The 72,089-nt window shown below is 39.0% G+C and overlaps 3 protein-coding genes, 2 long non-coding RNA genes and 4 pseudogenes across 6 annotated transcripts; 6 read left to right on the forward strand and 3 right to left on the reverse strand.

The window, feature by feature from the left end:
- Window positions 1-1,862: 1,862 nt before the first annotated feature.
- On the reverse strand, window positions 1,863-2,929 carry LOC137246758 (uncharacterized). Its single transcript, XR_010951691.1, has 3 exons — window positions 2,542-2,929; window positions 2,430-2,469; window positions 1,863-2,329 (listed from the first exon to the last, which is right to left on the reverse strand). It is a non-coding gene; the product is annotated as an uncharacterized lncRNA (long non-coding RNA).
- On the forward strand, window positions 2,175-3,726 carry LOC137246757 (uncharacterized). Its single transcript, XM_067777766.1, has 2 exons — window positions 2,175-2,486; window positions 2,546-3,726. The coding sequence occupies exons 1-2, from the start codon at window positions 2,352-2,354 to the stop codon at window positions 2,678-2,680; spliced, it is 270 nt and encodes an 89-aa protein (XP_067633867.1). The 5' UTR covers window positions 2,175-2,351; the 3' UTR covers window positions 2,681-3,726.
- Window positions 3,727-10,061: 6,335 nt separating this feature from the next.
- Window positions 10,062-11,806, reverse strand: LOC137244593 (uncharacterized). The gene is made up of 2 exons (XM_067773811.1): window positions 11,674-11,806; window positions 10,062-10,739 (listed from the first exon to the last, which is right to left on the reverse strand). Exons 1-2 carry the CDS (start codon window positions 11,701-11,703, stop codon window positions 10,221-10,223), a joined length of 549 nt encoding a protein of 182 aa, XP_067629912.1. The 5' UTR covers window positions 11,704-11,806; the 3' UTR covers window positions 10,062-10,220.
- On the reverse strand, window positions 11,742-13,015 carry LOC137244594 (uncharacterized). Of its 2 annotated transcripts, XM_067773813.1 has the most exons (3): window positions 12,728-13,015; window positions 12,488-12,668; window positions 11,742-12,062 (listed from the first exon to the last, which is right to left on the reverse strand). In XM_067773813.1, the coding sequence occupies exons 1-2, from the start codon at window positions 12,860-12,862 to the stop codon at window positions 12,534-12,536; spliced, it is 270 nt and encodes an 89-aa protein (XP_067629914.1). In that variant the 5' UTR covers window positions 12,863-13,015; the 3' UTR covers window positions 11,742-12,062; window positions 12,488-12,533. The 2 variants fall into 2 exon arrangements, with proteins under 2 accessions (XP_067629914.1, XP_067629913.1); XM_067773812.1 differs by lacking the exon at window positions 11,742-12,062 and having other exon boundaries at window positions 12,403-12,668; window positions 12,728-13,013.
- LOC137244595 (uncharacterized) lies at window positions 12,524-14,007 on the forward strand. The gene is made up of 3 exons (XR_010951124.1): window positions 12,524-12,672; window positions 12,745-12,784; window positions 12,885-14,007. It is a non-coding gene; the product is annotated as an uncharacterized lncRNA (long non-coding RNA).
- A 13,456-nt stretch (window positions 14,008-27,463) lies between these two features.
- Window positions 27,464-29,562, forward strand: LOC137244590 (uncharacterized; annotated as a pseudogene).
- On the forward strand, window positions 29,458-30,336 carry LOC137246043 (UDP-N-acetylglucosamine transporter pseudogene; annotated as a pseudogene).
- Window positions 30,337-44,065: 13,729 nt separating this feature from the next.
- LOC137246045 (lipid storage droplets surface-binding protein 1-like) lies at window positions 44,066-54,426 on the forward strand (annotated as a pseudogene).
- Window positions 54,427-60,664: 6,238 nt separating this feature from the next.
- LOC137246759 (uncharacterized) lies at window positions 60,665-62,635 on the forward strand (annotated as a pseudogene).
- The last annotated feature ends 9,454 nt before the right edge of the window (window positions 62,636-72,089 follow it).

Genomic DNA, 72,089 nt, shown 5'->3' on the forward strand with positions numbered 1-72,089 from the left:
TAAAACATGTAGGAGCAGGACGAAAATTGGAAGAGAAGCTCGGCCTTAGATCTCTTCTGAGGTTATCGCGCCTTACATTTATTTTTTATTTATTTACCAAATTTCATCAAGATATCTCAAAAATTTAGGGACTAGTTTGCGTTCAAACAAACGGCCACACGGACGGACAGACGGATATGGCTAAATCAACTTAGCTCGTCCCCTGATAATTTTGATATAATTATTGGTGGGTCTAACGGAAACATATATATAAAAAATGATTTGGAGCCTTGAAAATGAAAAAAATCGATTTCGACCAAAACAAGTCCCAAAAACAAAAACAAAAATTTTTTTTTTAAAAACTGATTAAAAAACTGATAGGAACTATGAGACAAATTCGTTTTCATCGGCAACACTTTTGCACGTTTCTGAAGAAACCCTTAAAAAAAGGCGAAAATAAAATTTTTTCACCAAAACACTCCTCAAAGCCCAAAAAATATTTTTTTTTTTCAAAAAACTTATCGCCAAAGTTTTTAGCGTACAATTTTGAGTAGGTCATGAAAAAAACCTTAAAAGTCGAAGAAAAAAAGTCAAAAAACTCAAATTTTGCAAGCTCGAAAATTATTTTTTTGGGTATGTTTAGTGAAACTTTTTTTCCTGAGCCCAAAACCTATCGAAAAATCGATGGTGCGATATGGATTAACTTTCGCCCATGCAAATCAACCCAGCTTAGTGTGCAGTGTTAATTCGTTGCCTTCTGGCTAACAACTGACGATGGAGAGTAAGAATATGTGTGAAGAAAGTCTGGCTCAATTGAGCTATGGCGTGCTGACCACTGTTTTACACTAATAAGCTTATAGGTCTGGCCGGACCTATGGTGTACGGCTAAGGTATAAGTTTTGAAATTTTGTAATAAAACCTTAGTTTATAAGTACTTTTTTGACTTAAGACCAGATTTTTTAGACGCACACAAGCTTATTTTCCTGATTTCATATTTATCCTTAATTTCACAGGTACTGATCTTATGTAAGTACAATACGGAAACCGGAAACGCAGATTTCGCTACCTGTAGAAATCACTAGTAAGCTGAAGTCTCGTCGCCACCTTCCTTTAGCTTATTAGCCACTTCCTCTTTTCTTTGTATGCTAGCTTGATTCCCCTCCTTCTTTTCTGTCTTGCACCTTTCATGGTACATGGTTTTTCGATACTAAGAATTTCCTCTTCGATCTACTTCGCAGATCTAGATGTGTGTGAGTCATATTATTCCTGCTTGCCTCGTGGCTCAGAAAAATAATAGGATAGTCGCCTTCAGTCATCGACTTTAGCCTCTCGGAGCTTCTTCCTCCCCAATATGGTTGGAAAATCAAGAATTACATGGACCCCTGCTAAGCAGCTGCTTTCGCAGTGTGAAGGCTCAATCGCTGCACCCAAACAATGTACAATTCTTAATGCTGACTGGTATTGTGCGAAGGGCTTACCTCAACTCTCTGTCTGTTCTTTGTCCGTTCTCAAATACAGCTCCTTCACCCACTCACTACATTTAATCACTAGCTGCACACTTTCCTCGGCTTTCGCGTTCGAATCATTTCTTATTTCGATTTATATTTCCCCGGCTTGCGAGGCTATTTTATTTCTTCTCATCCTTACTTTCTTTGAAATTTTTTGAGTTCATCGAGTGACTAAACTCCAGAAAACAGCTACGTCCCTTACTGAGGTAATGGCACCGTTACTTCTCGAAACGTTCCGTTATAGGGAAGGATCCGTTCAAATAGAGGAAAGGATGCCTGTCATAAGGAGAGTTAAAATAGAGTGTTTTCCAAGTTTTATTGGTATTGTGTTTTTGAAACAGCATACGAGATAAGGTATATTACAATCAGCTGCCGTTATGTCTATGTACGTATGTATACATATGAATTTGTTTATAAGTAAATCCAGAGTGCATATGTACCCGAATAAGTGCTTTCATATAAGTATTATATGTACTACATATGCACCTACATACAAATGTTGACATAAGCAGGTATGAACAGAAAGCCTGAGGCTATTGCTGTACATATGTATACATTGTCAAGTCTGCTCATATTTCCCCGCCCTCCAGTCATTGCATTTGTTTCATTTTTTTATCCTCTATTAAATCTTCTGGCCCACTTGACCAACTTGTCATTGTTAGTATGTATTGGCTTCAAGTGCTGAAAATAACAATTTTCTGCCATATTTTCTATTGCGGTTGAATGATAACAAATACAAAATATGTGCAAGCACAACAATTCACTGTTATTTTTGATGTTCATATTCAGTCTTGTTCCGGATTACATCGTCAACGTTTCACTTTTCCAAATACGTCCAAAATCTATATAAAATAAAATAATAATATGACTTTACAGTTACAAATCGAGAAACTTAAAGGCTTAGACAATTATAAGGCTTGGTCAATGACGGTTCGAGCTTACCTTGAATCAGAGGAGTTATGGAGTATTGTTGAAAATGGACCTGAAAACAATGAGGAGGTATGAATAATTGTATGTGTGAAGATTGCTGAATAACAATGTGTGTTTTACTTACTTAGTCGCTGCTCAAAGATAAATGTGCGAAACTTATTATTCTATGCTTAATCGAAACGAAACTTTGCCAATTTATGGTCAGCATACGGACAGCACGGGACCTGTGGAATTATTTGCGAACCCAGCATTCCTTGCGTTGATATCCTAAATTATGCGAATTCTACATACAATTATTAAGTAATTGTTGCAAATCGATATTAATCATTCAGTCTCATCATAGTATCCATGTGAATATATGTATAATGATCCATTTAAAAAATGCGAAATGTAGGTTTTATTGCCGTTATATCTCAGCGGTTTTTGCAATTTACAATTTGCAACGGTCTAAACTAATCGAGATATAAATATACCTTACATATTAAAATAATCAAGGTGAAAAGAGAAATTCATTTAGACATGTCTGTCTGTGAAAACGATAACTTGAGTAAATTTCGATATATCTTGCTCAAAGAACCTGAATAAAAGTAGGAATAATGACAAACAAAAAACCGCTGTGATGGCTGAATGGTTATAGCAGCGGCGCCTAAACGTTGCCGATGAAGGAATTTAGCAGTTCCCGAAATGGATCTATACAACGAGCTTTGGCATTTGTCAAACTTTTTTCTTTCTTCTATTCTAATTTAAAAATTTTTTCAATTAAGAAAAAAATGTATCATAACAATAATAATGATACAAAATTATTGTTATGCCTTGAGCTCGATTCGAACCCGCGATCTTACAAATCAGTAGGCCGATATAACAACAAAAATTGTTGCTCAAATTTGGTATTAGGGTCCTTGTCACTCATCTCCCATCGCTATTTACCATGAGCGAAACTGTACAATAACCACGTCCACTTTTTATATATATATAAATTAATTAAATTATTAATTATGGGAAAACAACAAAGACATCATCATCGTCCTCTGAGTCACAAAAATCTGACAGATCAGAGAGATTATCATTCAAAGCTTCATTTATCTCTTTATCACTAATTTTTTTCCTTGACATCTTTTATTTTTTTCTTATTTTTTTAAATTATCTGAATTAATTCGTTTAAAGCCATAAAGAAAGTAAGTAATTTTACTTCCTGGGGCCACGTAATCACCGGTTCGCACACGGAAAATTGATGAAAAATCATGGAAAAAGTAAAAATTTTCACTTTCTGTTTTCAAATATACAGTAAATGTACATAACTATGGGTGTGTTTGAGCAGCTAAATAATAACAGTAGTATTGCTAAGTGCTGCTTAGTTGATGGAATGTAGCTAATTTCCTAGTGATGATCAATAGATTGTCAACATTTCGTTCAAAGAACGCGCGAAATTGCCACATCTGCTCAAATTTTGCTGAAGAACGTTATGCTCTGTCATAAAAAGTAACACTGCTGCAGCTCGAGCACACCCTATATCAGGCAAATAAGAAACAAATAGACAAATTGGCTTTTTTTACAAATTGTTTGGTTGAGATTTTCAATTTTTGATTTAACTTAAGCTGTTGTTGTTGTTGTTGTTGTTGTAGCGATTAGGTTACTCCCCGAAGGTTTTGGGGAGTGTTATCGATGTGATGGTCCTTTGTCGGATACAGATCCGATACGCTCCAGTAACACAGCACCATTAAGGTGCTGGCCCGACCATCTCGGGAACGATTTATATGGCTTTGGGTCGCCAGAGCCTCGTCTGTTAGTGAAACGGGATCCGCCGCTCGAAGGTGAGGTTGAAAATTGGGTTGGAGAAGCTATATATTGCGCTACACAACCCCTTGAATCCCCACTATTATGCCACTATTTTTAAACCAGCTGGCGGCCACCGTGGTGTGATGGTAGCGTGCTCCGCCTATCACACCGTATGCCCTGGGTTCAACTCCCGGGCAGAGCAACATCAAAATTTTAGAAATAAGATTATCAATTAGAAGAAAATTTTTCTAAGCGGGGTCGCCCCTCGGCAGTGTTTGGCAAGCACTCCGGGTGTATTTCTGCCATGAAAAGCTCCCAGTGAAAACTCATCTGCTTTGCAGATGCCGTTCGGAGTCGGCATAAAACATGTAGGTCCCGTCCGGCCAATTTGTAGGGAAAATCAAGAGGAGCACGACGCAAATTGGAAGAGAAGCTCGGCCTTAGATCTCTTCGGAGGTTATCGCGCCTTACATTTATTTTTTTTTTAACCTAAACGTCGTGAAAATTTCTTAAAAATGACGAAAACGCAGAAAATTAAAAACATATTCCACAAAAAATAAGTCTCTTAGTCATAACGTATCCAAAACAATAAATAAAATCTATAAAAAATTATTAAATTCACCAACTCAAATATTTTTAGGTTATGAATATGGCGAGAAACCAAAAACCAATTGGTTGGCTATGGTATGGTTATGGCGTTAGCGTTATGGTATGGCACCATTAATCGATTACATTCATTTTCCTAAGGTAGGTTCGATCAGCTGTTTTATCTGGTTATGGCTTTATGGTTATAAGTCACCATTAATTTACCCTTTATACAGCCCTAAAAAATCAGCTGTGTTGAGGCGGACAGCACAGCAAAAAGTATGGTGAATTCCTCTCGCAGCCGTCCTACAAATTCCACAGAGTTTTACAAGTCTACAATGTACCATTTTATAATTTTTAAAATCTTTGAATCTACTTTCTTTGCTTTGGTGATACTCAGAACCTGAAAATTCTCGCTCCCATCAGCTAAAGGCCAAGCAGCGCCATTTTTTTTTTTTTTTTTTTTAAAATTAGGTTCATTAAATATTAAAGACAGCGTTGCCGAACTAAAGATAATCACCCTTATCGCGAAGTTCACGCGGAAAAGTGTTCGCCTTCACTTCTTTTGTTCGGGTGAACTTTTTCCGCCTATCGGCAATTTCGGGCGAACAAAAGTTCACTTCGAAACAGCTGATGCTCTATTGTGAATTAGCAGTGAGCAAAAAATTTGCTTACAATTGTGTAAATTTTGTAACCTAGCATATATTTCCTTAAAATACAACAACAATAGAAATAAAAAATTTATAAAAGAATGTTTAGTATTACACTTAGTTTGGTATTGATTGAGTGCGATTAGAATATAAATGTGCAAGCGATTCGGAGGCAATTAAGAGACAGTTCTAACCTTTTGGAGCTAAGTGATTCACTGTAAGCTAATAATTACTATTTTCAGCACTTTTGAATAACAAGTTAATTTTTTTTTAATTAGCTTTGGCCAATATTACAGGCTAAACAAGCCGGCATTCTAATATTTGCTAGATTCTTACCAACTCTTTGCCACAATTGAAGCAAAAATTTAGAGTTCCCCCAATTGCAAAATTGAGTACATGTCTTCGTTTTTTCGCATAGGGAAAAGGCGTTGGAAAGGACCATGAAGTGGGCCTTAGCCAATCTTGTTTCAGTGAGGTACTCAACATTTTGGAATCGTTGCTTTGTCCACAATGGATAACTTGGTCGACTGATACGTTGTCATAAAAAATAGAATTTACATACTTAGCAATACAGGAATTTGACTTTTTCCCACTCAGCTTCCGGTTGTGCATTATTTATTGCAGGCATGCTTAACGAACGAAACGATATCATTTCGTTACGATAATCAACGCTAATAAACGAAACGAAGTGACTTCGTTTCGTTTATTAACGTTAAGAACGTCAAATTAACGTTAATTTTACGATCTTAACGTTAATAAACGAAACGAAGTGACTTCGTTCCGTTTATTAGCGTTGATTATCGTAACGAAATGATATCGTTTCGTTCGTTAAGCATGCCTGATTTATTGATTTATTTCTAATAATAAAAGTACATATAATTATAAGAGTACCAAATTTCAAAACAGAGAATTACTTACATTTTTCTTCGTTCGCCTGTAAAATGTAAGTGAACAAATTTGGGTTTCCGCGCTGTTCATTTCGCCCGAACAAAGAGCTGCCGATAAGGTGAAATCTTTTTCGAACACGCAAAATTGTTTCGCCACCCTCTGCGATAAGGTGAACAAAAACTGTGAATATTTTCGGGTGAAAATAAAACTCGCGATAAGGGTGAATAAATTAACAAATTATCTGTCTCACATATTTGCCGTCTTTCAGTGAGTTTTACAGCTCCGTCTCACGCTCAATTCTAACGGGTATGCTCTGGATCATTGGGAGACTTGAGAAGCAGATGTCGTGAAATTGTCGCAGACGTGAAATGTGATACAGATGTCGCCGGTGTTTTTCATTTAATTAATACGGCGAAAAGCTAAGCAGCGACATCTATTTTTGAAAAAGTAGGTTTATTAGAGGCAGCGTTGCCAAACTAAAAAGAAGTAATTAACAAATTATCTGACTCACAAATTGAACCAGACCTCTATCTGGATTTATCTGGCTCAAGTCGTTGTTGTTGCATTTACATGCAAAATTATTTATCTGGCTTAGGCTCTTTGCCACCGGAAGATGGCTATTGTACCGAATTTACTGAAATTCCTCTTATTTGCAACCTTCTACTAACGTTCGAATCACTAAACTGTTGAATAAATAACTCCAATATTGCTCCGTCGGATATGCATCACACTACTATTGTTCTTAAACTTGAGTTTTATGTGTTTTGTGTACCCTCTGTAAATGATGATATCGCTTTTAATTTTGCACGGTGCGACATGCCTATACTTAACCATGTTTTCTCGGAAATTAACTGCGTTGATCTTTTTTCCTCCTCAGATATTAGCATTTGCTACTAGATATTTAGATCAACGCTTTTTAACCTATGTTTCAGGCATGTTCCAGTCAAGTTTAGTCAGACCAAGGATCTGTTCTTTAACGAGAAGTATCAGCAGTACCTAAAGGAGTTTAACTGCTTGGATAAGTTTCTTTACAAAAACTATATTCTTAGCTTTGAGACAAATATTAAGTCCAATCCAAAAACATTTTGGAGTTTTATTAAATCTAAAAGGACCTGCTCCTCGGTTCCTGCTTCTGTCTTTTACCAAGATAGTGTAGCTACAAATCCTAATGCGGTAGTGAACCTGTTTGCGGACTATTTTAGTAACAATTTTGCATCCTATGATGATGCCCCTTCTTTCGACTTTGCATCTGATTTAAATTCTGCTCTGGATTTCGGTTCAATGTCGATTTCATGTGACGAGATCTCAAGTGGTATTACTAATTTAAAGCAGTCGGTCAAGACAGATTCTGATGGCCTCTCAAGTGCCTTGTTTAAAGGTTGTCCGGCCTTAGTTTTACCTCTTGAGATCCTGTTTAATATGTCACTTCAGTGCGGGGAGTTTATTGATGCTTGGAAACTTGTATCGATAACTCCTATCTACAAATCTGGAAATAAGAATGATGTCTGTAACTACAGACCTATATCAAAGCTCACTACTGTTTCGAAGTTATTTGAATGTGTTGTAAAAGACAAGTTATACTTTTCAGTGAAGAGCCTAATTTGTGCCAAACAGCATGGTTTTGTTGCGGGACGTTCGACGGGCACCAATCTAGTGGAGTTTAGTGAGTATTGTATATCTGCTTTTGCATCTGGATACCAGGTGGATTGTATTTATACTGACTTCTCCAAAGCCTTCGATAATGTATCACATGAGATCCTTATTCATAAACTTTCCTGTCTTGGTTTTCACTCAAATTTTCTGCAGTGGCTAAATTCTTATTTAATTAACAGATGGTGTATTGTCTGCATTGATGGTGTATCATCCGGTCCATACCTTGCAACTTCCGGCGTTCCGCAGGGCAGTATTCTTGGACCCTTGCTCTTTGTCCTGTTCATCAACGACATCAGCACTTGCTTTTCGTATGCTAGGTTTCTCTTGTACGCTGATGATCTTAAAGTTTTCTCCATTATAAAGTCTTCGCGTGATATGTTCGAACTTCAGTGTGAAATTAATAATCTCTATTCCTGGTGCGTTAGATCGCACCTTTCTTTAAATATTAATAAATGCTTTCACGTAACCTACTCTAAATTGCGCTTTAAGTTTAATAGTTCATATACCATTGATAACAAACCACTGCAGACTGTTGATAAAATCAAGGACCTTGGTGTGGTTTATGATACCACATTTTCTTTCAACAGCCATGTAAACTTTATCATAGCCAAATCGTATGCAGTGCTTGGTTTTATTCGGCGTAATAGTGCAGAGTTCTCTGACCCGTATACACTCAAATTGCTCTACAATTCATTTGTACGATCTCATCTCGAGTATGCCACTATCATTTGGCGACCGTTCCAACAGTTTGCAATTAATAGGATTGAGAGAGTTCAAAAAGTTTTTCTTAAATACTGTCTGCGGTCACTTAGATTTACTAGCCCTCTTCCCTCATATAATGCACGTTTACTTCTTTTAAATCTTAAAACTTTAGAAGCGAGAACGTCTATTATTTCTTTGACCTTTTTATATTGCATCATCCATGGGGATACAGATTGTGCTGCTCTTCTTGAGAAAATTAATTTTAATGTTCCAAGAAGAGAACTTAGAAGCTTTTACCCTTTTTATGGCATTAATAGTAGAACTAATTATGCGAGAAATGCCCCAATTACCCGCGCTATGAATGAATTTAATAAGATCTCGTATTTTGTCGAACTTGATTTCTCTTTGTCGAAGAACGTTTTTATTAATTTATTAAAGTGTGTTTTTTAGTTATCAATTCTTTTATATTAGTCTGTAAGTGCTAGTTTTTCACTGACTTGTTAACTTTTTGTATTTCTTAATTGTAGTCAGTTTTTTAATTGTATGAAAATTGTTAGTAGTCTGTAAGAACTTTGTTAATAATATGCTGTAAGTTTTTTCATTGGTAGTCTGTAAGAACATGTGTTCATAGACTTAATAAATAAATAAATATTCGATAATGCAAAATGGTCTTTATTAGACTGCTTTCAAAATAAAACTTCCATTGCTCGACAGATATGTTGTTTTCCCATAATAGTTTATAGATATATAAAAAGTGGACGTGGTTATTGCACAGTTTCGCCCATGGTAAATAGCGATGGGAGATGAGTGACAAGGACCCTAATACCAAATTTGAGCAAGATATATCGAAATTTACTCAAGTTATCGTGTTCACAGACAGACATTTCTAAAACGCCAAATACACGACACGAACATTTCCGCGAACATTCCGCAATCTTGTTCGCAGCTTTGGCCATACACCATACGAACTTTTGGCCGAACATTAGTTCTCTTTCAGACAGCGATGAATACGGACAATTGTGCTGCAGCAATATTGCTCGCTGTGGCAATTAAGCGTAAAAAAAAGAGAGAAGATCGCAAAAAAAGAATTTGGTGCAAAGAATGGTTTAAAAAGCGAGCAGTTCTTGGACAAAGTGAGCTTATTAAAGAACTGGAATTCACGTCACAAAATGATTTTAAAAATTACGTTCGTATGAGCAAGGCAACATTTGACCAAATTTTACAAAAAATTTTGCCACTCATAACGAAACGGGATACAATAATGAGAGAAGCGATTCCCCCTCATCACCGCCTTGCTTTAACTTTGCGCTTTCTAGCTAGTGGCAATAGCTTTGAAGACTTAACATTTTTGACAGCAATTGCGCCCCAAACGATTGGGAAAATAGTTACAGAGACTTGTGATCCCATAATAAGTCAATTGAAAGATTTTATTAAGGTAATTATTTATTGATTAAATTATTTGTTTTCGACTAAACAAGAAAAGTTTCATGTGTACATACATATGTGTGTCTGAAAATGATTGGTTTTTTGAAGTAAAAATAAAATTAAATTATTCGTTCGTTTCAAACGATGCAAAGAAATTTTGTAAGTGTTCTACCGAGCTCGAATTAATGGATGATGTATCTTCAACGATTCGTACGTTTTGTGTGACTTGAGGTGACATTCTACTACTGTTTATGGACGAGCCGCTACTTAAAGGAGTCGGAACTCTTATTGTATAATTCTGCATGTGTTGGGGCACCGCGTAGTTAAGTTGCGTAGACGTGCGCATTGGGTATTGCGGAATGACATTTGGTGTTAATATTTGACTTGGGTTAAAAACATTTTGGATTTGAATCGCGTGTCTAAATTCCAATGCTCCCAAGCAACCTGGAAATAAAACATCTGATATGATTTTTCGCGCAATCGTTTTCTGGGAGGCCTCCATTTCACTATATTGCGAAGCCCACGATTGAACCAAGGAGTCACCTTCTGTGGGTTCGCGGCTGTTGGCAAGTCTCTCGCATGCAATTTTAATAAGTGTATCTTCTTCAGAAACTTTTCTTTTGCTTGGTCGAACAGTGAATTCCTAAAAAGAAAGATTTATAAGTTTTTCATTACTTTTCAGCTTCCACAAACAGAAAAAGATTGGAAGGTAGAAGCGAAAAATTTTGATGCTCGCTGGAACTTCCCAAATTGTATAGGCGCAATTGATGGAAAACACGTCAATATAACAAAGCCACCTGGACCTGGATCTTTTTATTATAATTATAAAAAAAAACTTTCCATCATTTTAATGGCAGTGGTTAGTGCTAATTACGAATTTTTGATGGTGGATGTTGGCACATATGGAAGAGCGTCTGATACTTGTCTTTTTAGCGAAACAAAATTTTTTTCATCTCTAAAAAATAAAACATTGAAAATTCCTGACCCTCAGCCGCTTCCAAACTGCGAAGAAAAACTACCATTTGTATTCGTAGCTGACGATGCTTTTCCTCTGTTAGAAAATATCATGAAGCCATTCAGCCACAACACACTCAAGGAAGAAGAAATAATTTTTAACTACAGGCTTTCTCGGGCGAGAAGAATTGTTGAAAACTGTTTTGGCATTTTAGCATCAAGATTTAGAATTCTCCTACAAACTATTAATTTATCACCAGAAAAAGTCACGAAAATTGTGTTAACCTGTTGCTACTTGCATAACTTTTTACGGAGGCAAAATGAGGAGACGTATTTTGAAGGTGGATTCGATGTTGAAGAAACAGATCCCGGAGCGATAGAATACGCCGATTGGCATAATGACCATGGACTTACAGCTCTTCAAGCTTCAAGTGCAAAGAATGCATCCAATTTAGCAAAAACTACTCGAGAAAAATATTGTAATTATTTTAATACAGTGGGAGCAGTTCCGTGGCAGAACAATATATTAAATATAAGAAAGTGAATCATTTACGGAATAAAAACAAAATGAATGTTTGTGTTCATAAAAAAAAAGAAACAATAAAATTTTGACTTTTTCTTACCTCAAATGTGTTTGTATTTTCATCCTGCATTGTGGTAACGCCTGTCAAAGGTCCTTCTTGATCTTTCAAAAAGCATAGCAAATCATAGCACCAAAGAGTAGGAACATATTCATCCTCAGCACCAGCACCAGACTTCAAACTATCTCTATTTTTTTTGATTCACGCCGGTATTGCGCCCGCAAACTACTTATTTTTTTATAACTGTATCCTTTGTGGCATCAGGATCTACTTCTTTTAATTTTTCGATTAAAGTCGCATAATCGTTATTCTTTTTAATTCTATTACAATAATCTTTGCTTTTTACTTGCCACAATGATGGCAAAGATTTATACATTTCAATAAATTCATTCAGAAATTTTTTATTGTCCATTTTACTTTTCCGCGCACGTCTGTTCCGTTCAGAAATTACTACGATTATGAGCTATTTCGCCATACACGCACGAACAGTTCGCGCAAATGTTCGCCAAAAATTAAAATATTTTGATTTTTGGCGAACATTTGCGCGAACTGGCAAACACCACCATACACGACAGAAAAGGTAGCAGAAACATGACATAACGGGAATGTTCGCGGAAATGTTCGTGTCGTGTATTTGGTGCTTAAGTGAATTTCTCTTTTCACCCTGATTATATTTTAATATGTAAGGTATATTTATATCTCGATTAGTTTAGACCGTTGCAAATTGTAAATTGCAAAAACCGCTAAGATATAATGGTAATAAAACCCACATTTCGCATTTTTTAAACGGATCATTATATATTCACGTGGATACTATGATGAGACTGAATGCTTAATATCAATTTGCAACAATTACTTAATAATTGTATGTCTTTCGAGTAGAATTCGCATAATTTAGGATATCAACGCAAGGAATGCTGGGTTCGCAAATAATTCCATAGGTCCCGTGCTGTCCGTATGCTGACCATAAATTGGCAAAGTTTCGTTTCGATTAAGCATAGAATAATAAATTTCGCACGTTTATCTTTGAGCAGCGACTAAGTAAGTAAAACACACATTGTTATTCAGCAATCTTCACACATACATCTATTCATACCTCCTCATTGTTTTCAGGTCCATTTTCAACAACACTCCATAGCTCCTCTGATTCAAGGTAAGCTCGAACCGTCATTGACCAAGCCTTATAATTGTCTAAGCCTTTAAGTTTCTCGATTTGTAACTGTAAAGTCATATTGTTATTTTATTTTATATAGATATTGGACGTATTTGGAAAAGTGAAACGTTGACGATGTAATCCGGAACAAGACTGAATATGAACATCAAAAATAACAGTGAATTGTTGTGCTTGCACATATTTTGTATTTGTTATCATTCAACCGCAATAGAAAATATGGCAGAAAATCGTTATTTTCAGCACTTGAAGCCAATACATACTAACAATGACAAGTTGGTCAAGTGGGCCAGAAGATTTAATAGAGGATAAAAATATGAAACAAATGCAATGACTGGAGGGCGGGGAAATATGAGCAGACTTGACAATGAAATTTTCGAAGAGCTTATATGTACAGCAATAGCCTCAGGCTTTCTGTTCATACCTGCTTATGTCAACATTTGTATGTAGGTGCATATGTAGTACATATAATACTTATATGAAAGCACTTATTCGGGTACATATGCACTCTGGATTTACTTATAAACAAATTCATATGTACATATATGTACATACGTACATAGACATAACGGCAGCTGATTGTAATATACCTTATCTCGTATGCTGTTTCAAAAACACAATACCAATAAAACTTGGAAAACGCTCTATTTTAACTCTCCTTATGACAGACATCCTTTCCTCTATTTGAACGGATCCTTCCCTATAACGGAACGTCTCGAGAAGTAAGGGTGCCATTACCTCAGTAAGGGACGTAGCTGTTTTCTGGAGTTTAGTCGCTCGATGAACTCCAAAAATTTCAAAGAAAGTAAGGATGAGAAGAAATAAAATAGCCTCGCAAGCCGAGGAAATATAAATCGAAATAAGAAATGATTCGAACGCGAAAGCCGAGGAAAGTGTGCAGCTAGTGATTAAACGTAGTGAGTGGGTGAAGAAGCTGTATTTGAGAACGGACAAAGAACAAGACAGAGAGTTGAGGTAAGCCGTCACCAGTGTTGCCAGGTGATGAAAAAAAAAGAAGCTAGATTGGCAAAAAAAAAGGTTAGAAAAAGCTAAATTTGGAAAAAAAAGAAGCTAAAAAAAAGGCCAAACATTTTTTTGGTTAATTCCTAAAATTTTTTTTTTTATATTTTAGTTTACACATTTGTAAATAAAAACTTATTATGTTTGCACATGGAATTACTTTAAATGACCGCTTAGAAAAATTTTCTTCTAATTGAAACACCTTATTTATAAAATTTTGATGTTGCTTTGCCCGGGGTGTGAACCCAGGGCATACGGTGTGGTAGGCGGAGCACGCTACCATCACACCTCGGTGGCCGCGATGATGATTTCTTAAGACAACCATCTATGCCCAATACGTAAGTTTGTGGTAAAATTTGATGTTGCTAGCTGTTAAAATGAGCCAGAAATGGGGCAGAAATGGCGAAAACCCTCTTATTGAACAATCGATTGTATGGGAGGTATATGCTATAGTGGTCCGATCTGGTCGATTCCGACAAATGTCAAATCCCCCATCAAAATATGCCTGCTTACCAAATTTCATTAAGATATCTCAAAAACTGAGGGACTAATTTGCGTTCAAACAAACGGACAGACGGCATGGCTAAATCAACTTAGTTCGTCCACTGATCATTTTGGTATACTTTTTGATGGGTCTAACGAAAACATATACATAAAAAATGATTTGGAGCCTTGAAAATGAAAAAAATCGATTTCGACCAAAACAAGTCCCAAAAACAAAAACAAAAATTTTTTTTTAAAAACTGATTAAAAAACTTTAAAAAACTGATAGGAACTATGAGACAAATTCGTTTTCATCGGCAACACTTTTGCACGTTTCTGAAGAAACACTTAAAAAAACAATGGCGAAAAAATAAATTTTTCACCAAAACACTCCTCAAAACCCAAAAAATATTTTTTTTTCAAAAAACTTATCTCCAAAGTTTTTAGCGAACAATTTTGAGTAGGTTATGAAAAAAACCTTAAAAATCGAAGGAAAAAAAGTCAAAAAACTCAAATTTTGCAGGCTCGAAAATTATTTTTTTGGGTATGTTTAGTGAAACTTTTTTTTCCTGAGCCCAAATCCTATCGAAAAATCAATGGCGCGATATAGGTTAATAAATCGACCCAGCTTACTGCACACGGATGTCGCAAAAATATTCCCTGTGAGAAATAGTACGATGGGATAACGCACCTGGTATTACGGCCTTTCCATATGTAGCTCATCTTCAAACGTGTTTAGGTTTGAGTTTATACCTTTTTGGTTATGTTACATTAAAGATCTTTTCAATACAATAAGAGTTTTTTTAATTATTTTAACAAAAGTTGTAACAATTTCATTCTGGGCTCCTTTTTTCTGCGCAAAAAAAATTGAACTTCTGCACTACAAAAAACTTCTATAAACTATTTAAAACACTTAGGTAAATAGTAAAAATAGTTGAAATGAATGTATCTTTATGTTTTGGTTTTTAAATCAGCTGCATATTTTTTTGACATTTGGTATATCCCTGATTGCAGCAAATGTATTAGTCTCAGTAATATGACTTTTCAAGCGCCTCCATTTTTGCGATATTTGAGAGACTTGAAAAAATTTCTAACTATTTCTGAATCAAAAATTAAATTTTCCAAAATTTTTGGGATAAATACATCCTCTACATGTTGTAATTTTAGCTTTTGTTTCCTGCTGGGTTGCTCATGCTCTCGCTCTCACTAATACACTTATATTTTAATTTTTGCCGACCACTGGTGTAAAATCACTCGTGACTTTCTATGCGCCTTTACTTTAAAAAAGAACGGTCAAAAGACTAAGAAAAATAAAAATTGTTACAGTTTCAAAGACAAATTCTCCCAGCTGCTTTCCTGCTAAAGTGTGGTCACAAAATCGTACTAGTACATGAAACTAGCATACCATAAGCCATAAGCAATGAAGTAAATTTTTGATGAAGTAAACAAAATATGAGTACTGGGCTGGCTGCTATTAGTGTTGAAATAACATCAATTTTGTAAATTTTTTTCTAACATATTCCTTTTTGTCCGTGCTGATTATTAAAGATGTCATTGCTAAATAAATTTTCGATGGCTATGTGATCGTCCATGATACTATTAGAGAATGCATTTGTATTTTGAAAAATTTTATTTATTAAACTTAATTTTGCATTTCCAATTGGGCATGCCTTGAGATCTTGTCTTGAAGCTTTCTCTGACACTATACAAATATTACATACGTCCACAGATGGTGCGACAAACGGACCTTTATTTTTGTGCGCTGAAATATTTAAACCCCTTTTTTACAAAAATTTAACGACAGCCTTGAGATTTTGTCTCCTTCTCTCGTATATCTGTACTGTAATGTTTGACAGGCTGCACAGTTCAGTAGTATTGATATAGAAGTATTACATATATGGTAATACGTCGCTGATGATTACAAGTGTGTGCGAGCAATATCTCTTCGTGCCTTATACATATATATGAGTGTAAATGATGATTGATGTGTTTATGTACACAGTGTGGCTCGCTTCAATGTTTTTGTGTTGGGAGTTTATTACTAGTGATGGTAATATTCGTCACACTGCCCTCCACTTAAGTCTAATCGTTCCGATCAGACAAATCTCCCGATCCAACCGCTGCTAGCCTCTTCAACTGAACCACCCTTCTATTTCGTGGTTTCCCAATTGTTTGTATGCGGAAGGTGGTATCACTGATCCTCTTCACAACTTTGTACGGGCCTTCCCAACTGCACCAAAATTTGGATGGAACACCTTTCCACCGGTAAGGGTTGTATATGAGTACCAAATCTACCTCCAAGAAACCTTCCGAATTATTGTTCTTGTCGTACCTGTGTTTCATCCTACTACTCATTATCCTGTACCGTTCCCTCACACTTTGTTGTTTGTCCAATGAACTACTTCGTAGGGCTTGATCTTGACGAATTGGCTTTGCATAATCAGTATCGTGTTGACGTTTCACAACAGTAGTGCGCGCTGACTTGAAACCACCCTTGCATTCTTTTTGGAAAATTCTTTCAGTCGTTTTAGTGCGTCCATTAGGGTTTGTCAATGCCAGTGTTTTCCTCGCAGGTGGTGTGATGGTAGCGTGCTCCGCCTACCACACCGGATGCCCTGGGTTCAAACCCCGGGCAAAGCAACATCAAAAATTTTAGAAATAAGGTTTTTCAATTAGAAGAAAATTTTTCTAAGCGGGGTCGCCCCTCGGCAGTGTTTGGCAAGCGCTCCGGGTGTATTTCTGCCATGCCGTTCGGAGTCGGCATAAAATCATGTAGGTCCCGTCCGGCCAATTTGTAGGGAAAATCAAGAGGAGCACGACGCAAATTGGAAGAGAAGCTCGGCCTTAGATCTCTTCGGAGGCTATCGCGCCTTACATTTTTAATTTTTACCCTCGGTTTTGGCCCATCCGTTCCATCAACCCTTGCCCGATCTGCTGCCTTTGACTTTTGTGGTTTTTGTCGAATCGCTTTCACCAGCACTCGCTTAATGCTGAACCCTTGCTCAAAACTGAAGTTAAGTGGCACATCCTTGTTCTTATACTGCATAATCTTTCTCTGCGTATCGATCCTGATGTTGTAGTCAACTAAGAAATCCACTCCCAATATGACTTCATCAACGATTTCTGCCACAACGAATTTGTGTAGAATCATGACGTCCCCAATTAAAACTTCACATAGCACTTCTCCCTGGATTTGGTTATACTCGCCAGTAATCGTACGCAATCTTGCTCCAGGTAATGGCTTTACTCTCCTGTTGACCAAATCAGATCGGATTAAAGAATGAGATGCGCCCGTATCTACAGTCAGTACACGCTCCTTGCCATCCACATTTCCTTTGACGGTAAGACTGCTCGATTTCCTTCCAGTTTGCGAGATAGGGCCTGTTCTCGATCTTTACATCTGACTCGCCCTTACTTATCTCCTCCAGCTTTGTGTTTACGACCAGCCAAGTTGGAACTACCATGACTGGTGCTGCAATGACGTGCAATGTGACTTGGGTTACCGCACTAAACACTTCATAACTCCGGCATTTTCTGTTGTAATCCATTCAGTGCTTCCAAATTGTGTCTACCCAATCTAGCCTTCCCACTTCCACGAGATGAGCTTTGTATGTGGGCTTACTCAAAAGTGACGCTGTTTCCTGAGTCAGTGCATGGGATACCGTTCCAGCAAATGTTGGCTTTGGGTTCGCATATGTAACTCGTTTCATTTCGACATCCCGGTGTATTCCACGGGTGCGTCTGGATTTGCGAGATGAGCCAATCTTTCAACGTCCAACACAAACTCCTGTCTCATTCGCTTTTTGGTAACGGTTTTGCAACTCAATTTGATATATCTGTTTTCTATCCTCGCTTCCATAACGTCTCTCTACAGCGGCCATCAATGCTTCATAACTGTTCCGTTCGTACTCTGGAATAGTCTGTAAGATTTCAGCTGCAGGACTTTTCAATGCCACGAACAGTGAAGCAACTTTATCTTCAGCATTCCAGTTGTTCACTGCTGACGTCTTCTCAAATTGAAGCTTGAATACCTCGTAAGGAACAGAGCCGTCAAAAGATGGAGTTTTTACCTTCGGATTGCTCGCTGGAACAGCTGGGCGATCTAGTTGTAACTGTTGCATAAGACCTTTCAACGCTTCTATCTCGGCATCAATTTTGTCCTCGAGTTGTAAAATTTTTGCATCCTGCTCTTCCAGTTTCGCAAAAAGCTGCGATGATACCTGTTCCGAAATTTGTGTCGACATTCCAGATATACGAGCCTCTTGCGCTTCCAGTTGAGATGACATATATGTCCTCAGTTCTTCCAATTAAGATGACATTTGCGACGCCATTTCTGAAATGCGTGCCTCCTGTGACTCTAGCTGAGATGCCATTGTCGATGTTTGTGCAGAAATTGTGCTCGTCACTGTCTGCGGTGTTTTCTTTCATTTTTGTTGTTGTTTTGTCGCTATCATAATGAAAGACATACTCGTCAGTATTGATTCCTTCAAATACCATAGCTACACTTAGTCGCCTTTGTAGCTGGGATTTATTGCCAGTAGTAGCCAATCCACGGACTTCCAACTCCTCCTTCAGTTGCTGGATCGTCAATTCACTCAACTTTGCCATGTCCAAGTTGTATTCCCAATCTTCGGAATTTATTCAACAATTCCTCTTCTGACACCAATTGTAACGAATTTACTGAAATTCCTCTTATTTGCAACCTTCTACTAACGTTCGAATCACTAAACTGTTGAATAAATAACTCCTATATTCGATAATGCAAAATGGTCTTTATTAGACTGCTTTAAAAAGAACACTTCTATTGCTCGACAGATTGCGTGCTTAATCAAACTGATTAATGATTGCTCAGCTTGCGCTATTTTATACTCTATGCTGCTTCATTCGCATATTTCTACTACAGTCTAGACGTTTTGCCTGCTAAAACTGCTGTACATATCTCCTACTTGTAATTAGCTATATACATGTATATTTGTAGTTTGTATCCATACACGTGAGTTAGTGCAACAGAAAATACACTGCTGTACCGATAACATCATCCCATGTATGATATAGAATCAGTAGTTTACATAAAAAGTATGGTCCTCTTTAAACATTGTCTATCTATCTATTAACCATTATCAGAAACCAAAACATTGTAAGCAAAGATAAGATTTCTATTTAAACATAAACCAAATACAAACATAAACAAAACATAAACAAAACCAAATAAAATATTATCAGCGAACAAAAGATTCCTATTCAACCATTGTAAGCATAGATAAGATTTCTACTTAAACATTATCAGCAAGATCCTTTTTTTGAACATTATCAGCAGCCACTAAACAAAAGAAACCAGAGCATATAAATAGACGATTAAGCATAGAAATAAGTTAGTCTTCTATTACACTGAAGCATATGAACTTCAGTTTAGAATTCATTAAAGTACATATAGATACAAATAAAGTATATTGTTTTATTTAAAATACTTAATTTTTACTTTTATTAATACTTAACTGGGGCTCAATAAGTGAATAAGTGAATAATAAAAGGAACTCCTAAAAAATCAAATTCCACACGTCTTGAAAAAGAGGACAAGGAGAACCAGAAAATAAAACTGTACCTCTTCCGCAAAAAACGATTACAACAGGCATGACGTAGCTGAATGCGTTTACAACCATTTCAACTATCGTAGGAGTGCGAGTTCGACTCCCACTCCCGGGAGAAAAGGCTTTGAAGAGATTTACAAGGTATAATCGAAACAGCTGTCGCCTTGTCCGTCCTGATGTCACGTTGTTTAAATTTTTCCCAAATTATTAAATAAATTATAAAATTAAAAAATTGCTTCAAATAAATGTTTTCATACATTTGAAAAAGCAATATGGGCAATCCCCGATTATTAAAATCATACAAACAGACAAAATTGGTTAATTCGTTGTAGTTCTATAAATAGAACGAAAACAGCAACAAAAAAAAAAAAAAAAAAACCAAAGTTTCTTTGAAAACCGCCGTACCAAGCATAGCTTTAACACATAATTGCATACGAAGTATGCAATGTGTAAAAGATTAAAATATGCAAAAAGAAGGCAATTGGGAAGAACTTTACAACAGGCATGACGTAGCTGAATGCGTTTACAACCATTTCAACTATCGTAGGAGTGCGAGTTCGTGCATACGCAATTGCCACGGAGATTCTTTATAAAAGGCAGAATAATCCGATACGACGAGAAGCGTATAACTACCCTAAACAGCCACAAAATGAAAGGAGGTATCAACCAGGAGTTCAACCTATTCCCCATATGGGAAGATCAAACCCGACACCAATGGACGTGGATACATCAATAGGAAGATTCCGGCAATCCACGAATAATCAGCATCAACAACAGCAATCGTATCAACAGAATCCTTTCAGAAGCAACTATGAACGACAAAGAGCAGGATATGCACCTTTTAATCCCAATAGAGGAGAACCATTTAAACGAAACCACCAACCAACGTCATCAAGATATAATATAGTACCGCAGAAACTACAAAGGATCAATCAAATAACGGATAATAATAGTGATCAGTCATTAAAGGTAAATATAGATGAAAGTGAATTTGAAAATAGAGCTACTTTTTTAGACGAGTAAATAATCTGCCGTGCCTTCAGATAATTTTACATGATAATAAAAAACTTTTAGTTTTAATAGACACAGGCTCGACATTAAATTATATTAGGAAAAATATTCCAAATGGAAAGACCTTTCCAGTTAAACAATTTGTTAGTAGAACTCTGAATGGTTCAAACACAATAAACTCAGCTAAGAAGATAAGAATGCTAGGACAAGAATTAGTATTTTTTGAAATCGAAGAATTAAAAGAATTTGATATGATATTAGGAGAACAATCCTTCAGAGAAATGAAGGCTAAGATAGATCTGTTCGAATATAAAATGATGTATGTCAGGAGAACAGAGCAGAAGAAAAAAGAAATGGATGTCAGTCAAGTAAATTTCACAATAGATGAGAGCAAATATAAAAAAGAGGTTGAAGAAATTATGAGAATTAATGAGGAAACAAATCCTATTTTACCATTTACAACAACAATTGAAGCCACGATTCGCACTAAAACTGAAGAGCCAATATGGACGAAACAGTACCCTTACCCCTTTTCAGACAATAAAGAAATAAATAAAATGCTAGAGAAAATATAATTAAACCCAGTAAGAGTCCCTATAACTCACCCGTTTGGACTGTACCAAAGAAAGGAACTGACGAGTTAGGAAACCCTAAGAGAAGAATGGTCATAGACTTCCAGAAATTGAATAGCGAAACCATTACCGATAGATATCCCATACCTGATGTCAACATGACAATACAGAATTTAGGTAAAGCAACTGTTTTTACAACCCTAGATTTGGAAGCAGGTTTCCATCAGATAAAAATCAAGGAGTCAGACACCGAAAAGACAGCCTTTAGCATAAACGGAGTGTTCGGCCTGGGTGCGTCGGGAACCGGCAGTGGGTAGGCGCACACGGGTCGATCTTGGAGTGGATGGTTCGCTCAAAAGAAATAAATAAAAACACAAGAGGAATTCCTCGTTATAAAATAATACTTTAATTTAGAGTGATGGGAATATATACAGTGTTGATACAATATTACCTTGGCGCTTTAAGTGACGATGGTGATCCTTGCGATGTGTGCTGGTTGGCGGTCGATCGAAAAAGAGGCCGGTTATCCCGTTGAGGACAACCGCTAAGCCGCGAAAAAGTCCTCTGGTATTAAGGAGGGGAAAAAAGCCACACACACAACAACCCCCACATATACGTGCATGGGTGCTGACAACCCGCACACACACGTGCATGTGCATGCATGCACACAAATGCGGCGTGAGTGTGGGTGGCTGGAAATATTATCAAAACGTTAGGGAGGGGCGCCGTCAATCAGATAAAAGTTAGGCATTGGGCCTAAACATGCCGCCCCCCTTGCGGTACGCAACATCACAGTCCGCCAAGGATCACCGACCGTGAAGAAGAGAAAAAAATAAAAAACTTATAATTAATTATATCTAACTTAACATAATGCCGGCCAGTCCGCCCGCGTGGCGGCACGCAAAATGGTTTGCGCAGTGTGGGAGCTTGGTTGCTGCTGCCTCGGCCATTCACCAATTTTCCCGTTATGGTGTAAGGCGTGAGCCAGGTTTGCCTAGAGCTAGGGGTTGCAAAAAGAAGTAAGAAGATATACGTGTTCATATTTCTTGCCGTTTATTACAAATTCATTGGAAAGTCTATGCTTGTGAATTTTGTATGAAGAAAATTCAATAAAAAATAACTTATTGTAATGATACAAGCTTTTAAAACGCACACCTCCATTGTGAATTCATACAAGTGGCGAATTTTCGATAAAACGTTCACAATAGTGAACAGCGAGTGAGTATTAATATGTAGTCTGATTTTCTGTATACAAATTTAAAGGAAAAGCTGATTTGAAACAAATGTGCAATTCATGGCACTTCAATTTAATAACGGCGAACACAAGAAAAAGAAACCTTTCTTCCATTCTCTGACCCTTCGCGACAGCCGTTCTCCCTGTCAGCTATGATTTGACACGTAGGTATGGCAATGGAGGGATAGAGAGATTTTTACTTGTACGAAATCACAATGCACACCTCTTGCGACTGTGTACAGCAGAAATTCAATAAAAATAAAAAAGTGTAAAAATTCATGGATTTCGGTCGTTACCGAACATTTTCATGTTAGGCCTTGGTTGTGCCCGAGAGTACCCAACCGAAGATGGTACTCTGAGCCAGCAAAGGGCCAAACGTGGTGGGCAGAATCCCTGGTAGTATTATTTCGGCATATACGTCTGTCCCTAGTACGAGGCGGATCGGGGCGGATGAATAAAACTGTGGATCCGCCAGACGGAGATGTGCGTACGGGGATGCGATGGCGCTGTCGACGCTGGTCGTGGGGGCCATTCGCCGAAAATTGGACACGACCGCCGCATGGGTTGCAATTCGTTTATTTTGGCCGTGTCTTCCTCGTATGCGTAGTAGGCATCCTGCTTGCCCGCCAATGTTGCTGGCAGGGAGTTGGAGCTCCTGGGCGAGCTCATATGCTATCACGGTGGTGGGGGAGCATCCGTCAATTAAGGCCCGGACGAGGTGTAGCCGCCCCCCAGCTTCTATCTTCACGACCGCGGTGGGTGTGATCGCTTCCGTTGGTATCATGGTGGCGGTGGCCGCTGGATGCTGGGCTACGAGCCCTGACCGGAAGGTGGACACGGTGGTGAGCTGCAGCGTGTTGCCTCCGTGGCTACGATCTTGTGGCTGATGTCGTTGGTGCAGGCGAAGAGGCCGTGTCTCCGCTCTGCGGTCGCGCGAATGTCGTCTCCGTTGGGGGTTCCTGGGTTGCCGGCGAAGAGACCGGGTCTCCGCTCGGCCGTTATATGTATGGCGCTGGGCTGTCGCTGTCCCTTGTTGGAGCCGCTTCCTCTCGTGCTGCAGAAGTGGTCGAAATGATTTGGCTGTAGGTGTTGTGGTCGGGCGAAGAGACCGCGTCTCCGCTCCGGTTCGGCTGGCATCTCGGTTTCGGGGTGGACGAAGAGGTCCAGTCTCCGTTCCAGCGTCCGACGCATATAACGAGATTGAGTCGTCTAGCCGCTCTCGGGGTGAATCTAGCTCCTCTTCCACTTGGATGCTCCATGGCTTGGAGCGGGCTTCTCGTAATAGCTGCTCCTCTTCGTCGATCGAGGCGATGTGCAGCATCGTGTGGTGCTTCTCGCCGCACCGTTTGCATCGCCCTTGGCTGGGGCACGCGTTAGAGCGGTGATCAGGCGCCAGACAATTTCCGCAGTAGCTTTCGCGAATGGTTACGTAAAGGCGCTCTTCTGGCCTTTTCGCCCGAAAGGTTGGGCACAAGCGGATAGGGTGTCGCTCAAGACACACTCGGCATTCCGACGAATAACGCGCTGCGTTCGTGGCAGCATTACGTTTTATAGCGGCAAAACGACCCATTTTCCTGAAAGGAGTGAAATAGGTTTCAATGGGTCGGGTCATTGTCAAAGTGCAGGGGCGAGTGGTCCTTCCTTAATTGTATTGTTGGGGATTTGGGAGATTTTATTAGCGCGCATAAGGGGAAACATCTGTCGCCGCAAAAAGAAAAAAAAAATGTTCATATGTGGCTTGCATTATGAACATGGCCTCTTTCCCCGCACGTTATGTGCCTGGGTCTTTAGTGCCTTATTTTGTTTATGTCGTGTCACCCGGTAGCGTTTTAGTTGCCCTCAAAAAAATTTGGTCACAAAACTTACCCATGACCGTAAAATGACTAGTCAAATGACGTGGAATGACGATAGCGTTTTTGCAGGGTGGCCACGGGCACACTAGTGCTGCAGAAAAATGAGCATATACGATTTTCGATTCGCACATTCTGGTACGGAACCGGGTAGAAAGTGTATAGCGTGGGTTCTTTTGAGTCGCTGTGATTTGTGTTGTTGGTGCTAAAAAACCAACAACTTTCCTGCCCGCCGCAAAAAACATGTTTGGACAGCAGAATTTTATGCGATATAAAGGAAAAATTGATATTTTTATTTCGTGGTATCATCGATACTTCTTAAATATGTTTTGTTTGTTTTTTTTTTTTTTTTATATATATAAGTGGAATGACGGTATTCGGCCACTTATGGCTATTGACAAGAGGTGTAGGACACCTTACCTAGATCGCGTCCCAAATAATCGGACTTGTTGCGCTTAAGGATCCGAATTGTGATTCCCGTGGATCGCTTCCAACGTGTTCACGGCCGTAGGAAAATGTTGTACGAGTGGCAACCTTTCTTTGTTCATTCAGAAATGTCATTCATTCATGAGATATGGATACACACTTATTGAATGAATTTTCATCCGGACGAGTACCATTGTACAGGTCTACAAGTAGTATATGTAGCAGCACGCACATACACAGCCACGCTCACCTGATAAAATGCTTGTTCTTGTTCGTTTTTTTTGTGGATGCTATTTGGCACTGTTGTACTTCTTAGGACCAAAAAAAGTTTAGTAGCTGCTATCGAAAACTGCTTAAAATTTTTTTTCTTATATTACAAAGAAATATACTTATTTACTTTCAAACGAGCTCTTAATTAGATCTCTCTTTAATAATCATATATTTTGGACAATTTTAATTAACAAATTGTGATACTTTATTACCGGGGACGATTGCTAAAACACGACCAAAACCGTCGGGGGAGGTATTAATAGACGCGTTTTGGCCTCGCTTCCAATAATTCGAATACTTTTCTCTTCGGACTATTGACAACAGGACAAAATGCGTCTATTCATTTTTCTTTCCGCTTTTTTTGACGGGTTATTGCAGTCGACCTCGGTTTCAAACTGTTTTTCGCGGAGAACTTTTGAACGGGTAGAAAAACTTAACTTACGTGTTTGTATTCTTAATACTGAAATAACTACGCGTCCTCAGATACCCCAATTGAAGACTTTTTTATAATATTCTGAAGGACCCATATGGGTGCACTTAAAATTTCCTACTAAATTCGTTCAAAAAAATTTACCATCACAGCAACCCATATCTGATATTCCGATCCCTTTTTTGCTTCCCTGTGTCGCTTTCGACGAAGCAACCCCGGTAATTTTGACACTTCGTTCAGTGTCAAAACTCATGTTCCACGCAGGTTCCACTGGGTTCCACGCTAGTTTGACACTGACCGAAGTGTCAAACTGCCGTGTGTTAGAAAGGGAAAGAAATTGTTTCCCTCTCATACATATCATACTTGTAAACCTGTACAATGGACGAGTACAACGTGGTTTGGTAAGTATATTGATAAATTCTTGTAATATCTTCCTCTTTTACAGCTCTACTAATTTTTTCTTTATTTTTTATTTCGTTTCAGGTATCTATTTAAGCAATGCGCCCAAAAAACAGCAGCACCCGCTGAAAACTCGCCGAAAGACAACCAAAAAAAACGATTGCTCTGCCTGCGGAAAGGGCTCCTCAAACATTTGAGATGACGGGAGAAATCTCGACACTTTCCGAGTGAGTTTGACCCCAGAAGCTGGGCCCAATGAGTCCCTACCAACAAAGCATACAAACCAACGCCATGGCCAACGAATCATTGCCGGCACCCTGCTATAATTCAAAGCACAACTGGCCACAGAATTGCAGGTGAGTAAAGCGGCAATTACCCACCGACGTGTGCCGTACGTACGGACGTTTGTCGTACGAAACACATTTGACCGAACCCTCAAGCCCGTAGGAATCAATGTGTGCGTCTGTGTACATGTACATAACATATTTGTGTGTGTATTGTTTACAGATAAGCACTGTTGCCATTGACCATTTTGCATGCATGCTTATGGAAACATCAACTTTTTCCAATTTAATTTTTGATGTTGTAAAAGGCTGGAATTAATATTAAATAAATATAAATAGATTACATAGTTATAATCTCCACTTTTACATAATTATTTCGAATTATTTTCACAATTTTTCAAACTTTAATTAGTTGTTTTTGCATAAAACTGCAAACGGTCAAAAATTAGCGCACAAAAGTTTACTAGGCAACTCTGTCTAGTGAGAGAGCGATCAGCTGACACGTTCTTACGGAAAAAATCAAAATTGTTTTGATTTCTACGTTCCGGGCTACGTACGTACGGGCGTTGCACGTCGGTGAGTTTTCGTTTACATTGCACACTCATAAGATAGGTCGTGTCAGCTGACACGTTTTTGGTACGTACGTTCGTGGGTAACTACCGCATAAGATGTTAAAATACCGGTTGTACCGAAAAAAAAAGGTTTTTTTTTTTTTTTTTTGGAGTTCTTGGGTATGCAAATATTCCTTCCTAACCTGTAAAATACAAAACCTTTTGAAATGTCTCCTCTGGAGTTTGCAAGCCGCTTCGATTTCCTGATAGCGTTATTGCTCAGGCAATTGGCTAAAAAACTGCTGCTGGTGGGTACATTTCAAAGGTAATTAAGGTTCAATAATCATTCGTAAGAGTATGTCCATGCGGAAACATTCGCAGCCCAATAATGTTTCTAAAAGTCCCCTCTTTGCCTAAACCGCCCTATTTGTAAAATACCCCAGTTGCCTTATGCAGAGGGCAGTCGTCATTCCAGCCGGCAGCACCAACTGAGCAGCTGTTTGTCTGACAGCTGCCCATATGCGAATTGGCAAATTTCAACAATACGTGCAATACCTTTTTAACAAGCAGAGAGAAAAGCAGCTCTTAACTTTGAGCAGCTAATAAAATCTGCGTTTTTCAATTATATCGCGTTCAGAAAACAATCTGAAATGGTTGCGAAGAAGCTCAGGCCAAAGAAGAAGCCAGTTACCAAGAAGGTTACACCCGCACCGTTGGCCGTCAAGAAACCTGTTGTAAAGAAGGTGGTTAACCAGCTCTTCGAAAAGCGTCCCAAGAATTTCGGCATAGGCCATTATGTCCAACCTAAATGTGACTTATCTCGTTTTGTAAAATGGCCCTAATATATTCGGGTTCAGCGTCAAAAGGCTGGTTTGCAAAAGTGTTTGAAGGTACCTACCTCCACCAAATCATCAATTTAGATAAACCAACAGCAGTAAAAACATTCAAAGAGACTTTAACAAAATGTGCACATGGCTTCCTGATTAAGTTTATCCTATGTAGCAGTAAGCATGCAAATATATTTCTTATGCTTTTTCGTAATATCGAAGATGCAAAGAAAAGTCGAAGTGAATTGGCGGGTTGTATTTGTTGCCTTATACATGGGGAAGAGAGCTTTAAAGTCTGGAAGATGAATTATAAGAGGCAATTGCTATCATCCGTTTTATTATTCAATGAAATTGAACAACACTTAGATATGGCTGATAATGATGGTATAAAATCGGCAACTTCGAAGGCATTCCATTCATTTTTAGAAAGCGCCCAAATACTAAATGAAGAACTTAATTTAGCAAAGAGAAAAGACCCGTATTTGGATGAGCTGATAGCTGTCGTAAAGAATGTCCAAGAAAAGGCCACACAACAAAAGAAAAAACAAATTGCGAGCGAACAAAAGAATTGTGGTTGTGGTACATGGATTCTGGGCAGCTTTGTATTGATCGCATTGATTGCCGGAGTTTTGATTTACGACACAAACGTAAATGGCAAAGGCATATTTGAACGGTCAGCTACCGGCAAAGCTCTAAAGAATGCAGGCATTCTGCCACATGTACAGAAAGTGTGGTATACATCGATGAGTGCTGCGGCACGAGGCTGTAAATTGGCTGAACATTATGTGCCTCCCTATGCGAAACCTGCAGGACAACTAGCGTGTGATGTTTATAAATTGGCGCGTAATGCTATCGTCAATGTCTGTGGTGTGATTGCAGATTTTGTGGCGTCGAAGCTACCAGTGGCTGCGAAATTTATAGAGCAATATATTCCTGGTTTACCCAAAAAAAATTGAGGATACCCTTGCGGCGGTCAGAGCTGTGTCAGCTGATACTATTGAAAAAACAGTGACATTCTTCAAGACACAAGTTTTCACTGGACGCCTATCTCCCGAAAACCTTAGCAAAGTGCTGAATAAGACTCGGAATGCTGCAGTAGATTATTATAATCTGTTCCATAAAAAAGTCGATGTTTACTCAAAGCTGAAATGATTTTAAGACGCATAAACTTTCACAATAATTGTGTCGATACGATACATACAAACATTTTTGACAGAAATGCCGTACACCCAACAAAGTAGAAAAAGTACATGGCATAGGATGTCTATCTTGTAACATCTGAAGTAACGTTGCCATTATTTAAATCTAAATGGAACTTTTTTTAGTATTGTTAAAAAAAAATTAAATTAAATTTTTCCGTAAAATGCAAACATGGAAACTTTCGAACTGCATACATTCGAATAATATACTAAAAAATAAAAATAATTCAAATAGAAAAAGTAACATACCTTTTAGTTAATTTCAAATTTTGCACGGAAGTTGAAGTAATGTAAAGATATAAAAAATTAACATGAATTTAACTTATAGTATTTTACTTTAGTTAAAAATACATTCAAAACTTCTTTGGATCTTTTAGTTAGTTTTTACGCATTACATAATGACGCTTGCGTTAATCTTATATTCCAAGCACTTAAAATCGGTTATTTTCTGTCTTTTTTAATAATTATGCATTTAAGTAAATTTTTATAGGGTGCATACAATTGTGGCATAATGTTCCAATTTATATCAACTTTTAGTGTATTGATATAAAATACTTCAATGCATTTCCCTTAGTTCATATTGTGAATTTTGAATGATAAAATCTTTTATAAATAAATATATTTAAAGGTTGTAATAGAGTCAATTTACGTGTCTGCTGCTGCATCTGGATGCAGCTACCTATCAAGTCGTTTATCCACTAAAAGTACTCACCACAGCTATGTCTGCCGTAATCATACTGCGCCGGCGTCTCATCCAAACACAATGGGGTGCGCTAGTACTACTAATTGCAGGCGTAGTTATGGTACAACTAGCACAAACGGTCGACAAGACTAAGGTTGGTGGTAAAGAACAACCAAGCGGTCGTGAACAAAATCGTTTACTTGGTTTATGGGCTGCACTTGGTGCTTGTTTTCGATCCGGTTTTGCCGGTATATATTTGAAAAAAAAATTCTTAAAAGTGCCGATATATCGGTATGGATGCGTAATGTACAATGAAGTTTATTGAGTATACCATTCGGTGTACTAACATGTTTCGTTAATGATGGACGTCAAATTTTGAAAAATGGTTTCTTCGGTGATGACTTATTTATGGGGTATTTAATATTTTTACAAGCTGGTGATGGCCTAATTGTTGCTGTTATTGTTAAATATACTGATAACATATTAAAAGGTTTTGCCACATCATTAGCAATTGTTATATCGTGTATAGCTTCACTATATATTTTGATTTTAAATTTAACGTTCGGTTTTGCTGGAAGAGGAGGTTGCATAAATATTCTTAGGGGTCATGATCCTAAAAAATCTGGACAAACAAATTCAACAACGACAGCTCCACAAAAATCGCAGGCCCTTTTAGAGGCTGAGGAAAACCTCTTGCCTAGAGTTTAAAAATAATGGGAGTTCAGGGACACCGTGGGCTAGAGTATGAAATCGAACATTTTATAAAGTTTTCTTATTTAATAGCGAAATGTTAATGAAATGCACTTTCGAGTAATCACAGTTCGGTATGAAGAGCCGTTTGCTAAGAAATAATTTAGGCAATTCACAAGGTGTCCTATTCGCCGTATGTGGTCAAATTTTATAGTGGAAACCATGAAAACGATCCAAACCTTAAATTGTGCTTGAATACACTTTTGTGAATTGCGCAATTATAGACAAATAATATAAGGCGCGATAACCTCGGAAGAGATTCTAAGCCGAGCTTCTCTGTCAATGTGCTCCTCTTCTTTTGTGCCGACTCTGAACTACATCTGCAAGGCAGATGTGTCCTCTTTGAGCGTTTTTCATGGCAGAATTACGCGCGGAGCGCTTGCCAAACAATGCCGAGGGGCGACCCCGCTTAGACAACTTTCCTTCTAATTGAAAAAACTTGTTGTTGCAATGATCATTAACAGTTAATGATTCACTGAATGCAAGAGTGCGTTTATCATATCGATTACAGCATGTGTCACTGCCAAATCTTTACGGCGTAGAGCGGCTACAATTTTAGGGCCAATAATTTCGCGGAAGCCTGGTAAAGTTGTAAATGCGCCATATCCAACTTTACTCGCAAGTAAACGTCCAAGTGCATGACAAATTTCAAGAACATTCAATTGGACTGTTGGATCCAATTGATCTGAGGAGCACGGCGTAACTTCAAGCATTGTGGGTAATGATGCAGGACCAATGGTATTTATAAGCAGAGAACCATTGTGAATTTTTAGGCTTATCAGCAAACTTTGATAATATTTCAGTATCGAACAAGGTATGTCCTTGCGATACTCGGATGAAAAGCGCATAGAATCAGCGTGTTCCTCCTTTTTTATTGTCAACAAAAATTCATTGGGGATATTTGAAGTTTTATTGGGTGCCGCCGAAACAACATCTGAGTATGTCCAACGATTTGTTAAATCAAACTTATCTGGATCACAGGAGGATATTGCTATACTATTTTGTGCTAATAAGGAACGTGCAGCGAAGGGGCTACGTGAATCGATTGATTTCGAAAACGCATTGACCAACATCTCCGGCCCGCTGAAAAATGTCGCAACACCAATGAGCTCTATAATTTCGGCGCCAAAAACCAGTTACAAGAAACCTATCCCTCTGTGCAATGGTTGAAGTAAACAAACGCTTTATCGCCTTCCGAAACCCAAGTACCAGAAGGTGAACCTGTTAATCTATCAGTGCCTAGTTTCTTCGATGCTTTAGGTCCATTGTTGGAACGTACACCAAATCGTGTAAGTGTCGATTATATGATGTGGCGTATGCACGCTTTCTCTATCGTATTCCTATCGGAACAATTCCGTAAACGTCAATTACAGTATGCAACGGCTTGGTCTGGATGTTCTTTTGAAAATTTAAAAATATATTGGGTCGCATGTCTTTAGGTTCTGTAGCAGATAGCGAATCTGCGTTAGGATTGTTGGATGGCCTCGTTTTGGGCGAACGAGTGAAATTTGCGTTGACCTTTTGAAATTTGTTTAAAAATTTAATGGGCCGAATGCCTTGGCTTTCTGTGGCAGATGGGTTCCCCTTCTGCGGTAGGCTTTTCTGGTGTCCTCGCTCTGGGGGGGCAGGTGAATTGGGGTTTGATGTTGTCCTCGCTCTGGGGAGTGAGTGAATTTGGGTGTTTTCTGGTGTCTTCGCTCTGGGTGAGCGAGTGACTTGTGGAATGGTTTCTTCAAGGGGCCCGCGGTTAGTGTCTTCATGAAGCACTGAGTTGTGCCTTTTGGTTTTGCGAGCTTTTGATAAGCTCTCATGCGTCCTCGTGCCTCTAGCTCCCTTTCCCCATTGCCCACAAGTAGCTAGGTGTAGGATTCCCCCTCCGTCAGACTCGGTACGAGACCGGGGGTGAGAAAAAAAAGAGAAATAAGATGTAGGATCGCCCTCCGGTAGACTCGCACCATCACGAGACCGGGGTGGTTGATTATAATTAGGGCCTCGGGAGCGACGCAAGCTTAGGGATAGCGGGGCATCACGGCGCGTGGTTGACCGCGTCTTTATGTCCCGCGCTCCCTTTCCCCATTGCCATCGCGTAGACTCGCACCCTCACGAGACCGGGGGGTTGATGATAATATATGGCTCGGGAGAAACACAAGCTTAGGGATAGAGAGACACGAAGACGTGGGTTCCTTAATATGCTTTCGATGCTATCACTAACCGTGGGCCTCTAATGGTAGGTAGTCGGGGGAAATAGTGTTGTGGTTTTCTGAGGTTTTGTGAGGCGGAATTTTGCCCCTTACATTTCCTCCTCCTGGTCGTGGGACGGAAGGAGTACCAATTTCGAAATTGGTCTAGTTATTTGTCCCTTGGTTGTCTGGACGTCAACAACACGAACACGGTTGTCAGAGCCTGGGTGTATGTTGACAATCCTCCCCATTCTCCACTCGTTAGGTTGGAGGTTATCCTCCTTTATAACGACCAGGTCTCCGGATTTTAAATTGGATTGTGGATGTTTCCACTTATATCGTTTCTGGATCTCGGTGAGATATTCCGATTTCCATCTGCGGCAGAAAGTATGATGCAAGGCCTTCATTTTTTGCCATCTGTTGACTATTGAGGCAGGATTCTCGTCACAGTCGAGTTCGGGTGGAGCTAACAGGTGCCCACCCACGAGAAAATGGCCTGGAGTAAGCAGCTCCAGGTCGGAAGGTTCGTTTGATGAGGGACTCAGTGGTCTAGAGTTAAGACATGCCTCTATTCGGCATAACAGGGTCGTAAACTCCTCGAAGGTATATTTATGGTCGGACGCGATTTTTTTATAATAGGTTTTAAAACTCTTTACCCCTGCCTCCCACAAGCCTCCCATGTGAGGAGCACCTGGGGGTATGAAATGCCATGCGAGAGTTTGGTGGCTATATTTATTCATGGTATCGTCCCTCGCTTCCCGAAGAAATGCCTTGAACTCCGATCGTAAGGATCGTGAAGCTCCGACAAAGTTTGTACCGTTGTCGGAGTAGACGTTTTTTGGGCATCCTCGTCTGGATACAAATCTGGAAAAGGCAGCCAAGAAGGACCCGGTACTAAGGTCGTTTGTCGCTTCAAGATGAATAGCTCTCGTTGAAAAGCATACGAACAAACATACATATCCCTTTGAGGTCCGACACCCTCTCCCTCGGTAGGACTTTATGTCAAAAGGTCCGGCGAAATCTACCCCTGTATTTGTGAAGGCCCTGGCAAAAGTGGTGCGCTCCTTGGGAAGGATGCCCATGAGTTGAGTTTGTGCCCGCTTCTTGTAAATAGTACACACTTTACATTTGTGGATGACAGACCTAATCATGGTTTTAACACGCGGTATCCAGTACTGAGTGCGAATAAAGCGCAGCATCAGCTGGTTTTCTCCATGGAGGGAGATCTTATGTATAAACTCAACTAGGAGTCTGGATAGCCTACAAGTGTACGGCAGGATAATTGGGTGTCGTTCGTTGTAGGGCATATCTTTGGATGCGTCAATCCTACCACCAGTTCTGATTATACCATCAGAATCGATAAATGGGTTTAAGGGTAAAATTTCACTCTTCCCATGAATTGGTTTCCCTGACTTCAAGTTGGCATACTCTGCTTGATAATATTTCCTTTGGCATATAGCTATCAATCGTTGTGACGTAGTTTCGATTTCATCAGGTGCGATTGTATGAGACTGCCTATTGAAGGAAACTCTAGTTTTGGGATGTGTTCTGCGGGCAAATCGAAAAATGTAAGATATAACCCGCAGCGCCCTTGAAAGGTCGGAGAACCTATCAAGGATGTTAGGGTTGTTGTTTACTGACGCTGCATGAACCTTTATCCGCTTTTCCTCAATTGACGTGTTGTATTCGGTGTCTTGTGCTGGCCAGTGGGAATTGTCTTCTTGCAGCCAAGAAGGTCCCTGCCACCACAACGAATTGTTGACCAAATCTGACGCTAGTAGTCCTCTGCTCCCTAAGTCCGCTGGGTTAGATTCCGAGTCAACGTGAAGCCAGTCCTTATTACCGACCATATCGAGGATCTTGGTGATTCGATGTGCGACGAAGGTTGACCAAGTACAGGCCGCTTGCGTATCCATGCGAGTACGATGGTTGAATCCGTCCAGAGGTGAACTTTTACTGGTCCCAAATGAATATTTCGGAATATTGATTCCATCATTTCTGCGAGAAGCACGGCGCCGCAGAGTTCTAAACGTGGTAGCGAGATGGTTTTCACTGGAGCTACACTGGTTTTTGCTAAGAGTAAGTGTATGAAAACCTGATCGTCTCTTTTTACGCGCATATATATCGCTGCAGCATATGCTTTCTCGGAAGCGTCACAGAAACCGTGGATTTCTATTTCGCCTTCCGGGGAAAAATTTACCCACCGCGGTATCCGTATGTTATCTATTTCGCCATAGTGTTGGGTGAAGGTTTTCCACCGTTCTAATGTATTTGGTGAGACAGGCTCATCCCATCCGGTGCCTTCTAACCAAATATTCTGCATTAATATTTTCGCCACTATGACCATTGGGGCGAGCCACCCTAATGGGTCGAACAGCTTGGCGATGGCTGACAATATTTCTCGCTTAGTTAGTTTTTCTGGATCCTCCAGTGGTCCTGCTTTAAAATAAAAGAGATCGGAGTGCACATTCCATCTTATGCCCAATGCCTTCACGGTGCTGGTGTCTTCGAACGCCAGAAAGTCTTCGCTTAGTCGATCAGTTTTCGGGATATCTTTTAGAACTGCCTCCGAGTTTGATGTCCATTTCCGAAGTGGAAAACCAGCTGACTGTAGTACCTGTCGTATTTCATCCCTTGCCTTAATGGCCGATGCGATGGTGTGTCCTCCCGCTAATACGACGTCTACATACATGCACTCTCGCAGGATGCTCGATGCTGTTGGATGGGAATGCTCCACATCGTCAGCTAGCTGTAGAAGCGTTCTGATGGCCAGGTATGGAGCGCAGTTAACTCCGAACGTTACAGTCTTTAACTCGTAGAGGCCTATTGGTTCACTAATGTCCTTTCCTCTGAAATTTGATATGGTTGGCATCCATCCAAATTTGCCTATACATTTTCTCTATATCGCTATTAAAGACATATCGATAGAGTCTCCAACGTAGAATAAGAATTGGGAGATCTGCTTGTAGTATTGGACCAGGGAGGAGAATGTCGTTTAGGCTGGTGCCATTAGCCGTCGGGCTTGAGGCATTGAAAACGACTCGGACTTTCGTCGTTACACTTTCTGCGTGGTGTGGCAGAAAATAATTATCCGAATCGTCGGATGGTACATTATTTTTAATTTTTTTCATATGTACAAGCGTTTCGTATTCGGATAACACCCGAACATACTCTTTCCCTAACTCTTGGTTTTTCAGTAATCGCCCCTCATTTCTGAAGAATTGTGAACATGCGCGCTTTAGGGACGGTCCTAATGCAATCTTCTCAGGGTAATCCTGCCTGAATGGTAGGGAAACTGTATATCTTCCACTTTCATCACGTTTTGTTGTGTCCTTATATAATTGTTCACAATACCTTTCTTCTTCATTAAGCATTTTATTTTTGGGAACATTTTCTACCTCCCAGAAAGTTTTTAATTGGTTGTCCAACGCAACCTCGTTGTAGAATGACATGATGCTCTTCGTGGGACTCGGTGCTTCGATGCGACCGGTTAGTATCCAACCGAACACTGTCTCTTGGGCCAAAAGTGTATTTAGTACATTCTTTTTCAGACCGCTCAGTATAATTTGGGGATATATGTCTCCTCCAAGTATGAGGTCTACATCTTCGTTGATGTAGAACCTCTTGTCTGCCAAAACCAAGTCTGGGAATGCCTGCATAGTCATGACGTTGATATGGCAGGATGGAAGATTCCCAGTGAGTTTGGCTAAGACTAGAACGGGTGTAGTCAGGCTGAAGCAGGCATCCACTGGTGAACGTAATTCAATTTTGGATGCTTCTTTCACCTGAGCTGACACCGAATTTGTGATGCCGGAAACTTGGGCATGCATTTTTCTCGCTGGCAAATTGATTCTGCGTTTCAGTCTTTCAGTTATAAAGGAACATTCAGACCCTGAATCAATTAATGCCCGTGCGAAAAAGTCGGTACCATTATGGCGGATGTGTACGCGAGCAGTTCCTAATAGCACGCCTGTGCTGGAATTGGCATGACAGGATTTTACATTCTGGTTCGCAGATTGTCGCGCCTGTGCCGAAGTTGTTGGGATATTATCCGCATCTTTGAAAGGATTGCGTACAGCCGTGTGCTGAGATGTATCCGCATGCAGGAGCGTGTGGTGACGAGAGTGGCATTTGGAACAGTTGTAGGAACTGGTGCACTTCGTCACGGTGTGTCCTGGGGATAAGCAATTCAGGCAGCCACTTGTGGATTTTATAAATTTAATCCTTTCTACTGGGGTTAACTCACAGAAGCGTGAACAGTTGCGTAATCTGTGTTCAGGGGATTTACACATTTTACAAATTGATTTTATTGTTGGTTTGGATATTTTCGTTTGAAAAGCACCAAGTCTTTTCGTAGGGGTTTCTGACGATTGTCGCGAAGCGTTTTGTTTTTGCACTTTCGAAGTGGCATGCCCTGTAAAACCAGACACTGTTTCAAGTGTCTGAAACCGATTAGACAGGAATTTATCCATATCCTCCCACTTGGATATGTCCATTTTATGGTCTATACTTTGCTCCAAAAGAGCCAGCGTGCTCTCTGGTAACTTGGTTGAGCATAGATAGGTCAGGATTGCATCCCAACTGGAAGTGTCAATTTTGTGGCATTTGAGGGACGAAATACAATTATTTATATCATTTTGCAGCTTTTTTATTGAACTGCCACACTCACTTTCTACCTTTTTTAAGTTAAATAAAATTTGTAGTTGTGTGTTAACTAAGATACGTTTGTTTTCGTATCTTTCACACAAGTTTTTCCAGGCCATCTTGAATCCTTCATTTGTGAGAGGGCATTTTTTAACGATATCTTTTGCTTCGCCCTGCGTTTTGTTGTTGAGATGGAATAACTTTTCCACCCCTTTCAAGCTGGAATTGTTTATATAAATTGCCGTGAAAAGGTCGCGAAAAGTTGGCCAAGACAGATAATCCTCTTTAAAAACTTCCGTGTCGCAAGCAGGGAGGCGAATTTTATGCGCATGAGGTTCTTGCTCAGGGTTGACGTTCTTGTCCGCTTTCTTGTATTTTTCTGCCTCAGCAGATATAGACGCTGAACATCGCACGTAGATTGCGTATGCTGCCTTTTGCTTCTTTCTGATCGCCATAACGTCATCCGCTGACACCTCATCAGATCCCAATAGCGAATCAAACGCAGACTTTACCTTCTTCCACAAGAGCCGCAACTCTTCCTGCTGTATTGCAAGGGTGTGTTTGCTATGGTCGCTCTCCGGAATAAGGCTGTAATCTTTATCAAACTCTGCGATTGATTCTGCTAAACGGATGTAGGTTTCCATTGTTTTATTTACGTTTATTAACGAGAAAATTGCCGATTATAGAAATGGAACTCTTCAGAGTTAAAATGCCTGCCCAGCCCTAAATAAAAACTATTGAACTTCAAGTTTATTATTTATTTTGTTTATTGCAGACTTTTTGTCTTGGTAGCGACAACGAAAAAGGGTTTATTTTATGGACTTTTTGTCACAACAGCGACAACAAAAAGGATTTATTTTTGGACTTTTGCCTCGGCAGTAAATAACAGAAAAAGGGGCCCACTCGCCACCTACACAGTTTAATGGTTGAATTGTAAAAAGACAAGTGCGTGCGATATTGTTTTTCGGAATTGAGAATAAGCGGAAAAAAAGTGCAAAAAGTGTTTTCAGTGAAGTGAGCGCCGGATTAACTAAGTTGAACTTAACTTCGTTTTGTGATGTGCACGAAATAACAACAACAAAAAAACCTATTCAATATAGTGAGGAAAGTGGGTTTAGGTTATCCTCTTCCTTGTGTTGTGTCTGGAAAACCTTACCGCTTGTGGGGGGATGAACCAGATAATCACAAGGACCGAAATAAATATTAAAACCAAGTGAATTAAATTCGAAGAAAAAACAATTTAAGAAAGAAAAAAAACTGGCGCTAACTAAAATAAAGTTCACCTTTTTCACCCCCGCTCGATCTCAATTTTTTCGCAAAAACACGGGTATCTTCTTAATTTTTTAGTCACGGACACTCAAAAAAAAGTGGCAAGAAATATGACACTTACTTCTTATTGGTTTTTGTGCTGGCGGTATTTATTGCTGTGATGGCTGTGGCTCCGGTGGCTGCTAATTTGTGTAATATAATCCCACTTTTCTCGTGTTGTGTTTGGCTGCTGCGGCAATCCTTTGACAAATTGTCTAGTATGCAAATGTGCTGTGCAGGTTGATATGTGGACTGTAATTTGTAGGTGCTTTTAGTTCCTTTTTCGGGGAGTAAGGACCAATGTTCGGCCTGGGTGCGTCGGGAACCGGCAGTGGGTAGGCGCACACGCGTCGATCTTGGAGTGGATGGTTCGCTCAAAAGAAATAAATAAAAACACAAGAGGAATTCCTCGTTATAAAATAATACTTTAATTTAGAGTGATGGGAATATATACAGTGTTGATACAATATTACCTTGGCGCTTTAAGTGACGATGGTGATCCTTGCGATGTGTGCTGGTTGGCGGTCGATCGAAAAAGAGGCCGGTTATCCCGTTGAGGACAACCGCTAAGCCGCGAAAAAGTCCTCTGGTATTAAGGAGGGGAAAAAAGCCACACACACAACAACCCCCACATATACGTGCATGGGTGCTGACAACCCGCACACACACGTGCATGCGTATGAAACGCATGCATGTGCATGCATGCACACAAATGCGGCGTGAGTGTGGGTGGCTGGAAATATTATCAAAACGTTAGGGAGGGGCGCCGTCAATCAGATAAAAGTTAGGCATTGGGCCTAAACACGGAGCAAAAGATAAATTCTTAATGCTGCCGTTTGGACTAAAGAATGCACCTTCAATATTTCAAAGATGCGTAGATGACATATTAAGAAATTACATAGGAAAATTCGTACATGTATATATAGACGATGTGTTAATATATTCATCCTCACATGATGAACATATGGAAACATAAGAATTGTTATAAATGCACTGCGTCAAGCAAATATGAAGATTTCATATGAAAAATCTCATTTTTTCAAAGACAGCACTGAATATTTAGGACATATTATTAAACATAACAGAATAACTGTAGACCCACAAAAAATTGAGACCATAAAAAACTACCCTGTGCCTATGAATCTGAAAGAACTAAGATAATTTTTAGGGCTAGCAGGATATTATAGAAAATTCATCAAAGACTACGCCAAGATTACCAAACCCCTAACATTGTTTTTAAGAGGAGAAAACGGTATCGTAAAGAAAAAGCAAAGTGAAAGAATGCAAATAAAATTAGATGAGGAAGCCATAAAAGCGATGAATATATTAAAAAAGGAATTACAAGCACAAGTCGAACTCTTTCAACCCGATTTCAATAAACCCTTTGATTTAACCACGGACGCAAGTAATTTTGCCATAGGAGCTGTGTTATCCCAAGGTAGAAATCCCATTTGTTTTATATCCAGAACACTAAGCGAGACGGAACAAAAATATAGCACAAACGAAAAAGAGTTATTAGCCATAATTTGGGCACTACAAAAACTCAGAAACTATTTATATGGACGATCAGACCTTACAATCTATACGGATCATCAGTCCTTAACCTACTCTATTTCAGAGAAGAACCCTAATAATAAACTAAAAAGGTGGAAAAACCAAATAGAAGAATACGGTGCCAAATTGGTATACAAACCAGGTTCTCAAAACATCGTTGCGGATGCACTAAGTCGGCAACAAATTAATCAATTAACCGACTCAGAATCGCAGCACTCTCAACTCAGCTCACCCACTGAAACCATAAGAAGGGTAGGCACTAGCTTAAACCATTTTAATAATCAAATTATTATCCAAACTAACAATGGATTAGTAAGAATAGAAAGTAAAAATATATTCGGAAAATTTAGACATACCATATACTTCACAACTATAGAACAATTGATAAGTGATATTAAAGGCGTACTACACCCAAACAATATTAACGCCATAATCACTACCGAAGAAATTCTATACAAAATAAAAACTACACTAGTACAAACTTTCCCAACCACTACTTTTGTAATAACAAATGCATTAGTCAGAGACATCACTGACGAAAATGAACAGAATGAGATAGTTGAACAAATACACAGAAGAGCACATAGAAATTATAGAAATAATATAAAAGAACTGTCTAAGAGCTATTACTGGCCTAACATGCGAGATATGGCAAAGAAGGCAGCACAAATATGTGAGATATGTAAAAAATGTAAATACGACATACGTCCTAATAAATTACTTTACGGAAAAACACCAATACCAAATGAAGTAGGTACACATCTGCACATGGATACATTTTTTATGGACAACCAAATATATATAACTACAGTAGATAGATACTCAAAATTCTGCTATATAAGAAAAATACCAGATAAGAAAAACTCATACATATATTTGAATGAAATACTATCCCAAATATTCCCATACGCAACGAACCTAACAACTGATAACGACCCGACATATGTTAATGTAGTAGCAAAATCCTTATACGATCGACTACATATACAGCACACAGCAGTGCCACCACAACATTCGACAACGAACGGTCAAGTAGAGCGGACGCACAGCACAATAGTGGAGCTAACTAACTTACTAGTAAAGGAAACCAAAGGTAAACACGAAGAGGTAATATTCGAAGCAGTACGACAGTACAATAAAACCATTCACTCGGTCACAGGACATAAACCCGAGGACGTTTTTTTCAACAGGGGAGGATACGACTATACAGTTATCAGAAACAGAATTCGTTATAAGCAAGATAGAGATATCACCCAACAAAAGGCACCGAACAAACAGATTATTTACGAGAAAGGTGATATTATTTACGTTAAGAGAAGCCGAAGAAATAAAAAACACGATAGATTTATGAAAAAAATAATTGAACAGGATAACGGTAAAACAGTCACAACAACTGATAAAAGAATAATACACAAAGATAACATCCGTACGAACTAGAAATGAATCTCACAATAATAATAATCTTGCTGTGCATAAACAGAATTAGTTCAGACACAAGTATTACAGACCTGAAAGGAAAAGATTATATATTAATAGAAACGAATCCAGCTTTTATATTTGATAGCTATGATTATTTATATCATATTACAAATTTAACTAGAATATTAACACCTTACCAAAATATATTAAACTCAAAATATAATTTAGATTCAAATCCTGAAGTGAAAATATTACACCGAAAAATTGAAATATTAATAAAACAGATTAATCCAGTTAATAGATTTAAAAGAGGATTAAACGCTTTAGGGACGATATTAAAATGGATAACAGGTACACCAGACCGCGATGATGAAGTAGAGATACAGACAAGAATCAATCAACTAATTGAGGGACACAATAAACAAAAAATAATAAATAGTAATTTCGAAAAAATGTTAAACAAATTAAACCCCAAGGATTTCTCTGAAAAATTAATACTCACAGAAGTCTACAATGAACTTAATACTCTCCTAATTTAGCAAAAAATAACAACTTCCTGTCAACTTCATTGGACTTAGAAGAAATTACAGAAATCATTGCGAAAGAAAAAACAAATGATTTTTAATAATCGGGGATTGCCCATATTGCTTTTTTTTGTTTTAAATGTATGAAAACATTTATTTGAAGCAATTTTTTAATTTTATAATTTATTTAATAATTTGGGAAAAATTATTAAATAAATTATGAAAAAACAAATGTTTTAACCATAAATATTTTAGAATATGCAGAAATTAAAATTGTTAAATTCAAACAAAACTTTGTAACAGTTTACAAATACCCAAAAATCAAAGAAAAATGTGAACAATTCTACATCCACTCATTAGCTTCAAAAAAAGGAAAATTAGTTATGGATAAAAATATTGCTTTATGTAAAGGAAATCAGTACGTAAGAATCAATAAATGTAAAGATTTTATAGATCAAACTATATGTAAGCAGAATAAAAAGGACGGATGTACAATACAAATATAAGAGAAAAATAATGCTCAATGTAAAATGATAAAAGAAAAGAATCCACCCTTTATTAATTATGGTAACGGAAACATTATTATTAGCGGATTGAATATATTAGATAACGAGATTTTAGATGGAGATTTTTCAATTTATTTCAAAACCAATATAACATTAAATAACGAAGTATATATAAACATTAGGGAAACTATGGTAAAAATACTCCATAAAAAGCATAAAGAAAATCTAGATATATTAGAATACTTGGAATCTCAATCATCTAGACGAAATATTATCCATATTTGTACCAATTGAACAAAATCCAATCAAGACTACATTTATAACTATATTAATTATAACCCTATTAATCACAATAACCAAACTATTATTAGAATTTAGAGTAAGGAGAAGGAATATACTTTATCAAAGAGCACTAATACAATGTCAAAAAGACCATGAAGAAAAAACAAAAATTACTAGAGTCCAAATTGTAAATGAGGACATTTAATTTTAAGAGGGAGGAGAGTTAGTGCAACAGAAAATACACTACAGTACCGATAACATCATCCCATGTATGATATAGAATCAGTAGTTTACATAAAAAGTATGGTCCTCTTTAAACATTGTCTATCTATCTATTAACCATTATCAGAAACCAAAACATTGTAAGCAAAGATAAGATTTCTATTTAAACATAAACCAAATACAAACATAAACAAAACATAAACAAAACCAAATAAAATATTATCAGCGAACAAAAGATTCCTATTCAACCATTGTAAGCATAGATAAGATTTCTACTTAAACATTATCAGCAAGATCCTTTTTTTGAACATTATCAGCAGCCACTAAACAAAAGAAACCAGAGCATATACATAGACGATTAAGCATAGAAATAAGTTAGTCTTCTATTACACTGAAGCATATGAACTTCAGTTTAGAATTCATTAAAGTACATATAGATGGTGGAGGCTGAGCTCAGGGCTCCACCGGGGTCACAAGGTGGCGGATCGTGAACGGCCTCTAGTAGGTTAGCTGCGAATAACCAATAAGCAGTCCCCGACCAAGAGCGACCATAGAGGAGGGCGTGGCGCAAAAGGCCACACATGCCCAATGAATCTTGGTGGCAGGGCGAGTGGGTGCCGCCCTAAAACTTCAATAAGCATCCTCAGGATTGAGCCCAGTAAGATCCTGACGGCGACAACTGGAAAATGTTAAGGAAAAGATTGCTATGGGCTGGCGTGGACGGTATTCTACCATCTTAGTAGCCGAGGGTGACACCTCGTCGAAACGGCTGGTGGGCTAATATCGTCTTCGTCTCCGTCTCGTTAAAACCTTGGCAGGTCTCCAAGTACGTTCGAAGCCACGTCACCATTAAGTTGGTGGTGCAGGATCAGTTGAGATGACTCCTGACTTACGCCGGATTCTGGCTCTGAACACAGACTCTCATAAGGACCTGTGTCAACCCTCGCGTGGCCTCCCTGCACATGCAAAGATAACCACGGGAATCTAAAACGGCGACTGCACATCGGGCGGAGATAGCGGCTTGGAGCGGAGACCCAACCGAAAAGAAATGAACCAAACAATTGACACGCGTAAAAGTAACGAGGCTAATGATAGCGGTGTAACCGCTTTTCAAAGGAGCAGCAAGGTGCTCCGATCGCCGGTGTTAAAAGCCGCTAGCAATGCGACAATAGCACCAGCAGAGAAACAGGTTGGCGAGTCAGCAATGGCCAGGGACACCCCACGACGAACGCAAGGGGGGACAAAAGCTAGTAGGAAAGTAGATGCCACCCCATCTACCCCTGGACAGCAAGGTGACGGCAAGGACGGGCGGGAAACCTCCGTATGCGGTGCAACACCGGGGAGGACAAGTCAAGTTGACCTCCTCGAGTATGCAAGAGTTGTGCTGCGCAGCATGCAGGCTGCTGCGGCCAAACAGAAAAATGTGTCGATGGACATAAAGAACGGCATGGCACAACTTGAAGAGACACTGAGTCGTATGCGCTCTTTATTAGAGGGTAAAAGCGCAGAGTACACAGAACCGAAAGCGACTCGTGGGAACAAAAGAGCACGAACGAACTCTGGCTCGCAACCGGGGGCCTCGGAGGCCAAGAAAAAGTGCGATGAGGGTTCTGCGAAGACAATCTCGGGCGAGGCCTGGACGACCGTAAGGAACCGGAAAGCCAAACCACGCCCTGAGAAAGGACAAAGGACACCACCTGGGCAAGCCAAGAAGGCAAAAAGAAAAGGCAAGCCCAGAAACAGACGGGCCGCAACTTTCGTAGTTAGACCAGCCCAGGGAAAGAACTACGCCGAAGTCGTAGGAGCCATCCGGGGCGAGCTTCGGCCTGAAGATACAGGAACCGTCATACGCTCCGTCCGAAAAACCAAATCCGGGAGTGTACTTATCGAAACTGCACGTTGCGGCGATAAATCAGCGTTCATCCAAGCGATAGGAAGCGCTGTTGGAGAAGCGGGCGAAACCAAGCAGCTTACACGGCGAATGCGGATAGAGGTGCTGGGCATGGACTGTCTGGCGACCGCCGAAGAAGTTGCCCAGGCTGTTAGGAAAGCTGCTGGCGGGGAAATGACGTGGCAGGTCCGTGTGTCTATTTTCTCGGCAAACCAGCGTGAACAGAAGATGGCAGCCATTGAAGTGGACGAAGCTGTTGGCGTCCTTTTACTAGCCAAGGGCAAGATCTGTATCGGCTGGCTGCAATGCAGGCTTAGACAGAGGGTAGACGTGCAGCGATGCTTCAGGTGTCTAGGCTACGGACACCAAAAAGCAGACTGCGAAGGCCCTGATAGAAGCAGTGCTTGCTGGAAGTGCGGACAGAGTGGCCACCAGGCCTCGGCCTGCACGGGAACTCCAAAGTGCTTTTTATGCCAGTCAGAGAAGGTCGACCACCTTCCCGGGTCTGGAGCATGCAGCACCTTCAGGGAGGCACTCGCTGCCGCAAAGGCCAAACAGGCGCGCAAGTGACCAGGTTCATCCAAGGCAACCTGAACCGAAGCAGGTTAGCCGATAGTCTGCTGGACCAATTGGTTCTTGAAAGCAGAGCCAGCTATGCCATCATCAGCGAACCTTATAGAGTCAGGAGTGACTGGCACGTAGACTCAACAGGTGCTGCTGCGATCTGGATCCTAGACACTGGCGCCCGCGTACGAAGCCGTGTTGTCGGAAACGGCTACGTACGCGTAACAGTGGCGCACACCACACTAGTGAGCTGCTACCTGTCCCCAAACGATCCAATTCAAGGGTTTAAAGATAAGCTAGAACTACTCGAAGACGATTTGCGTGAGGAAACCGGTAACGTGGTCGTCGCTGGAGATTTCAATGCTGGGGCTGTTGAGTGGGGAATGCCCCAGACTAACTCCAGAGGAAGGCTAGTGCTAGAAATGGCTGCCCGGCTTGGATTGGTCATTCTGAATACCGGCACGACCCCGACATATCGGCGACCAGGCTTTGGACACTCTATCCCTGATATTACATTAGTATCGGAAAACCTGCTGTCAAAGGCGGCTGGATGGAGGGTGATGGAGGATCTCACGGGTAGTGACCATAACTACATCACCTTCCATCTTAATGACTCAGGGCAAAGTCGGACAGAGAGACCGCCCCGTATGAAAACAAAATGGGACGCCTCTAAGGTTGACGCTGCAAAGTTCTCCGCTGTTGTACAAGCGAGCGCACGACAGATAGTCGACAGTGCCGAAGCGGCGAACGCTACGGTAGAAGCCACCATGCGTTGTCTGAACAACGCATGCAAGACCTCAATGCCACGAAAAGGGCCTAGGAGAGGCAAAAAACAAGTGCACTGGTGGAGTAGCGAAATCGCCGAACTACGCAGGGTATGCCACAGAAAGCGAAGGCTGGCAACCCGTGCACGCAGCAGGCCTGACGCGCTAGAGCATGCGGAGGCATACAAAAGAGCAAAAAAGGTTCTCTGTGCCGCCATAAAGCAAAGCAAACTTGATAGCTGGAAAAAGCTTTGCAAAGAAGTTGATTGTGATCCTTGGGGACAAGGGTATAAAATAGTAATGGGGAAATTCCGCCCACCGAACCAAACGATGGATGAGGGGAAGATGCGAAGTATAGTAGATGCTCTGTTCCTCACTCGCACAAGCAGAGAGGGTGGCCACGTCACCCACGAAGGCCACGACGTGCAGCCGTTCAGTGAAGGTGAGCTAAAAGCGGCCCTACACAGAATGAAGCCCGGTAAAGCGCCAGGACCAGATGGGATACCAGCTGAAGCAATAAGACTGGCTGCTAAGAGCAGTCCTGAGTTGCTGTTGCACATGTATAACAAATGCCTGGAAGCCAGGATCTTTCCTACAAGGTGGAAGACAGCGCACCTCGTGCTAATCCCGAAAGGCAAGGGAGACCCGAACTCCCCGTCATCTTTCCGACCATTATGCATGCTCGACACGGCCGGGAAAATGATGGAAAGCCTCCTTAAACAACAGCTGATAGCAGCCATTGACGATGGAGGTGGTCTGTCCCATCGGCAGCATGGGTTCCGGAAAGGTCACTCCACAATAGATGCCATAGCCGAGGTTATAAATGCGGTAAGGAAAGCCGAAACCGCGTGCCACCAAGCTAGGCCGGTTGTCTTACTGGTCACGCTGGACGTGAAAAATGCCTTCAATTCCGTCAGGTGGGACGATATGCTCGATGCGCTGAAACACTCTTTCAAGGTACCTCCTTATCTACTAGCCATATTAGGGGACTACCTAAAAGATCGCTGGCTCACGTACGAAACAAACCAAGGTCAGAGAAAGGTGAGGATAACAGGCGGAGCGGCCCAGGGATCGGTGTTAGGTCCCGACCTCTGGAATGCTTCGTATGACAGCCTCCTTCGTTTGCACATGCCAGATAGTGCTTTTCTTGTCGCTTTCGCAGACGACGTGGCTGCCGTAATTACAGCACGGAACTGCGAGCTGGCGCAGCTTAAATTAAACCAAGTAATGCGCAGTGTAAATAGATGGATGAGTGACCATGGACTTCAGCTCGCGACAGCGAAAACTGAGATCGTAATCCTCACGAAGAGACGAATTCCCACCATTACGAATATGATGGTTGGAGAACAACAAGTACAAACACGCAGCTCCACGAAATACCTTGGGGTGAGGCTAGATAGCAAACTAACCTTCTCGGAACACTTTCAAGGAGCCTGTGAGAAAACTGCACGGACCATAGGATACTTAAGTCGATTAATGGCAAACACAGGCGGGCCAAGGCCATGTATAAGAAAGTTGCTTGCTTCCGCTTCGGATTCTATACTCTTGTACGGTGCAGAGATTTGGGCGGATGCAATGAAATTCCGAAAGTATCGAGCAGCTATTACTTCTATCCAACGCAGAGGGGCGCTACGAATTGCCTCAGCTTACCGCACGGTATCCGCAGACGCAGTTCTTGTTATTGCGGGAACCATACCGATACATCTTCTCGCTGAGGAGAGGAAATCAATTTACCACCTCCGAGGAGAAGTACGTAGAGATGTTGCTGCCGCGCAGGCGCGAAAATATTCTATCCGACGCTGGCAACAGCAATGGAGCTGCAGCACTGCAGGCAAGTGGACCAGGGAACTGATTCCCGAGCTGGAGCCATGGTTAGAACGGCCACATGGAGAGGTCGACTTCTATCTGACACAGTTTTTAAGTGGCCACGGCTACTTCCGGGAATACCTCCACAGGATGGGCAAGGTTGAAAATCCGAATTGCTTATACTGTGGGCTCATAGACGACGTACGCCACACCTTTTTCGAATGCGATCACTTCGCACAGCAACGAAGAAGAGTGGAAGTAACACTAGGCGGCCTATCCCCGGGCAGTGTCATCCATAAAATGACCTGCGGAAATGACAGATGGGACATGGTCGGCAGATATGCAAGGACTATTCTCCTCGCTAAACGGCAAGATGGTTGCTTAGCCCAATAACGTGAGAGTAGCCAAAGAGCTCACGTAGCGCGCTTCCGTGCCCGAAGTTATGCTAAACGCGGTCCCAGGTGCGGAAAATGCGCGGGCCGTGGGAGGTTAGGTTTTAGTGGGTAGACCATAAAGAAAAAGAAAGGGAGTCCTACACTCGGAGAGGCTCGCTGCTACAGAGAGTAGCACCGAGGCTTAACAACCCGGTTAGTGCATAAAGCATTTCCTCCTTCCACGTAACAAAAAAAAAAAAAAAAAAAAAAAAAAAGTACATATAGATACAAATAAAGTATATTGTTTTATTTAAAATCGAAAGTACATACTTAACTCGTGTGTATATGTGAGTAATACTTCGCTGATGATTACAAGTGTGTGCGAACAATATCTCTTCGTGCCTTATATATATGAGTGTAAATGATGATTGATGTGTTTATGTACACAGTGTGGCTCGCTTCAATGTTTTTGTGTTGGGAGTTTATTACTAGTAATGGTAATATTCGTCACAATATGTAATTTCATGCTAGATTCTGAAATCTTAGAACATATTTCAGAACAGAAAAAATTTTCGCCAGGTGGTCGGGGGATCGTGAAAATTCAAAAAACCGTTCGAGCTTGGAAATTTTGCTTTCAAGTTTCAAGGAACTTCCCGATAACCCAGTGACCTGTAACTTTAAACGTATCTTTGGGCTCTACTAGGTTGTAATATTTAGAATAAAGGAGTTTTCTAGATCGGACAGGAATCGATATATTTAGAAAGTCCATTTACAACATGTGGATTATTACGGCCGCTATGCGAGTAACTTCTCGTAGAGCTAGATTCTTACAACTAAGAATATAATTCAGAACCCCATGGCAATGCCACATTCGGGAAAAAAGTGTTTGCTAGGTGGTCGAAGGATAATGAAAATTCAAAAAGTAGCCCGAACCTGAAAATTTTGTATTCAGTTTTAAGGAACTTTCCAATAACCCTGAGACCTGAAACTTTGAACGGAGCTTTGGGCTCTATCAAGTTACAATAATTATTTAAGAGAAGCTCTCTATATTGGTCAGGGATCGACATATTGAGAGATATTCAGAAAGACCATTTACAACATGTGCAATCTTGCAACCGCTATTTGAGTAACTTTCCATAGAGCTTGATTTCCGAGATTAAGAACTGCTCCCCAAGACGCTTCCCAAGGCAGGCGATTCTATGTACCGTAGCGACTCGGGATTTGTCCCGACCAAGGACTGTCATTTCAGTGTAACCGCATTTAATTTGTTACGTCCCTTCCACAAATTGTCATCCGCGCAGCTGGTGACAACAACATCCGTTAGAAAGCCTTCGGAGCTTCATCTAGAGCTTCTAGAAAAGTGACGTCGACGAAGGTATGAGTTCGAGGTCGTAGTCCTATATCTTCTGTGCTGGCATATGATGTGAGGGAGGAGGAGGCGTGGTAGCGACTGGCGGTCGGCATTGATGCTAATCCGTAAAACTGTGCCACGAGAGTCATGTGTATTAATGGACCATTAACAGCAACCGTAAGTGGCCTTTGTGCGTGACTGGCAAGGAGCCACAAATGATTTAAAGGAATTGTGTTCGCGACGATCATTAAGAGTTCGCCCCAAGTGAAATTACGCTTTGCACGAGATATACAGACAAAAGTGTGACCATTTTAAGTATCTTTTTTTTCAACAGACGCAGCAGTACCAATTTCTAACCCCGGGGCTAGGTTCGAAGCCTCTCTGGAGTAATTGAACGAAGGACAGTCCATCCGCGCGCCGCCGCCGCCAATAAAGTGATCAGCGTAAACCTGTAGTCCCTAACCACCTTGTGCCAATAAAGTGATCGGCGTAAACCTGTAGTCCCTATCCACCTTGTGCATCGTTTTTCAGCACAGAATATATGTATATGTTTGCGATATCTGCCCAATACAGCTCCTGCCTTGGATGGTGCCACTTTCCCAGAGGCCGCAAACCCAACTGAATCGGGTATTTCAGTGCTTACCCAAGGACGTCCAGTCCCAAGGCTACAACAGTACTTGCATCCTGGCCTCCTCAGGTGTAGTCGCCCGTCACTTACCCTGAGAGTGACGACGTGTTCCCCTTTATGAAGCGGCACAACAGCCGCGATCCAAAAGACTGAACTCACGGCAAGATCTGCTTTGAAGACCTGTGTATACCGTCCACAGAAAATATCACAAGAGTGAAAATGGAGGCGGTCTCGCATTTATCAACCAACACTCATTGAAATATAATCTATTTGATCCCGACATCGGCTGCAGGGACTGTGTCCTGGAACGTCAAAGCATATCTGTCCGGTCTGGCGATGGAAATCTAGAAATCATACTCACTGGCGAAAATGACATTATCTTAACCGATTTCAATGCCCACCACGATCTGTGGCACTCTGACCTAAAGCCGGACAGCAGAGGCGCGATGTTGGCGGACCAAATAGAAGAAATAGAAGACGTTCTACACGATAAACGGAGACGCCCCACTCGTGTGGTAGGAAGCTGCCACAGTTTGCCAGATATCTTAATTTTAAAAAAGGAAAGTGGGAAGATTATAAAACTTATACTGACAATCGTTTTGCTGCCTTCCCTATCCAGACTGATGCCCGTCAAGGGGAGCGTGCTTTCCGCAAGGCAGTGAGTTCTCTTCGGTTATTTTCATTCCCGCCGGAAGAATCCCGGAAATCCTGCCACATTTTCCAGCGGCGACCCCCAAATGTGATTCATATGATCAATGTGTTGTTGCATTTTCATGTTAAATTTTTATCGGTATCTGGATCACTGTTCATTGGAACGTGAGGGTAGGTGTTTTGTTGTGAGGATTGAGTATAAAGTATCGGTATCGAATTTCCAAAGCATCTATATGGTAAAGTTTCGTATCGTAATTCGTGTCCCTATATCTTGGATGGCGGCATGATGTAATTACAAGGTGACTGACGTTGGCAGCTTCTCTTTCTAATCCGCCATCTTGAACTCCCACTATGAAACTCGATTTGCCTCTTTGCGAAACTACTTTTTCATTCAGAGGAAAAATTGTAATAAAAACCATACAAATTTATTTTCCTGGAAAAGTATGAAACGGCATCACTTTTTTTCTCCAACTTTATTGACTTTTCTATCGTTCAAACTAGTGACATTTCTGAAAAAATGTATTGTTTATTCAACAAAATTATTTAAATTTGCAGAATTTGCGCCGTTAAATGATGGTACGATGTTTTATAATTTAAATAATATTGATAGATATTATTTTAATATCTTCTTATAAATTTATTTATAGGTTTTGTTGGAGATGAAGCATGAAACCAGACTTCTGCTTATGAATATGTGCAGCCGCCGTTAAACATTTGAAGCTCCTCTAAAGCAATTAGATGGCGTTAAAAGTACAAGTTTGGATTTGCTGGAACAGCGCATATTATTTGTTTATCTACCACCTGAAATGGTGTATTGAAATACAAAAGAATATACATATGTCGGATCATTTGTTGCGACCGATGCTGAAACATGCCGATTCTGTGAAACATATCTGCAATACCGTATTACAAAATCAAAAAAGTATTGCTGAAGCAGCAACATCAATTTTGTTAGATGTTCGTGTTATGCATTTTCGTTTAAATGTAGTAAAATGTGTTTTGTTAAAAAAAAAAAAAAACGTGCAGTGTGAAACTTTAAAATTATGGTTATTTAATTGAATAAACTTTCGTTTATAAAAATATAAATTTTAATAATGTGCAATATTAAAATTCTAATTTACCTAAAATCTATTATCATAGTCGTATGATATAACGGAGCTACAAAACGGTACAATAAAAATTACTGTGGGACTTTTTACATAAAATATACAGTCATGTATATTCATTTTAAACGTAAATGAACCATTTCAATAATAAAAATGAAATAAATAAAGTACTATATATACAATTAAACAAAATGCGCCGATATTAATAATATTGTGAAATAAATTCAATATAATTACATATAAAAATTAATTTGCATGACGTAACGGATTTAAGAAACTGTAAAATAAAGATTAATTGCTTAATTAGTTCTACTCAACATTTAATACAAAATCTAAAATAAATATATTTAACAATTTATAATTAACACAATACGGTCTTTTATCGTACAAAGAAAATATAATAAAACTTTAATTCTTGAAATTATAAAAATTCAATTTATAAACACTTAAAAAGTTTTTGGTTATTATTTTAAAATATATATAAGTTGGCATATATACATAATTTTATCTCTGCAATAAAAACTTCACAATTAAACAAATTTGTACAATTGGAATTACAACTTTACAATTAAAAAATTAATAATCTACATAAAGAAAACTGAGAATTACCTAAAACGGTGCTTGATATAACGGATCTACAAAATTTGTGTATCACATTGGCATGACATAACGGAGCTACAAAACTGTAAAATGAAAATTAATTGTATAATTAGTTCTACCCAACATTTAATACAAATACATTAAAGATTGTATAAAAATGAATAATCACATGAATAAAACAAATTATCACATATGGTACCAGCTGGATTATTTAACAAATCAACACGACACATGAGTAACCACAAATATGAGCTGCTATATAAATGGATACATACAAGTGCATTATTCACATGGTCAAACTTAAAGTGACATTAAATATTTTAATTCATTCAACTTAAAGTGACTAAAATTAAATCTATTTCAACATAATTTTTGGATACATGAGTAACCATAAAGAAGAGCTGTTATACACAATGAAATCATGGAGACATACATATGGATAAAATATTGAATGGGAAAACAAGCCACTACATGGCAGTATCTGGATGACTTTAAGGCTTCACAATATTAAAAATCTACATAAATAAACATGTTTTTACAAACTGCACTGGCTGGATGATTTAGCGCACCAATTTGTCACATTAATATTTCTATAACAATTGGAGGATGTCTGAGACCACTGGCTTGGGCATGATGGGGGTACCACTTGCTGGACGGGAGAGAAATTAGTAAGCTGTAACTTAAAGCTACTATATAAATGTATATAAAAATTCATGAACAGAGCAAACACAGTAATACTGACACAAAAATAGAATTCACGAGGAATTACAAATCTTGAAAAAGCACATGGCAACAAGCCATATATTTAACAGTTACACGGAAAACATTTGTGCTACGGATTTTTACTTTGCGACATGTGTTAGCTGCTTAGGCACGTCTAAATGTTGCTAGTATATTACCCTTATACGTTTGTTAACCTGGCGATTTAAGGGGCAATTTAAGGGTCTTCTTGCCATCTTTGGAACTGAAAGATTCAATTCCCAAAACCAAAAAAAAAAAAAAATACCGTATTAGAGAGTAAATTGACTGCCTATGCGGCAGAACGTTTGGATGAAGCATTTGCCGTTGGTGATAAATTTGTTCATAAAGATTTGATAGCAATTCCACGTATTCAAGATCAAGTTGATGCACAAAACGATGACGATAATAATGTTGTCGAAAATATTAACAAGACAGGCGCCACTAAAGCGATTCATCCCGGTCAACGATTCTCGCGCAAGCGTAAACGTCGTTTAACCCAAAGAACCCTGTACGAAGCACGAGCTTTGAAAAAACAATGAGGAAAGCAGCTGAATTGATTGCCACCAATCCAAAATTGGCTTTCCAAAGAGCTGTGCGATTACATAAGTAAGGATGAGTCAGAAAATCAAGCACGCCGTGAGAGTTTGCACCAACTTATAGTCCTCTTGCCACGCGAATCAGCACAATGTCATGGTGAACTTTACCCTGCAAAAATCGCGAGTACTCCATGCATGCATGTATGGAGTACTCGCTATGGACCAAGCGAGTGCTCCAAAATTAACCACAATTCATACAAAAAATATGGTCCAATTAACATTGCGATGTCCTAGGACCGGACCATATACTCTAGCTCCGCATTACATCAGAGTAATCCATGGAGTACCCACAGCCCAATAAACATCGTGTAGTGATTACAATCGATAAAAACGAGCAATGATCGGCTTACAACATGTTCGTGTAGAAACATGAGTTGGTCCATCGCTGCAATACAGTGGAGTAGAATGGTAAATACTCCAGTGGAAACATGGTCCAACGATTTTTGCAGGGTAGTGCAACTCTGGCAGCGAGAATACCAAAAACGGTTTCTACCACCAATTGGATAAAGTTAAAACCATGTCAAAGGATGAAGCCGAATCCTTAATTAAACGAGCATTCTGTGGCTATCTACAAGTCATCAGTAATACGTGTTTGGAACGTTTGGTTACTTTTCTTTTTCGTTGAGTCGACTAACAGCTGATCGGTGAAAATTCGCATATTCACACGCACAGTTCTCGACTCAGTCTCAAAAAAAACTTTAGATTATTAAACTCAAATTTTAAAGTGAGATAACCCTTACGAATTTATGTATATAGAATATATAAGGCGTTTTTGTTGTTATTAAAACAATAGTTTTATTTATATTAAAGCTTTTATCATTTTTTTTTTTTTAACTTTGAAAAAACTCCGAACACCATTCCTTCATTATATGGCATTCGACTGCCTAGTCCACTGCCTTCCACTCTATTCGCAATATAACCTCTATTTAAGCTGCCAAACTATATAGTAAACAATGGTAATGTACCTACTGAGAAATATAATTCCATGATGTAATAACGACAAGGTGGTATATGTAGTGACAGCTCATTTTGAAAACTCCCATATTAAACGAAGGATGACAGAAAGGGGAAGAAAAGAAGGAGACGTTTTGTGAAATAGTATTAAATCTAGTATTTTTTTTAGCAAAGCACGAAACTAATATTTTGTAATTTCTTTATTAAAGAAGTGAATATAGGCCAAAGCGACTGCCGCGGTAAACAGGTAATGTGTCTTTTTCTCAGGCATGCTTAACGAACGAAACGATATCATTTCGTTACGATAATCAACGTTAATAAACGAAACGAAGTCATTTCGTTTCGTTTATTAACGTTAAGAACGACAAATTAACGTTAATTTGACGATCTTAACGTTAATAAACGAAACGAAGTGACTTCGTTTCGTTTATTAGCGTTGATTATCGTAACGAAATGATATCGTTTCGTTCGTTAAGCATGCCTGCTTTTTCTTATAACGAAATTTTTTGTATCCAGTTCAAAGTACTTTAGAGACAAATGTTTAGTATTTTTACTTAACGGCGTCGTCCTTCGACAATGGTTTGATACGCGATTCTAGTATATTTCTGCCAAAAAAACATTCAAAAAAAATAATAATAATAGTATAGGCCCCGCCAACTTTTGATTATGCCAAATTTTGTTTCGAGAAGGGGTTTAAAAATGCTTATCCTCCAACCAATATGCTTATAGCCCAACTGTGGGCAGAGGTCCAAAGCCAAAGAGAGCTTCGGGTCTCCCTTGGTGGTATGCTTTCTTCTTCTGCAAGGATAAGATAGTGTATATTGGTAACGTAGTTCACCGGCCGCAACCCAACAAAAGCTTTTACTGATTCTGTATGGATTTTGCTTAGGACTCCTTGGTATATAGGTGCCTGATGTCATCTTATGGAGATGTTTCCTTAACTCTCTTGGAGGCGGGGCTAGATCAAGCAGTTGTTTGCTATAGTTTCCTGGTTTGTGACTAAGCAAAAACTGTCCCTTCAGCATTTCGTTATGCTCTTTAATTTTGAGATCTTTTGCCTTACTATATAATGCTGTCAGGGGTCATAAGAAGACATCCCGTGACAGTTCTGAGTGCAGCATTTTAGCAGGCCTGCAGCCTTTTCCAGTGTGTGTTTTTAAGACTAGGCGACCAAACTGATGACGCGTCGCATATGAGCGGCCGGTCAATTGCTTTGCAAGTGCTGCTGGTAAGCAACCTCAGGATTTTCTTGCGGCATTGTACTTTGGATACAATTTCGGGACATGTGACTGGAAGGTGATTTTGTTATCGAACGTCACCCCTAAGAACTTTAGGTGACTGACATTCGGTAGCGTAACACCATCGAAGTGAAGTCCAATATTTGCGTCATCTGTTCCTTCCACGTCCTGAACAGAGCGCCCTGGATATGGTCGGTGATAGTGCCAAGTCGCGCGAGGCGAAGAAGCCAGAAATACAGGGGAGATAGCGAGTTATTCTATAAACAAACTGGTTTTTTGGAGGGCCATGTCTTGTTAGCATTATCGTGGAGTCGCCGGCATAGGAAATGATGGTAACTCCTTCTGGTGTGGAAGGGAGCTTTGATATGTAGAAATCCGAAAAACAGAATCGCGGATGGACACCACCCAGTGGCACCCCTGTTCAAATCTACTAGATTTTGAAGTTTAGTTCCTAAATTGAACCGATGCTTGCCGACCATTCAGATAATTTGCGGTACACCTTCTATGTCTTGGAGTAGCGTGCCCTGGTTGAATGTGTAAAAAACTTTCGACAGGTCGAGTGCCACGATCACCGTCCTATAATGGGGTTTTTCCTGGTTCAGTCCGTAATTTATGTTTCCCTACTAGCGAAAGGAGTAATTTCGGTCGATACAACTCACCTTCGTTAGCTGGTTTCCTAGGATTTAAAAGTGGAATATTCCATTTGATATTATTATTATTATACTCAGTTGAGCAGAGCTAACAGGGTATATTAACTTTGATTGGATAACGGTTGGTTGTACAGGTATAAAGGAATTGAGATAGATATAGACTTCCATATATCAAAATCATCAGTATCGAAAAAAAATTCGATTGAGCCATGTCCGTCCGTCCGTCCGTCTGTCCGTTAACACGATAACTTGAGTAAATTTTGAGGTATCTTGATGAAATTTGGTATGTAGGTTCCTGGGCACTCATCTCAGATCGCTATTTAAAATCAACGATATCGGACTATAACCACGCCCACTTTTTCGATATCGAAAATTTCGATAAATCGAAAAAGTGCGATAATTCATTACCAAATACAGATTAAGCGATGAAACTTGGTACGTGAGTTGAAGTTCCGCTCGGCCGTTAACACGATAACTTGAGCAAAAATCGATATATCTTTACTAAACTCAGTTCACGTACTTATCTGAGCTCACTTTGTATTGGTGTAAAAAATGGCCGAAATCCGACTATGACAACGCCCACTTTTTCGATATCGAAAATTACGAAAAATGAAAAAAATGCCATAATTATATACCAAATACGAAAAAAGGGATGAAACATGGTAATTGTATTGATCCATTGACGCAAAATATAACTTTAGAAAAAAACTTGGTAAAATGAGTGTGACACTTACCATATTAAGTAGAAGAAAATTAAAAAGTTTTGCAGGGCGAAATCAAAAGCCCTTGGAATCTTGGAAGGAATACTGTTCGTGGTATTACATATATAAATAAATTAGCGGTACCCGACAGATGATGTTCTGGATCACCCTGGTCCACATTTTGGTCGATATTTCGAAAACGCCTTCACATATACAACTAATTACATTTTAAAACCCTCTTTAATACCTTTAATTTGATACCCATATCGTACAAACACATTCTAGAGCCACCCCTGGTCCACGTTTATGGCGATATCTCGAAAAGGCGCCCACATATAGAACTAAGGTCCACTCCTTTTTAAAATACTCATTAACACCTTTCATTTGATACCCATATCGTACAAAAAAATTCTAGAGTCACCCCTGGCCTACCTTTATGGCGATATATCGAAAAGGCATCCACCTATAGAACTAAGGCCCACTCCCTTTTAAAACACTCATTAACACCTTTCATTTTATACCCATATCGTACAAACAAATTCTAGAGTCACCCCTGGTCCACCTTTATGGCGATATCTTGAAAAGGCGTTCACCTATAGAACTAAGGCCCACGCCCTTCTAAAATACTCATTAACACCTTTCATTTGATACCCATATCGTACAAACCAATTCTAGAGTCACCCCTGGTCCACCTTTATGGCGATATCTCGAAAAAGCGTTCACCTATAAAACTAAGGCCCACGCCGTTTTAAAATACTCATTAACACCTTTCATTTGATACCCATGTTGTACAAACGCATTCTAGAGTCACCCCTGGTCCACGTTTATGGCGATATCCCGAAAAGGCGTCCACCCATAGAACTAAGGCCCACTCCCTTTTAAAATACTCATTAACACCTTTCATTTGATACCCATATTGTACAAACGCATTCTACAGTCACCCCTGGTCCACGTTTATGGCGATATCCCGAAAAGGCATCCACCTATAGAACTAAGGCCCAAGCCATTTTAAAATACTCATTAACACCTTTCATTTGATACCCATATTGTACAAACTCATTCTAGAGTCACCCCTGGTCCACGTTTATGGCGATATACCGAAAAGGCATCCACCTATAGAACTAAGGCCCACTCCCTTTTAAAATACTCATTAACACCTTTCATTTGATACCCATATCGTACAAACATATGCTAGAGTCACCCCTGGTCCACCTTTATGGCGATATCTTGAAAAGGCGTCCACCTATAGAACTAAGACCCATGCCCTTTTAAAATACTTATTAACACCTTTCATTTGATACCCATATCGTACAAACAAATTCTAGAGTCACCCCTGGTCCACCTTTATGGCGATATCTCGAAAAGGCGTCCACCTATAGAACTAAGGCCCACGCCCTTTTAGAATACTCATTAACACATTTCGTTTGATGCCCATATTGTACAAACGCATTCTAGAGTCACCCCTGGTCCACGTTTATGGCGATATCCCGAAAAGGCATCCACCCATAGAACTAAGGCCCACGCCCTTTTAAAATACTCATTAACACCTTTCGTTTGAAACCCATATTGTACAAACGCATTCTAGAGTCACCCCTGGTCCACGTTTATGGCGATATCCCGAAAAGGCATCCACCCATAGAACTAAGGCCCACGCCCTTTTAAAATACTCATTAACACCTTTCATTTGATACCCATATTGTACAAACGCATTCTAGAATCACCCCTGGTCCACGTTTATGGCGATATCCCGAAAAGGCATCCACCTATAGAACTAAGGCCCACTCCCTTTTAAAATACTCATTAACACCTTTCATTCGATACCCATATCGTACAAACAAATTCTAGAGTCACCCCTGGTCCATCTTTATGGCAATATCTCCCAAAGGCGTCCATCTATAGAACTTAGTCCCACGCCCTTTTAAAATACTCATTAATACCTTTCATTTGATACCCATATCGTACAAAATAAATTCTAGAGTCACCCCTGGTCCACCTTTATGGCGATATCTCGAAAAGGCGTCCACCTATAGAACTTAGGCCCACTCCCTTTTAAAATTATCATTAAGACATTTCATTTGATACCCATATCGTACAAATAAATTCTAGAATCAGGCCTGGTCCACCTTTATGGCGATATCCCTAAATGGCGTCCATCTATAGAACTATGGCCCACTTCCTCTTAAAATACTCTTTAATACCTTCCATTTGATACAAATGTCATACAAACACATTCCAGGGTTACCCTAGGTTCTTTTTACAACATGGTGATTTTCCCTTACTTTGTCTCCACAGCTCTCAACTGAGTATGTAATGTTCGGTTACACCCGAACTTAGCCTTCCTTACTTGTTTTTATTTAACTTTGGAACAAAAACAATATGTATAGCTCCTTTCATAGTGTACAAGTACAAGTGTGTTGACTTATCTGTCAAGCATTCTGACAGGCACTCGCTGGATTCGGAATGACAGCGAATTCAAAATGGATACCATTACCGAGTGCGCCGAATGATTGAAAAATTGAAAAAGTCGATACGATTGGTAGTCAAAAATGTTGTCGTTGAGACCAAAAATGCGATTCTAGACCTGAGATTTCCATCAGGTGAGCGAGGCTGTTTGTATTTTTGACGTTTATCGCTTAGTGAACACACTTGGTATAGGTACACTATGGCTCCTTTGCAAGTGATTAGCAACGTTTCCAAATAAAGAAAGTGCATATGTTAGTAAGAAAATTATAGCAAAAATAAAACTCGATGGTTAGATATAAAAATACGTTAGCAATAAAGAATTATACATGATGTAATTACAAGGTGACTGACGTTGGCAGCTTCTCTTTCTAATCCGCCCTCTTGAACTCCCACTCTCAAACTCAATTTGCCTCTTTGCGAAACTGCTTTTTCATTCAGAGGAAAAATTGTAGTAAAACCCATACAAATCAACTTTCCTGGAAAAATATGCAACAGCATCACTTTTTTTCTCCAATTCTATTTTGTGTTGACTTTTCTATAGCTCAAACTAGTGACAATTCTCAAAAAAATCATTATTTTTTCAACAAAAACATTTAAATTTTCCATTTTTTTAGTTCTATGAGAAAACCGATCGAATAATATCAATAACCCGTGGTCACTTATTTCCCAATCGTTGCTTGTTCGCGGCATTAAATTATCGAAAATATTGTCCAGAATGTAGACGACCATGTACACGCAACCGAGTGCACCCCACGGAGAACGGTCAGAGTTGGATAAGAAATTACATACACGATTCCGATGCGGCTTATATGTATACCAATATGCCGATGTGGACACTACTTTTTGAATTAGAATTAAATGGATTTAGAAATGTACCAATGACCCCACCTGAACCATCTTATGATATACAAACTGGAACAGATTCAGATGGTAATCCAACATATGCAGCACGTGTCTATTTTCAAGATCTATTGCCTGCCGCCTATGCACCGATAAAAAGTGTAGCACACGCTTCACATAGCAGTAATGTTTTGGTCAAAACGTCGAGTTACTAAATAATTTCAAAGATAAATGGGTGGCCGATTTAAATGGGCATGTACCTGTGGAGCTGTGGTTGGTGGTTATTCGGAATTAGGTGAAACATACGTTTCACGTGCTACATATAAAGACAAAATTTTACTAGGCAAAGTACATCATTCGCATAGAGTAATGTATATGCCAAACAATGCCACTGAGGTAAACAGATCTGAATATGAAGTACATATTGGTGCAAGAAACTATCACAGCAGAAAGTAACGACGAAGCAAATGGCGAAGCTTAGTCGTACGTAAATTGGGTAATTGTTTACCTTAGGGTACCACTGCTAAAACTCTTCCGAAAATATCGGAAGAAGTGTCAAAAGACGCGTCTTGATCCCAGGACCACGAATCCGAAAGCGGAAATTAAGAATTTTATTTCTGTGAAAAGATATTTGGCTCCGGAGCGCTCCGAAACCGGGAGTGGGATCCATAGTATTTTTGCGCAGAACACCTTTCTGCACTGGCGGCCTTCGGCCGCGCTTATAAAAAATAACCCTGTGTGGGTCCAACACCGGTTTGGAGACCAAAACTATATCAGCGTAAAACACTTTTACCCACAGTTTTTCTTGTGGGTACTCCAAAATCATCAAAATTACAACAACCACATGAAAATTTTCGATTTTGTTTGCCGAAGAGAAATAAAATTTCGGTAAAAGTCTAGTTGAGCGGTCGACTGCTAATACGCTACCAAAAATATCGAGAGAGGTGTCAAACGACGCGTCTTGACATCAGTATTAATAAGCCGATGGCGGAAAATAAAAATTTTAACTCGTTCAGATTAACGAAAAACCGAAAAAAGACCCGCGGGTACCTCCGAAACCGGGAGTGGGATCCGTAGTATTTTTGCGCAGAACACCTTTCTGCGTTGGCGGCCTTCGGCCGCTCTTATAAAAAATAATATTGCGCTACGCCATGCCAAGTCCTGGTGTGTGGTATAACCGTGGCTGCCGCCACGGTGATGCACACTTTTTTTGTGGGTCCAACACAGCAACAACCATATGAAAATCGCCAAATTCAAATGCAAATATCTCCGGACAGAGATAAAATTTTTCTTTTCCGCCTTCGGATTATTGTTCTCGAGATTAATACGCGTCTTTTGACACCTCTCTCGATATTTTTCGTAGCGTATTAGCAGTCGACCCCTCAACTAGACTATTACCAAAATTTCGAATTTCCCCTTTCGGATTCGTGGTCCTGGGATTAAGTCGCGTCTTTTGACACCTCTCCCGATATTTTCGGAAGAGTTTTAGCAGTTGTACCCTAAAGTAAACAATTACCGTAAATTGAATGCAAAATTATAGTGGTGAGAGGAAAGGAAAATAATCAATTTTAGTATATGACCAACTAATGACTTCGTATGGATATTTTACTGTGTTTACAACAGACATGTTATCTTATCAAAATCATATACCGAAATGTAATCACTTAATGTGTATTTGTGTACCTGTTTTTATTATTATTGTAAATATTATTTTAAAGGACAACTTAAATATATAAATCGAAAATTTTTAACTAAAATAGTTGAAAAATTAAGTCACTGAACTTCTTAGACTATTTTGTAGATAACACACAAATTCCTATTAGAACAGTCGATCTAACTTTATAGCAGGACTGGGCAGCTTCGGCAGAGAACTACTTTCAATCTAACTTTACTGTTTTGGCCCTAGGCATTAGAATTTTACTGTTCCTTTCAGTTAAAGGGCCAAAGTGACAATGCTAAACCCTATTAAACTGAAAGTCGCACTGAAAAACCGGGCGACAGAGTTTAAACTCTAACAACCAGGGGCGGAAACTGTTATTCCTTTTATAATATAATTCCTTGCAAAACTATTAATTTTGGCCTTTAATATATTTGGATCAAGATCCAAATTTTTTTTTTGGATTTTTGTTACCTGAGTCCGATAGAACTAGTTAAACTCGGACTTTTAAAAATAAAAGTCTGGAAAAAAAAGTTAAATCCTGACTTTTATTTTTTAAGGCCAACAAAGAAACGGCTTAACCGAAATAAAAAAAAAATTTAAATTCCGATAAGCCGTTTCTTTGTTATCAAGCCGGACTTTTATTTTGGCCTTAAAAAATAAAAGTCCGGATTTAACTTTTATTTCCTTTTATTTTTAAAGGCCGAGTTTAACTAGTTCTATCGGACTCAAAAAATAAAAATACAGATTTTACTTTTTTATGTGGACTTTTATGGCAAAAGTTCGAGAAATAAGGATGCATGATTCGACATTATATTGCTATAGGGATACTTGAGAACTCAAACATTTTCACCTAGGACAATTTTTTGACCCGGACTTTTTCGACTCCGAAAAAAAAATAATTATTATTTTCCGTCCCTGCTACTTGCCTTAATCTTACCAAATTAACTCAGTTATTTAACTTCTTCTAACATGAAACAAGAATACAAGAACATTTTAAAATATGTAAGAATATTGGAAGACTACCAATATTCAACAATACTATTTTGAAATATTTGTAATTTCGAAGAATTACCTGTCAGTGGGATAAAACAATCCCAGTCATTACATTAAATCTCAAAAAAATAGTAACAATTACCCAAAACGCTATACTTAAGTGCAAATGGGTGCATTTGAAATCTTGCATTTGAAATCTAACACGTACATACATTTGCGGTATAATGACGGTTTTGCCGGAGTGTATGCGAACCCTTGTTGGGAACCATGGTTGAATAAAGGTGTAGTCATTGGCATTGTGAATGATAACTAAGTGTCATATCTTATCTGTCAACAGCCTGACAGGATGTTCAATATGGCTACTTTTTGGCGTTTTGACAGGGTGTTCAACATGGCGGCGCATATCTACAGCGGGTGATAGAAAGAGATGCAGAATGAGATAGCGATAGTCAACTACAAATCAGGTGATCCAATCATTTTGGAATTTAGACGTTTATGCAGAAGATATCACACTTAGTTATCATCCACAATGGTCATTGGTGCCGTTTGTCGTATTGCTTTAGTCGTATCCCTAACCATTGTACAGGTCTACAAGTAGGATATGTAGCAGAACGCACATACACAGCCACGCTCACCTGATGAAAATGCTTGTTCTTGTTCGTTCCTTTTGTGGATTCTGTTTGGCACTGTTGTACTTCTTAGGTACAAGAAAAGTGTAGTAGCTGCTAACGAAAACTGCGTAAATTTTTTATTGTAAAATTACATAGAAATAACCTTATTTACTTTCAAACGAGCACTTAATTTCATCTCTCTTTAAAATCCATACGTTTTGGACAATTTTAATTAATAAATTGTGATACTTTATTACCGGTATAACGATTGCCAAAACACGACCAAACCCGTCGGGGGAGGTATTAATAGACGCGTTTTTGCCTCGCTTCCAATAATTCGAATACTTTTCCGCCTTTGGACTATTGATAACAGGACAAAACGCTTCTTTTCATTTTTCTTTCCCCTTTCTTGGACGGGTTATTGCAGTCGACCTCGGTTTCAAACTGTTTTTCGCGGATAACTTTTGAACGGGTAGAAAAACTTAACTCCCGTGTTTGTATTCTTAATACTGAAATAACTGCGCGTTCTCAGATATCCCAATTGAAGACTTTTTTATAATTTTCTGAAGGACCCATATGGGTGCACTTTAAATTTCCTACTAAATTCGTTCAAAAAATTTACCATCACAGCAACCCATATCTGATATTCCGATCCCTTTTTTGCTTCCCTGTGTCGCTTTCGACGAAGCAACCCCGGTAATTTTGACACTTCGTTCAGTGTCAAAACTTATGTTCCACGCAGGTTCCACTGGGTTCCACGCTAGTTTGACACTGACCGAAGTGTCAAACTGCCGTGTGTTAGAAAGGGAAAGAAATTGTTTCCCTCTCATACATATCATACTTGTAAACCTGTACAATGTCCCTAACGTAATCAGCTTTACATCGTTACGGCGGTTAACCACAAACCAATTGGTTGACTACGATACGGTTACGACCTTAGCAGCACCAATAATAGATTGCATTGATTCTCATAAGGTTGTTCGAATCAGCTATTATAAGGTTACCGATACGGTTACCGATAAAGCACCAATGTCTGCAGCTTAACCAAGAGAGAAAAAAACAAGAGCTGAAGGAAAATGACGTAAAAATTACCCATAAAATAATTGCCCCTATTACGGTATACAACTCAACTTAGTTGGGTTGTAATTAAAACGACTCAACTTTCAGACAACTCAACTCCGGTTTGGTATTACGAATTACAACTTATTTCAGTTGAAGTTGAATTGGTGTTGCCAACCTAGGAAAGTGATGATTTGACAGATAAATGAACAGCTGATCAATTTGCGTCGGAAATTTAAGCGTTTGCAAAAGTGATTTTGTTATTACAAGATACATTGTGGATAAGTATTGCACACAATAGCTGTGTTTTTTCACGTCTATATACGTTTACGCTTAAACTTTATATGGACTGCTAAGCGACAAACTTTAAATCATTGTTTAGTATATAGTTTGGCAGCTTAAGTAGAGGTTATGTTGCGAATAGAGTGGAAGGCAGTGGACTAGGCAGTGGAATGTCATATAATTAAGGAATGGTGTTCGGAGATTTTTCAAAGTTAAAAAAAAAAATGATAAAAGCTTTAATATAAATAAAAATATTGTTTTAATAACAACAAAAACGCCATATATATTCTGTATACATAAATTTGTAAGGATTATCTCACTTTAAAATTTGAATTAAATAATCTAAAGTTTGCTTTTGAAATTGAGTCGAGAACTGTGCGTGTGAATGTGCGAATTTTCACCGATCAGCTGTTAGTTGCGCTACTTGGTAAAATTTACAATGCTTTAAATACACCTCTAAAATTGCTACGCATAAAATTAGGACTACTAAATTTCAATACGCATTATACTCAGATGCAGAGCTGTAAAACTGTGTAATCAATTGAAATTTTAAATCATTGATTTAAGAATGCTTTCTCTTCATTAATTCATTCATTGCTAAGGAATGTTGTTTAAAAGTCAACCCATTCTTCATTCAGTAGTGGAAAAAAAGAATGCTATCCTTAACTCATTCGAAGAAAGAATGCAGTAATTGAATGAAACACAAAAATTTTTCAACACAGAATATGCATTCAAATGAATGCAGCCTTTGCTGAGTGTGCACACACTTTTCTAGTACCAATCAATTATGAAAAATGTTGTACATGCGCAAAACCCGCTCAAATATCAAATGGTTGCATTTAATTAAAGCACTTCAAAATATCAACACAAAAATTTAATTATTGTCCGTGGTGACCAGTTTTTTCCATATTTAAATGACAATTAAGTACGAAGAAGTTAACTGGAAAAGTATTCATATTGAAATTTTCCTAAAAATTTAATAATGAAAAAAGCAAATTACAAATATTTCAACATCTCTGTTCCGAAAATTGTCATCGTTCTAAAAAAGTGTTGCCAATGTGCCATATAAAAGGCTTGCATTAAAAAGTACTAGCCTACATTTGCACGTCCTCAATTGGTGATTAAACAATTGAAGAAAAGGCAATACATTATAAAAGCTCTTAAGTTCCTCCATATATTCTTCCTAGCGGTATATGGTCAAATGCTGTACTATACTGGTTTGTGAGTTTGCAAATTGCGATAGCAATATCCTATTTTCTTAGAAAAATATTCTTCTAAACACAATAGTTTGTAATTAGTCATTTAAAAAGGGCTCTATAGGTAGTTGCAGCTTTTTTGATAGCAAGGTAATTAACTTTGAATACAAATCTGCTCAAGTAAGATAGAATTCAACCAAAACAATTTCAATATTTTACCAATGCCGTGCAAATAGCCAGAGAGACTATTCTCAACCACTGGGGTGCTATATTTACATTCCGTCAAACACAATATCAGCTGTAAAAAAACTGTAGTCCGATGGAGCCCGTCAATAACTCTGAAGAGTTTCTCCCAATGGAACTTTTTTTTTTGTTGCACAGATGAAGGAAAACGGGGAAGGTGAATCAGGTGAATATAAAAAGCCTAAATCAGCCTAAACGTATACGCGCGTGTTAAAAAACACGGCTATTATCGACAAAAAATATTCACAATTTACTCTATTTGGTCAATGCACAGTGTGTTCATTTACAAAATCCATTTTACAACAATAGCAAAATAAGTAGTAACATTTTGACATATAGCAAGGAAGCAATAGATTGTCTTTGCGAAGTTTCAGCCAAATTCGACTATATCTTGATATCTTGATTTTTTTTTTTTTTTTTTTTTTTTTTTTTTTTTTTTTTTTTTTTTTTTTTTTTTTTTAATGGACGTTGTGGCAGCGCGCCCTCAAGTGGCCCAATGAAACCAGGCTAATCCTGTTCACGCGATCGATTTATATATATATATAATAACTTTTTTTTTTTTTATTTTGCCGAGTCTTTGATGGGCAGCGGTTTGTCAAGCGTCACGATCTGAGACTGCTCAGCTACAGAAGAAATTTCATCAGCCAAGCGTAATACTTAAAGAGAACAGAAGCAAACGTATTATACATTAATTTAGAGAGGTGAGAACAATCTTTTTTATAGAAAAAAGGGAGTCCGAGCTATCAAATGTGTTTGAGTGAGAGTTATAATCTTGGCATAAACGCCGAAAAGGTTCATTTTGTTCGAAATTCGTTCTACATTGTTTCAGCAGAAGAGGTTTGAAGTGTCTCGATGTCCGAGAGGGAACGCAAAAGTTCACTTCATTCAGAAGGAATGGGCTCGAAATTGATCCATTTAAAAGTTTTGTCATAAATATCACACCAAGCATTTCCCTTCGACTAGCAAGAGTTGGAAGATTGATAAGCTTTAATCGATTAGTATAAGGTGGAAGATTAGTTAAAGAGTCCCATTGGAAATTTCTTAAGGCAAATAGTAAAAATTGTTTTTGTATTGATTCGAGACTGTCTGCATGGACTTGATAACGCGGATTCCAAATTATCGAGCCGTATTCTAATATTGGCCTAACTAATGTTGTAAAAAGTGCTTTAGTTATGTAAGGGTCGTTAAATTCTTTTGACCACCGTTTAACAAATGCAAAAACACCTTTGCCTTTATTCACTGTAGCATTAATATGAAGATTGAAACTAAGTTTGGAATCCATCATGACTCCCAAGTCAATAAAATTATTTACAGTTTCTAGACTATAGTTGTTAATTGTATATGAAGCTGGTGGCGAAACTCTCCGAGAAAAACACATGAATTTACATTTTTTGAGATTGAGCGGCATATAATTTACATTGCACCAGGTAACCAAGTGATTTAAATCCATTTGAAGCAAGGAATGTTCCTCAACCGAGGCACATGATTTGAAAAGTTTTACATCGTCTGCGTACATCAAGATTTTTGAGTATTTAATTGTACCAGATATATCGTTTATGAACAACAAGAACAGAATCGGACCAAGATGGCTGCCCTGAGGAACACCAGAAGAAACATTGATGACCCCAGAAAGTGTATTTTTAAAGATTACTTTTTGCGTACGATAACCAAGATACGAAGAAATCCAACATATAAGACGGGGTTGAAAACCGAGTTGACTGAGCTTATGAATAAGTAATGGGTGTGATACTTTGTCGAAAGCTTTACTGAAATCGGTGTAAATTACATCAGTGTGAAGGCCTTTTCTAAATCCATTAGAAACGTGGGTGGTAAATTCTAGTAAATTGGTGATAGGTGATTTGCCCTTACAGAACCCATGCTGCGAGCTTGCAATTATGGGGGAAATAGGGAATGTTAGGTGGTGGGTAACAATAGCCTCAAATAACTTTGGGATAGCGGATAACTTTGCTATGCCCCGGTAGTTTTCTATTGAAGACCTGCTTCCATTTTTATGAAGCGGAATAAGAAAAGATTCCTTCCATATTGTTGGTAAAACGCCATAAATTAAAGATAAATTAAATAAATCTGTTAGCGGCTGATAGATGTTTGCGGCACATTTTTTAAGAAAGTGTGTCGGGATCCTGTCGGGGCCGTATGAATATGATACTTTTAAAGTTTTTAAATAAGATAATACATCTTCTGAAGATATAAATGGAGCTCTGATTGAATAACATGAATCAATATGGTATTCAATAATTATAAGCCGGTGTTAAGCTCATGAATTCTTAAATATTAAACTACTTGAATAATTAGAAGGGGCTATTTTCCTATTGACCAATTTTACGCCTTTTTTGCACCCAAGTACTAAATTGATTTAACATATCTGATGGCAATGAAAGTATACAAAAAAAAATAACCTTGGGGAAAAAGTATTTAGCACTGAATGAAAAAAAAGTGTGCATTCATTTCAAGTTTACATTCAATAACACGCACACTTTAGCTTTGAATTAAAGTATTTTAAGCCATTCAGGAATGGAGATTTATAATATGCACCCAAAAAATCACAAATTTTTAAAAGAATGCTGAGAGAATGCACACTCAATTGATTCAATCTTTTTACAGATCTGCTTAGATGTAACTGAAATATGTGTACATGTTTCACCCTCTGCATTAATTCCATGTATTCTATGCGCTTCCACTATCTATCAACTGATTCAGCTATGTATGTATGTATACGTTTACACAGAAATACAACAGAGGGTTGTGTCTCCGCTTTTCGGTACACCCTGTAGCTGTGGCTAGTTGTTTAACCACTGCCGCTAGATGGGTCTCCCAAGCATTATCTAAAGCTGCAGACATTTGCCGTCTTTCAGTGAGTTTTACAGCTCCGGCTCACGCTCAATTCTCACGGGAATGCTCTGGATCATTGAGAGACTTGAGAAGCAGATGTCGTGAAATTTTCGCACACGTGAAATGTTATAGGCAGATGTCGCCGCTGTTTTTCATTTAACTTATACGGCGAAAGGCTAATCAGCGACATCTATTTTTGAAAAAGTAGGTTTATTAAAGGCCGCGTTGCCAACCTATAAAGAAGTAATTAACAAATTATCTGGCTCAAAAATTTAACAATACTTCTATCTGGATTTATCTGGCTCAAATCGTTGTTGTTGCATTTACATGCAAAATTATTTATCCGGCTCAGGATTTTGCCACCGGATGATAGCTATTGGTGCTTTATCGGTAAGCGTATCGGTAACCTTATAACAGCTGATTCGACCAACCTTATGAGAATAAATGCAATCGATTATAGGTGCCGCTAAGGTCGTAACCGTATCGTAGCTAACCAATTGGTTTTCGGTTTTTCGCCATATTCATAACCTAAAAATATTTGAGTTGGTGAATTTAATAATTTTTGTAGATTTTATTCATTGTTTTGGATACGTTATGACTAAGAGACTTACTTTTTGTTGAATACGTTTGTAATTTTTTTCGTTTTCTTCATATTTATGAAATTTTCACGATTTTTAGGTTAAGGCACCATTAATCGATCACAATGAATCGTATAGGGTTACGTTAGGGATACGACTACAGCGATACGACAAACGACACCAATGACTCCGCTTTAAGCGAGAATAGGCGTTTTTTCACGCGCAAACGAAACGTATACGCGTGTAAAAAAAACACGTCTATAGACAAAAATTGTTGGGTTACGTGTTCCATTTTCTTCATGTTGGAGTACTCTAACAATATTCCTTTGCAATGCGTTTGCGGACCACCATCAGGCGATCATTGCTTGTTTTTTAAAGACCGTGATCACAACGCAATCACGATCAAACAGAGTTGCCAAAAGTAAAATATTGCATACAAATAAGTGATGATAAAATTTTACTATGGCAACTCTGATAAAATGCAACAGCGCACTGGTTTTATATATACATACTATAGTATAGATAAATATTAGTTTCTTTCATTGTTAATGGTAACTAAGTGTGATATCTTCTGCATATACGTCAAAATTCCAAAGTGATTGGATCACCTGATTTGTAATTGAATATCGCTGTCTCATTCTGTATCTCTTTCTATCACCCGCTGAAGATAGGCGCCGCCATATTAAACACCCTGTCAAAACGCCAAAAAGTAGCCATATTGAACATCCTGTCAGGCAGTTGACAGATAAGATATCACACTTAGTTATCATTCACAATGGTTTCTTTATTCACTCAAGTCCTAAATAACATAAGAATATTCGTAGTATAAAATATAAAAGTCATTTTTGAAGTCAAATTTGTCATTCACTTTCATTTTAAATTAAATTCACTCCGATAATTCTTTCCGACAACACAATTCCTCTTTAGTACTTTGGCATATGATCCTCTGTGGGTGCTCCCTGGAGTAAAGTGGAAAGTACTTTCACGTATGTACTCTATGGAATACTCACAAACAAAGCGAGAGTGGGATCACCTACTCCTCTCCTAGGACATCGCAATGTTAATTGGAGCACATTTTTTGTATGAATACAGATTAGTATTGGAACACTCCTATACTCCCAAAGGAATATTCCTTACACTATTTATGGGTACTCGCGCTTTTTGAAGGGTAATGATAAGATAATTGCCGTCATCTGGTGGCAAAATCCTGAGCCAGATAAATAATTTTGCATGTAAATGCAACAACAACGATTTGAGCCAGATAAATCCAGATAGAAATCTGGTTCAATTTGTGAGCCAGATAATTTTTTAATTACTTCTTTTTGGGTTGGCAACGCGGCCTTTAATAAACCTACTTTTTCAAAAATAGATGTCGCTGCTTAGCCTTTCGCCGTATGAGTTAAATGAAAAACAGCGGCGACATCTGCCTATCACATTTCAGGTGTGCGAAAATTTCACGACATCTGCTTTTCAAGTCTCTCAATGATCCAGAGCATTCCCGTGAGAAGTGAGCGTGAGCCGGAGCTGTAAAACTCACTGGAAGACGGCAATTATATGATATGAAATATATTTTATAATGGCGTAAATGTTGGCGATTGACCTGTCACGAATACGGAAAACATTCATTCCAATCCCTTGGAACTACCTAGCACCAAGTAAGAAAATGTTTAGTTGGCAAATGA

Source organism: Eurosta solidaginis, chromosome 3, assembly GCF_040869045.1.
Source record: "Eurosta solidaginis isolate ZX-2024a chromosome 3, ASM4086904v1, whole genome shotgun sequence".
NCBI lineage: Eukaryota > Metazoa > Arthropoda > Insecta > Diptera > Tephritidae > Eurosta > Eurosta solidaginis.

Excerpts from the sequence above, each read along its gene's own strand:
- LOC137246757 (XM_067777766.1), top strand. The coding sequence starts at position 2,352 with ATGACTTTACAGTTACAAATCGAGAAACTTAAAGGCTTAGACAATTAT. Across the intron at positions 2,487-2,545 it reads GACCTGAAAACAATGAGGAG|TCGCTGCTCAAAGATAAATG; the intron begins GTATGAATAATT and ends TTACTTACTTAG.
- LOC137244593 (XM_067773811.1), bottom strand. The coding sequence starts at position 11,703 with ATGCAGGATGAAAATACAAACACATTTGAG. Across the intron at positions 10,740-11,673 it reads AAAATACAAACACATTTGAG|GAATTCACTGTTCGACCAAG; the intron begins GTAAGAAAAAGT and ends CTTTCTTTTTAG.
- LOC137244594 (XM_067773813.1), bottom strand. The coding sequence starts at position 12,862 with ATGACTTTACAGTTACAAATCGAGAAACTTAAAGGCTTAGACAATTAT. Across the intron at positions 12,669-12,727 it reads GACCTGAAAACAATGAGGAG|TCGCTGCTCAAAGATAAACG; the intron begins GTATGAATAGAT and ends TTACTTACTTAG.